Source organism: Bubalus bubalis, chromosome 2 (genome assembly GCF_019923935.1).
Source record: "Bubalus bubalis isolate 160015118507 breed Murrah chromosome 2, NDDB_SH_1, whole genome shotgun sequence".
In the NCBI taxonomy this organism is placed as follows: domain Eukaryota; kingdom Metazoa; phylum Chordata; class Mammalia; order Artiodactyla; family Bovidae; genus Bubalus; species Bubalus bubalis.
The window spans coordinates 181,196,947-181,267,633 of record NC_059158.1 but is presented as its reverse complement, the minus strand read 5'-3'; the positions used below and the strand labels follow the sequence as shown (position 1 = coordinate 181,267,633).

The window sequence follows — 70,687 nt, the reverse complement described above, 5'->3', positions numbered from 1 at the left end:
ACACCAAGACAATGTTGTAAAGCAATTATCCTCCAACTAAAAAGTTAATTTTGAAAAAAATTTTGAAAAGAAAATAAAGCACTGTGCTCAGGAGATGCTACTGTACATGACTCTCCTTCCTCTTGCCCAGGCCCTTTTTCTCCCCACCTCCTTCTGAGCTTTGATGTGGAAACTTGATGAGAGAAAGCACCTCCTAGGGACTCCTGGAAGGTGGAGAGTGTGTCCTGGGGTCTGCCCTCTGCAGCTAGGGAGGCATTCATTCGCTCATGCAGTCATTCAACAACCTTTGCACGTTCTCCCTGTCCTGACCAGGCCCTGCACTAGGCCCTGGGTGTACAGGGGTCATGACATGTGGAATCTGCCCACATGGAGATGAGCCAGGCTTGGGAGGCTTAGAGCAAAGGGTCATAGGGTGTGGACACAAAAGGCCTGGGTTCGTGCCCCAGGGCAGCCTCCTTTGGGCAGGCCACTTCATGTTCCCAAACCTTCATTTTTTTCTTGTATGAAAGTGGGAAACTGACCAACCTAGACAGCATATTAAAAAGCAGAGACATTACTTTGCCAACAAAGGTCCGTCTAGTCAAGGCTACGGTTTTTCCAGTAGTCATGTATGGATGCGAGAGTTGGACTATAAAGAAAGCTGAGTGCTGAAGAATTGATGCTTTTGAACTGTGGTGTTAGAGAAGACATTTGAGAGTCCCTTGGACTACAAGAAGATCCAACCAGTCCATCCTAAAGGAGATCAGTCCTGAATATTCATTGGAAGGACTGATGTTAAAGCTGAAACTCCAATATTTTGGCTACCTGATGTGAAGAACTAACTCATTGGAAAAGACCCTGATGCTGGGAAAGACTGAAGGCAGGAGGAAAAGGGGACAACAGAGAATGTGATGGTTGGATGGCATCACCGACTTGATGGACGTGAGTTTGAGCAAGCTCTGGGAGTTGGTGATGGACAGGGAGGCCTGGCATGCTACAGTCCATGGAGTCACAAAGAGCTGGATATGACTGAGCAAATGAACTGAACTGAACTGCCCTGCTGATTTCGTGGGGCTCATTAGGCCTGGGAAAGCAAATTGCAAAGGCCTGCAGAGATGTTCATGGTCAAAGACCATGCTCTCCTGGGGAATAAGTGGGCGATTCGATGTAGATAATATTATTGCTAATATTTTATCGTAGATTCTGTTTGAAGATTTATTATTTTATTTTTTGGCTGTGGTGGGTCTTCATTGCTGCACGGGGGCTTTCTCTAGTTGTGGTGTGTAGGGGCTACTCTTCATGGGGGTGCTGGGGCTTCTCACTGCGGTGGCTTTTCTTGTCGCCAAGCACAGGCTTTAGGTGCACAGCCTGGGTAGTTGTGGCTCACAGGCTTAGCTGCTCAGCAGCATATGGGATCTTCCCAGACCAGGGACTGAACCGGTGTCCTTTGCACTGAAAGGTGGATTCTTAACCACTGGACCACCAAGGAAGCCTCAGATTCTTTCGTTGTGTTTGCTTTTATTTAAATATTGATTTGTTTGTGTCAGGTCTTAGACTCCTTGCGTGTGCGGGACCTTTCCTTGTGGCCTGCAGGCTTTTCTCATTGCAGCCCTTTGTCTTCTCCCTAGTTGGGGCCCTTGGGCTCGGTAGTTGCAGCAAATGGGCTTAGTTATCCCACGGCCTGTGGGATCTTAGTTCAGCCAGCAGGGATTGAACCCGCACCCCTTGCATTGGAAGGCAGATGCTTAAACACTAGACCACCAGGGAAGTCCCCACAGTTTCTTTTTTGCTGTTGTTGCTGTTTAGTTGCTCAGTCATGTCTGACTCTTTGCGGCCCCATGGACTGTAACCCCCCAGGCTCCTCTGTCCATGGGGATTCTCCAGGCAAGAATATTAGAGTGGGTTGCTATGCCCTCCACCAGAGGATGTCTTCCCAACCCGAGACTGAACATGCATCTCTAATGTCTCCTGCATTGGCAGGCAGGTTCTTTACCACTGAGCCACCTGGGAAGCCCCCAAGGGATATTAAGCAGAATTAAACTATCAACCTTAGGAAGGCTAGAAAAACATGTCACCATTAATTCGTGTGACATTTACTCACCCTCTCTGGTGTTTCAGGCCAAGGTGGGGTAGGAGTCTGTCTGGAAATACAGACCTGGATTGTGCCCCCTTGGAAGGGGACAAGGGGGCAGAGAAAACCTGGCTAGGGGGCAGCAGGGACACCGGGAACCGGACAACTTCGTTCGGCCTGTCCACTGCTATTTACCAGGTCACTAGGGACGCAATGGAACCAGACAGCCTCCGCTCTCAGGAAGCTTTCAGAGGAAGTGAGGGAGGCTGATATTCATCAAATAGCCACCCAGATACATAATTACTGGGTGCAATAAGGTTAACAGGAGGAAGCGCCGGGTGCTATGAAGGCATATCGTAAAGGATCTTGATCTAGTGGCGATGGGAGGGTCAGAGAAGTCTCTGAGGACCTGACGGAGTTTTAATAAGAGGTGAAGGGGTGCAGAAAGAGGGTCCGGCTGGAAGAAAGCATGTGCGCAAAACCCGAGGTGGGAGGGGGAGGAACGCTCCTGAGTCCAGAGTGGCTGGAACCCAGTGGGCGGAAGAGATGGGCTATGTTATGTGGTTGGGGGCAGGGCAGAGCCTAGAGGGTCTGGTGGACCCTGCTTGGAAGCCAGTGAAGGGCCTGAGGGGAGGGGCGGTGAAGGTAATTGTTTCATCCTGGGCATGAACTCTGAAGGGACAGGGTGGGCACAAGGGTGGCTGGTGTAAGGGCAGTGACCTTGGGGATGAGGACGGGGGAGAGATGTGAGAGCCGTACGGAAGGTAAATAACTTGGTATTGGATTCGCCCTGGGGAAGGTGGCAGGAGGAAGCCTAATGTGAGTAGCTCTGTGAGCAAGGAAGTTCTGATTAAAGTGGACTTGAGGGGCCTGGAGCAGGTGGAGAGGATCTTCCCGGGCTAGGGAACGGGTTGCAGCGTCCCTGATGGCGAGACGAGGGAAAGACAGTCTCTGCGGACGAACCCAAGGAACAAACCGCGTGTGTTTGCATGGTGGGCATGCCGTGAAATGAAATTAACATTTGCTAACTGCTGGCGGTTGGCCTGGCCCTATTCCAAAGGCTTTACCTTCACCACCTCATTTAATCCCTATTCTTGCCCTACAAGATCGGAGCTATTCTCACTCCCATTTTATAGATGAGAACACTGAGGCGTAAAGAGGCTCTGCTGCTAGGCGTGAACTCCAGCCAGGCTGACTCCAGAGCTGCCTTGGGGCCATGGTGTCAAACTGCTCTAGTAGTTTGGGGTAACTAGAGCCTGGAAGAGTTGGAGAGGCAAGAGGGATGAGGCCGAGGCTGAAGAGATGGGCTGGGACCAAACCCTGAAGGGCTGCCTGTGTTCAGCTGGGGGATCTGAATTTATTTAGCAGAATAGGTAGCATGTTCTTAGGGTGAGGATGTTGAGATCAGATGTGGTTTTTTGAAAGTCACTCTAGGACCACAAGGGGAGAAAAGCCCAGAGGGGATCGGGAGACAGTTAAGGCAGAGGCCACTGGAACAGTGGAGGGCAGGAGTTCTAAGACTTGAGCAGGGGTGGACCCCAACCAGTTCTAGGTTCCATTCAACAGGGTGGCTGGCAGGTGGGATGTGAGGGGAGAGCAATCAAACTTGAGGGACTGAAAGATGCTGATTATTTTATTCATGCAGAGAGCACACTTCTGTTGAGCACCTACTAAATGCCATGTCCTGAGCAAAGTACTGAGAACACAGGTGGGATTGCTGGTCTGAAGAAGCCAAGAAGAGAGAGGTGGGAAATGATGAAACAGGAGAAGGAGGGGGAGGCAATGATGAGTTTGGCTAGGGGTGCTCTGCATGAGAGGGACAGGGGGTAGCCATGTGGCGATGTCCAGTGGGGCTCTGGAGAGCGAGTTCAGGACTCTGGAGAGAGGTCGAATTTGAGATACACGGCTTGGAAAATCAAATCTCGAGCGCTGCCTTGCATCCCTCCCTTGGAAAGAAGACGTCATCCAGCTTTTTGTTTACTTCTCTGGCTTGTACTCAAAGATTTAATAACAAAATCCAAGTTTGTGGTGGTGGTGGGGAAACAGTTCCTAAAAATTATCAAACTGTACATTTAAAATGGTGAGATTTTTATGATATATAGATTAGAGCTCAATAAAGTTTAAACATATAGTTATGGTTGGGGGGTGGGGAAGTCTCAAATTTTTTAGGAAGTCAGGAAACCCGGATGGGAAGAACATTCCACACAGAGGGCAGGTGTGAAGTCTGGTGCAGCTGGACCTAGGTAACGCAGCGTGGCTGGATCTGGGCCACTTGGGAGGGAAGGGGAGCTGGCGCCTCTCTGAAGCCAGCTGTACTAATCACATCGCTGAGCACTGACCCCCTGCAGGTGCTGCAGAAGTCTTTCATCCTAGCTGGAATTAATCCTAGATGGAATCAACCAGTCATCCTAGCTGGAATCAATCCTAGATGGAATCAACCAGTCATCCTCGATGGAATCAGACAACCCCCGAAGGAAAGGTGCCATCAGCATTCTATAGATGGGGAAACTGAGGTTCAGAGAGGTTAAGCCAGTTACCCAAAGTCACACTGCCTTGATTAAAGGGGTAGAATCAGTCCTTTGGCCACCCGATGTGAAGAACTGACTCATTGGAAAAGACCCTGATGCTGGGAAAGATTGAGGGCGGGAGGAGAAGGGGACAACAGAGGACGAGATGGTTGGATGGTATCACCGACTCGATGGACATGAGTTTGAGTAAACTCCAGGAGTTGGTGATGGACAGGGAGGCCTGGCATGCTGCAGTCCAAGGGGTCGCAAAGAGTTGGACACGATTGAACGACTGAACAGAACTGAACTGAGTCAGTCCAGTCTGGATCTGTCAGCTCCAAAGTCTGACTCTTAACGAACACTCTAGATGCAGTTTTGCCTGTTTCAACAAACATCCACATCCAAGCTGAGGCAGGCAGCCGTTAGGCTGGGACACGGGAGTCTAGTTGTAGGGAGGCGAGGGGCAGGGAGGCGAGGGGCTGAGAGGCGGGCGCTACGATGGCCCCACCTGCTGGCCAAACGTGGAACTTGACTGGCTCCTTCCCAGCACAAGTCTCTTTTTTCTGCCCTTCTTTCTCAGCACTGTTTCCTCCCAACCTCCTGGGAGGCTAGTGGGCAGGGATTGTTGGCTGGCTCCAGTTAACCATGAGGAGCCCAGAGCTCAGAGAGGGAAAGTGACTTCTCCAAGATGTCGCCGAGAAGTAGAGGAGGACCCTGGATTCAAATCCATGTCCGTGAGATGCCCTTCACATCCCAGCTGCCCTTCCCTCCACCCCTGTGTGGCCTTAGCTCCCAGAGTGTCCCCCGGAGGGTGTCTAGGCCAATCTCTCTTTCTGGTTCACAGATGGGAATCTAGTCAGGTAGTGACCCGGCCTGCCCAGGTTTGTCCCTGTGGGACGACGCCTTGCAGAGGTCACCCCAGGGTCTGCATGGGGTTTTCTAGGCAGAAGCCCCTCCACCTTGGGAAATGGCTGTCCCTTCCTCCTTTCCCGACCCCTCAGATCTTCTGGTCTCAGGTTCAGGAAGGGGGAAAGGGAGAAAAAGAAGGGAGGGTGGGTAGAAGGTGGTGGGGGGCGGGGAGCAGACAGTGAGCTAGGAGGGGAGGCAGAGACAGAGGCCCTACAGAAGGCAGAAGGGAGCGGTCAGAGCCAGGCCAGGGTGAGGGGTAAAGACAGCGAGGGCTCTAAGCTGAGCTACCACCGTTGAGGGACAGACGGGAGGTAGGTGCATTGGGGGGACATCACCCTTAATCTTCTCCATGACCCTGAGAGGTGGGAGGGATGACCTACCCCTCATTTACACCGAGGAGCAGCAGTATCACGGGGCTGGAGTGATGCGCCCTGCCCGAGGTTATGCACAAGTGAGTCTGACATGGGAACCTGAACACAGGAAGTGTGACTCCAGGAGAAAGGGACTGATGGAAAGCAGACGGGCTATCCAGATGTCAGGCTGGGAGCAGGGGGCAAATGGTCCTGTTGCTAGAGGAGGGGTCTTGTTACCGTGTGTCTGAATGTGTGACGGGGAGGGAGAGTGGCTGAGAGATGGCTGTCACACCTTGGTGACGGCCCTGGAGCATGTGCTGACTGTGGCTGAGCAAGGTGGGTTTGGTGAGGGGCCTGAAAGGCCGCACACCTGGGCCGACTCCTCATCACCCTTCCCAGCCCAGCTTAAAAGTCGCCTCCTCAGGCTTTCCTGGTGGCCCAGGGGTTAAGAATCCACCTGCTGATGCAGGGGACACGGGTTCAATCCCTGGTCCAGGAAGATCCCGCGTGCCACAGGGCAGCTAAGCACGCGCACCACAACTGCTGAGCCAGTGCTCTGGAGCCCGAGTGCTGCAAATGCTGAGGCTCACGCACCCCAGAGCCCTGCTCTGCAACAAGAGAAGCCTCCACAATGAGAAGCACGGGCACCACAACTAGAGTGGAACCCCTGCTCGCTGAAACTAGAGAAAGCCTGGGCGCAGTAACGAAGACCCAGCACAGCCAAAATAAATAAAGAATGTTTTTAATTAAAAAAAAAAAGTCACCTCCTCTGGGAAGCCCTCCAGCATTGCTAAAATGGCATCAGATCCCCATGTTATACACTTGCAATATTTCTCCTGTTGAGCACTCATACTGTGTGTTGGTGGTTCAGTTCTGTCACTCAGTCGTGTCAGACTCTTTGCAACCCCATGGACTGAAGTACGCCAGGCCTCCTTGTCCATCACCAACTCCTGGAGTCTACTCAAATTCATGTCTGTTGAGTTGGTGATGCCATCCAACTATTTCATCCTCTGTCCTCCCCTTCTCCTCCTGCCTTCAATCTTTCCCAGCATCAGGGTCTTTTCTAGTGAGTCAGTTCTTTGTATCAGGTGGCCAAAGTACTGGAGTTTCAGCTTCAGCATCAGTCCTTCCAATGAATATTCAGGACTGATCTCCTTTAGGATGGACTGGTTGGATCTCCTTGCAGTCCAAGGGACTCTCAAGAGTCTTCTCCAACACCACAGTTCAAAAGCATCAATTCTTTGGCACTCAGCTTTCTTTATAGTCTAACGCTCACATTCATACATGACTACTGGAAAAACCATAGCTTTGACTAGATGGACCTTTGTTGGCAAAGTTATGTCTCTGCTTTTTAATATGCTGTCTAGGTTGGTCATAACTTTTATATTTAACTCTTTATTTTTAAATCAGTAAATACAAATCTGCCTCTGACCCAGTGGGGATTGGTAATGGACAGGTACCAAAACTTGAGATAAAACTAGAAGTGTGGGACAGACGGCAGAGAGACCCACTGGCCTTAAACACTCAGTGTCTCCTGAGCTCCAGGCTGTGGGTTTTACGGAGAAAATGGAGAGTGGTGGTTAATCCTTGAGTGGGTACATTGGAGTTTCATCAAGCCAGGTTCCACTGGGTCTGCTTCATATCCATCTTCCCACCCTGTTCTCCAGCCTGTGAGGGTCAAGATAATGGTCTTGACTCCTGCTGTTTCCCCAACACTTTACACAAAACCTCACATGTGGTCCCGGCATCAGGTAAACACCTGCTGAAAAAGTGAGTGAATGGATGAAGCTCGTGGGTTTGGGCGCAGGCTGGGGAGGCCAGGTTTGTTTGAGGGCGTGCTGCAAGGAGACCCAAGCTGCACTGGGCCACGTGGTAGCAGGGAGCCACCAGGACACTCATAGTCCCCTCTGCAATGGCCTCTCCTGGAGTAGCATGGGGTGGGGCGCATCTGGGGGCCCTGAGACAGCACCTCTGCGCTGGGCTGGCTTCCCTGAAAGGCTGCTGGGAAGGAAAGTCTGGAGAAGGCAAGAAGCGGGTCCCCCTTTTCCCCTGCCCACCCCAGATGGCTGGGCCCCTCTTTGCCCACCCCCTTCCTGGGGAAACTGAGGAGGTTCAGCAGCCCATCCTGGGGCCATGGGCCTGGCTACCACACCAACACCTGGCTGGGTACTGTTCTTGAGACTGTCACCTGCAGCATCCTTGGGAACAATGGCAATAGAAATAGAACACTGCCCCCAGCCCCGACTCCCATACCCGATCGGGAAGGAACGCTTAGGGAGAAAATGACTGTGGGGAGAAGGCAGTGGACAGAGTCATACGGATGCCACTGTTCACCTGTAAGAGGCACTCGAGCCTCAGCTGCCTCATCTGGAAAGGAGGATACCGATAGCATCTATTTCAGAGTTTGCAGCGCGCTTACATGGGGTCCGGAGCACAGTTCAGTGATCCACTAATACCAAACAATGAAGAGTCATCATCTCGTCGTCTGCCCCTCCCAGGATGAATACTTAATCTTTATCGTACTTCCTGTGTGCCAGGGATATGCTTCACACTTCACCAGCATTAATCCCTTAATCCTCATACAAGGCTGTGCCTGTTTTGTCATAAAGAAGAGGCATCTCGGACACAGCGGGGCACACAGCTGGTATAAGGGGTGGAGCTGGGATTTGAACCCAGTCTGGCTACAGAGCGGGTGTCCCTAACCACGCTGCCACATACTTGTATTATCTGGTCAGCAGCCTCTTTCCCTTTGCTGTGTCATGAGGAAGGATCAGCATCTTAGACTCGCTGCAGTTGGTTCAGCTCAGCATTTTCTGATCACTCACAGGTGCCAGGCCCTATGCAGCGATGGAATGGGAGGCCACAGAGACTTCCCTGGTGGTCCAGAGGCTAAGACTCCATGCTCCCAATACAAAGGGCCCCAGGTTCGATCCCTGGTCAGGGAACCAGATCCCCCATGCCACGACTTACAGAGTTTGCCTGCCAGGACTGAAGACCATGCACGCTGCAACTAAGACCCGGTACAGACAAATAAGTAAACATTAAAAAAGAAAAGGAGGCCACAGAGAGCTCTCAGCCTGTCTCTCTGTCTCTCGGTGAGACAGACACACGAAAATCCACACTAGCAAGTGGTGAGTTCAACGATAGTGCTTCTACAAGGCACAGAGGAGGGAAAGACTCACCTGAGGACAGATTTGACTGAAAGCTGGGTGACTGGCTCAGAGAGAATGAATGTAAGCTGAACAGGGTCTTGAAGGATGAATAGGAGTTTGCTCGGCCAACAAGGAGAAAGAACACTCCAGAGAGAGAGAAGAGCATGTGCAAAGGCAAGGGGGCATGAAACCCCATGGGAGGCTCAGAGCAGAACATAGGCAGTAAAACTGGAGCATAAAGAGGGGGAGGGGTGGTGTGAGGATGTTTACAGGAATCAGGTTCTTGACTCTGCAGCTAATGGCAGTCCTTACCAGGCAAGGTTGAAAATCCAGCTGTGTGGACTTGGGCAAGCTCCTTTACTTCTCTGAGCCTCTACTTCATTTTCTATAAATTGGGGTACAATAAAAACTTCCCCATAGGACTGTGTGTGTGTGTGTGTGTGTGCACACGTGCGTGCATGCCCACACATGCTCTGTTGCTCAGTCATGCCTGACTCTTTGCAACCCCGTGGACTGTAGCCCACCAGGCTTTTCTGTCCGTGGGACTTCCCAGGTAAGAATACTGAAGTGGGTTGCCATTTTCCCAACCCAGGGATCGAACCTGCATCTCCCGGGTGTCCTGCACTGGCAGGCAGATTCTTCACCATTGAACCACCTGGGAAGTTCCCCATAGGATTGTAGTGAGAGTGAAATGAGGTAATATCTGTTAGGTGCCTGAAACAAAGTGCTCGATAGATGAGAGTAGTTATTTTTACAATGAGTACGTGTAAAACACATACTTTAAAAAAAAAAAAAAAGGCACAAGCAAATCTTCTTAGAGATGGAATCCCAGAAGACAGGAAGGAACTCAGTGGATCAGACATAATGAATAAACAAAGCTGAATTATTTACACAGTTTTCCTCCCCAAACTTCAAGGCAAAGTTCACAGTTTTGTGTTAAACTCCCAGGAGCATCCAAAACCAGGGAACATGGGAAGAAAGCCAGTGTCTCCAATAACCCTGGAGTTTTGTTTCAAAGCATTTATAGAGTTATGTGTCAATCTGTGCAATTTGTCTTTTTGACTTTTTCTTGGAGTATAATAAACACACACAAGAAAACGCAAATCCTAAGCATACAGCTCAATGCATAGATGCAAAATAAACCTACCAGCCTAGCCTAAGCCCAGATGAAGAATCAAACATGATAAGCACGACCAGCACCCCACCCCAGAATCTTCTCTTTCTCACCCCTCCCAGCCACTGCCTCTTCCCACAGGTGGTTACCACAGGGTAATTCTTTAGTTACCCACGTGGAAAACACCGGTATCCCCTATGCATTATTTTCCTGCCTTAAGGAAGTACCACAAACTTGGTGATTTAAAACAACAGAAGTTTATTCTCTCGTAGTTCTGGAGGCCAGAAGTCCAAAATCAAGGTGTTGGCAGAGTCGATTCCTTCTGAAGATTCTTTCGGGGTGGTGGTGGGGTCCCATTCCATGTCCCTCTCCTGGCTTCTGGTGACTTCTGGCAGAACCCTTGGTGTCCCTGGGAAGGTGACTGCTCTCCAGTCTCTGCTGCCTCCACAAGGCCTTTTTCTCTGTGCCTTTCTGAGTCCTGTTTTGTTTTACAAGAACATTCTTATTGGATTTAGGCACACACAAAGCCCCCCCGCCCCAATCCAGTCTGGGGCTTCCCTGGTAGCTCAGCTGGTAAAGAATCCGCCTGCAATGAAGGAGATCCTGGTTCGATTCCTGGTTCGGAAAGTTCCCCTGGAGAAGGGATAGGCTAACCACTCCAGTATTCTTGGGCTTCCCAGGTGGCTCAGACAGTAAAGAATCTGCCTGCAATGTGGGAGACCTGGGTTTGATCTCTGGGTTGGGAAGATCCCCTGGAGAAGGGAAAGGCTACCCACTCCAGCATTCTTGCCTGGAGAATCCCATGAACAAAGGAGCCTGACGGGCTACAGTCCATGGGGTCGCAGAGAGTCGGACACAACTGAGCCGCTAAAAACAGCACAGCACACAGCAATCCAGGGTGATCTCATCTCCATCATTATTTTAATTATATCTGCAAAGACCCAAATAAGGTCACATTCTGAGGTTTCCGGTGGGCATGAATTTAGGGGGAGATGCTAGTCAGCCCTCTACACCCTACAAGCCTGCAAGCCCCAGCCGGGCCAGGGGTGTCATTTGTGTGCCCCAGAACCTAGTCCAGAGCCTGGCATCTAAGAGCCGCTCACGAAATGCTGGCTGAACAGATGGATAAACAATAGAGCTTCACATCAGAGGCATCAGCACTGCACGCCTGACACGTGGTGGGTGGTCAGTAATTGATCGATGAGCAAATGAGATCTCAACATGGGTTGGGAATGAACACAGAGGGCAGCAATGATAATAGGTGCTATTCACTGGGCACTTAGTGCTCCCTCGTTTCTGTGCCTGGCTCTGCTTAATCTCATGTTACATATAAGGAGAGAGACCGCAAGCCCCATTTACATGGGACTGTCCCAGTTTGCGGTATTGTCCCAGCACAATGAGTGTTTCTCACTCTCCTCTGATGCCACAGATAAGGGCACTGAGGCACTCAAAGGTCCTGAAGGATTAAATTCACTACCAGATTTGCACACTCACTCAAAGGCTCTGAAGCCCTTGCCCTCAACTGCTGGTAGCGGTGGGGTGTGGATTAGGAGGGGCTTCCCAGATGGAAGAATCCACCTGCCAATGCAAGAGACACAAAAGAAGTGAGTTTGATTCCTAGGTCGGGAAGATCCCCTGGAGGAGGAAATGGCAACCCACACCAGTATTCTTGCCTGGAAAATTCCAAGGACAGAGGAGCCTAGCGGGCTACAGTTCCTAAGGTCACAAAGAGTCAGACATGACTGAGAGACAAAATGCACACACGCCCACACGTGGATTAGGAGGGGTTGCTTGGCAGAGCTAAGCTGATGTCATCCAGCCATCTCTGAAGAGAGGTCAGAGGATGAACAGGTGTCCTCCTGGGACTGAGGGCCAGCTCCTGCCCTGCTCCGGTTCAGTGATCGTGGGGAGAAGAGGTGCCCAGTGAGAAAGAAGGGAGAGCCTGGAGGACCCATCTGGAGGACACGGACAGACTTCCCAGATGGAGGATGGAAAGACAGGCTTCCCCCTAGACAGGCAACCCCGCAGGAGAAAGGTCTCTACAGGAGAAAACCCCCACCCTCGACCCCCGCCCAGAGATCACTGCCCACGTCTCCCTGCTGCCCAGGAAAAGCAAGCCTGCAGAAAAGACCGGAAAGCTTGTGAACATTGGCAGGAGGTGAAATCTCCATCTTTCTCCCCAAACTCCTCCTCCTCCAGATTCCCCATCTTGGCCCACGAACCCCACCCACATAGACAGGCTATCTCATTGGCAGGGCCTAATGCAAAATGAAAATGCAAAGCCTCTTGTTTAAAAAATTATTAATACCCTCAGGACTGTGGCATCAGGGCATTGAACCAGCCCTGGGCCCTTGTGAGTATGGACTGTGCCCGTCACAAGCCAGTGAAGTTGACCCTGCAGCCACCCATCACCCGGGCTGGAGACCAATCGTCCTTGGCCTCTCCCCTCCCAACCCCCACCTGATAGACTCAAGTTCACCAAAAGGCTGCCCCTTCTTATCCCAAATGCCATCCCTCTGATCCAAGTAGCACTTTTCACCAGTGGACAGGAGCATGCATTCAAACAACTTCAAGTCTCACCTGCTGTGGACCCATGCTCCCCTCTGTAGCCATTGACAGCTCCCTGAAGAACAGTCTGACCCTAACACCTCCCTGCCTCACACCTTCAATGGTGTCTGCTGTGAACTGAGTTGGTGGCATGGTGGTAAAGAATCTGTCTGCCAATGTGGGAGACACAAAAGACGTGGGCTTGATCCCTAGGTTGGGAAGATCCCCTGGAGGAGGAAATGGCAACCCACTCCAGTATTCTTGCCTGGGAAATCCCATGGACAGAGGAGCCTGGTGGGCTACAGTCAACAGGGTCACAAAGAGTCGGACACGATTGAGCACACACATAGATACATGTGAACTGAACTGTGAGCCCTCTCTGCCCCCCAATTTCATGTGTTAACTCTCTAACTCCCCAATGTGACTGTATTTGAAAATAGGACCTTTAGGAGATACACAGATTGAATAAGGTCATAAGGGGGAGTTCCCTGATCCAACAGAGACACAGGAGACGTTGCCTCCGCCCCCTCCCCAGCGCAAGCACAGAGAAAAGGCCCCGTGAAGACCAGGGAGACGCTGGCCACCTCCAATCCAGGGAGAGAGCCTTGCATGAAACTGATCAGTGCCACCTTGTTCTTGAAGTTGGGCCTCCAGAGCTGGAAGCAAACCAATTTCTATTGTTTAAGTTACTGAGTCTGGGGTGTCTTGTTATGGCATTCTGAGCTGACACAGCTCCCCTCCCTCTGAGCTCTGGTCATGGTCTCTGTGGCCCTGCGTGCACAGGACCCACTTCTCCAGGTCATCTTCTTCTCCTTTTGAATATTTATTTTTATCTGTTTGGCCGCACCTGAGTCCTGGCTGCAGCACTCAGGATCTTGGATCTTCATTGTGGCATATGGGATCTCAAGTTTGAGAGTGTGGGATCTAGTTTCCTGACCAGGGTTCGAACCCTAACCCCCTGCATGGGGAGCCGGGTGTCTTAGCCACTGGACAAACAGGGAAGTCTCCAGACCACCTTCCTTCCTGTCTCTGGGACTCCACAAGCTCTCTCTCCTCTGGGACTTCCAACAGGCTCCTCCTCTGCTGGAAACAGCCTTCTCCACCTCTGCGTCTGGCCAACCCATGCTCTACTTTCAGTCCAGCTTAGAAGTGAATTATCTTTGACCTGCCCCACCTGTGAGCAGCAGAGGAGGAACCCTCCTTCCTGCCCCTTCCATGCTCCCCCTCTTGTCTGAAAGACTCACTCACGTCACTCCATATTTTGGGCCTCTCCTGCCTGCCATCATAGTTGAGGACCTCCATGACTACAGAACTTATTCTGCCTAGCCCTCTGTCTAAAGCGTCTGCTAGTCTCTTGTCTTTCATGGCTAGGCAGGAAGTTTGAGGCCAAAAAAGAGGGCTTGGAGGAGCCGGGCTGAGGTTGTAAAGAGAGAATTTGGTTAACCTTTCACTCCCAGGGAGAATTTCAATTAGAGATGCTTGGAATTTACTTACTGACTTACTCACTCAGTCAACAAACATTCATTGCTCTCCCAGTTAGGGCTGGGCCCTGGGCCAGGAGCTAGGATGCTGCAGGAAGTCACCTGGGTCTCCATCAGGAGAACCACAGACCTGAGTCACTCTGTTGCACTGAAAGGGGATATTCTGGGTAAGTAGCAGGAGAGAGAGGACTCAGACAGCTGAGATATAAATGCAGACTTTGTTCCTCATTGGCTGGTGAGGCTGGACAGCCCGCACATACCCTTCACCCCATCTTTTAGATCTTGAAAGTGGTCCTGACACCCAATTGTGTGGATTAGTGATTCTCAGACTCTTTGGTCTTGGGAGCATTGTCAAGGACCCCACAGACCTTTTGTTTATGTGGATTATTTCTTTTTAGTATCTGCTGTATTGAAAATGGGACTTCCCTGGTGGCTCAGTGGTAAAGAATCTGCCTGCCAAGCCGGATATTCAGTTGCAATCTCTGGGCTGGGAAAATCCCTTAGAGAAAGAAATGGCAACCCACCCTAGTATTCTTGCCTGGGAAATTCCAAGGACAGAGGAGCCTGGCGGGCAACAGTCTACGGGGTTGCAAAAGAGTCGGACATGACTTAGTGACTAAACAACAACAACAGTATTGAAAATGAAAACTGAGAAATGCTTAAAACCCAGGAATACCCAAACACGCATGCCATTTCCCATCAGAGCAATGGCACAGTCAAGCCCCCAGACCTGGGCTCAAGTAGAAGAACGAGAACCAAACCCCCAGCTCCCAACTCCGATTTTATGAGAAGCAGACACAAACCTTTAAAATAAATAGTTTTTAAAACTGGCATTACAGAGGGGCAATATGGCAGAACCAGTTGGCAAACTATGAAAATATTTTACCTCTGGTGGATCGATAACAGCTACCCCAAGCCCTGTGGATGCCCCGAGCACCCTGGCAGCCTCAGCCCACCCCAGAGACCCTCCCACTATTGTAAATAATTCTAGAAAGAATACCCCTGTGATTATATTTCCTTTCGATAAACACCTAGAATTGAATCACTGAGTCAAAAGGACGCACACCCTAGGGCTTTAGAGGCATATTCTCAAAATGCAGAATATTTTGTCAGTTGAAATTCCCACCAAGAAAGTATGGCAGTGCCCGTCTCCCCACATCTTTCTCCAGGGATGGTCTTTATTTTTTTCTAATGCTTGAAAACCCAGAAAGTAAAAATGGTATGTTGCTTTAGTTTGCATTTCTTTGATTCTTAGAAATGTTGACTATCCTTTCTTGGTTTCTTGGCCATTGACAGAGCCTGCTTTTTATTGATTTAAGAGAAGTCTTTGTATATAAAGGAGATGCAGGGAGTTCCTTCGTGGTCCAGTGGTATTAGGACTCTTTCACTCGCAGGGCCCAGAGTCGATCCCTGGTCATGGGACTAAGATCCTGCATGCCTCACATTGTGGCGAAAAAAAAAAAAAAAAAAAAAAAGATGCAGCTGCAGAGTAAATGCTTGATTCCAACCTGATTTGAGTATGGCCTGTTCCTCTCCTACTCGCTCTAATGTCCTCCACGGAGCTAGGGGAGGAATCGTTTTTGCCCAACCCAGGAAGGCTTTTTATAGGAGGAATCTTGAGAAAATGGAAAAGAAGAGCTACTGAGAGATGCCAAGTGCTTTTTATTTTGGAAGAATTTCCTCTCCAGTCTATCCCTCCCTGCTTCAAACTGGAAAGACTGCTATGTTCTCTTGTAGCCAGAATAACTGAGTCATGAAAGGGTGTGATCTTTCCGGCTTGCTACACCCCCTGGGCCAAATGGTTCCCCACCCAGGAGATCGCCTCACTCTTGAGTTGTGCTGACCCAGGTAAGACCCAGCTTCTTGTCATCTCAGCAAGCCCTGACTCACTGCGTCTCTGCTCCTCCCCAGCTGTGTGTCCTCACAGGAGTCCCTTGACCTCTCTGTGCCTCAATGCCCTCTGAAATGGGGAAAACATGGCCCACTTCTCAAGGGTAGTGGAGAAGACTAGAGGTAAAATGTGTGTATAAGGCACTGGACGCAATGCTTGGCAGAGTACAGCTGCTCAAAAGCATCCGCTAAGTTAGTAACTGATGATTGCTTTCCTTTCAGTTTGTTCCTCTCGGGTGTGTGCGTCCTTATTTGGTTTTCTCTCTCTCTTTTTTTTTTGGCCACACCACACGGCATGTGGGATCTTAATTCCCTAAGCAGGGATGGATTGGGGGCTTCCCTGATAGCTCAGCTGGTAAAGAATCTGCCTAGAATTCAGGAGACCCCAGTTCGATTCCCGGATTAGGAAGATCTCCCAGAGAAATCATAGGCTACGCACTCCAGTATTCTTGGGCTTTCCTGGTGCCTCAGACGGTAAAGAATCCACCTGCAATGTGGGAGACCTGGATTCAACCCCTGGGTTGGGAAGATCCCCTGGAGGAGGGCATGGCAACCTTCTCCAATATTCTTGCCTGGAGAATCCCATGAACAGAGGAGTCTGGTGGGCTACAGTCCATGGGGTTGCAAAGAATCAAACACAACTGAGCGACTAAGCACAGCACAACCAGGGATTGAACTTGCGCCCCCTACAGTTCGAAGCGCGGAGTTGTAACCACTGGACCACCAGGGAAGTCTAAGCTTTCTGTTTTTATCTACTGAAAACATACTCAGCTTTTCTGAAAAATAATAAACCAAACCGCTGCGCTTCAACCTACAAGGATTAGAAAACGTTGGTAACAAGGAACAGAAATTAACTGGAGCTTAATAGAAAAGGAGAAAGGAGAATCCATTATAAAGGCTCAGGGGTGTCTCACGGATCCCAAGAGCTTGAAATGGAGATTCTTTCCTCTGCTTCTCCCTGTGGGTCTGCTGTGTACCCTTCTCTGTCTCTCTCCCTCCTTCCCTTGAGATTGGCTTTCTCTGCCACCGTGGTCACCAACTGCTTCTCCCAGTTAGTCTCAACCGCATGCAGATTCACTCACTGAGCCTAAATTCCAAAACCAGGTGCTGACTCAAATCTCAGATCCCAATCAGATGTTCTCCCTTGAGAAATACAGTGATTCACTGCTGGAGGGCAAATGAGTTCATCAAAGCTGCTTTGTACAGGCAGGGAAAGACTGGGCCAGCTGTGGAGCGTGAGTTCTCCAAGAGATTGGGTGGAGGTGAATAGAAATTGAAATCAGAGCTCGCAGAATTGACCCCAGAAGTTCAGTGCTTGAAAGAGATTCCTACATTATCTAGTCCAATCTCTAGCCACATTAAAAAACATTTTTTTTTTTAATAAAGAAGGAAAGAGCTCCAGAGGTATGTGGTTTGTCGCCCCAGCCAGCCAATAACAGAAGTGGAATCAGAACTCAAGTCTCCTGACACCATGGATCAAGTTCAAGGTCAAGGTCAAGGTCAAGTTCTTAGTGAGGGAGGTTCCATCACAGTCCCCACTCTCTGTGGATGCAAGCTGAGGCGGAGTGGCATGCCCAAGTCCACCCACCAGCTGACGGTGGCACATCTGAACTTAGGTCCAGTGCTTCCCATTGACCCCTGTGGAAGAGGGAAGGTGGGAGGGAACCAGAGAAGAAGATGGAAAAGAGGGGAGGGCAGGGAAAGGAGAGGGGAGGGGAACTGAAAGAGGGGAGAGAAGAGAGTGCCTCACCCTGGACAGGATGACCTTGATGGAGCTTGTCCCCCAGGAGGGCTAGGCTCCTCCATGTTGGTTGTGGCTGTGAGTCTGTTACCAGTACTGCATCTTTTCTCTCCATGACCTTGACCTTGACCTTTCTGTCTTCTTGGTGAGCCTGATGGATATCAAGCCCAGTTCAGTTCAGTCACTCAGTTGTGTCCGATTCCTTGCCACCCCATGGACTGCAGCATGCCAGGCCTCCCTGTCCATCAACAACTCCCGGAGCTTTCTCAGACTCATGTTCATCGAGTCGGTGATGCCATCCAACCATCTCATCCTCTGTCGTCTTCTTCTCTTCCCACCTTCAATCTTTCCCAGCATCAGGGTCTTTTCCAATGAGTCAGTTCTTCACATCAGATGGCCAAAGTATTGGAGCTCCAGCTTCAGCATCAGTCCTTCCAATGAATATTCAGGAGTGATTTCCTTTAGGATGGGCTGGTTGGATCTCCTTACAGTCCAAGGGACTCTCATGAGTCTTCTCCACCCCCAGGCAAGGCCTTTCCTTCCTCTCCCGTCTCCTCCTTGCCATGTCCATCTCCCCCAGCTGGTTGAAGGCTCTGATGGGAAAAAAGAGGTCCAAAGTAGAAAACCCAAACAGAAGTCAAAACTGGGACCCACAGGCCAAATTCAGTGCTCATAAGGTCTGAGTTTGGCCCAAATAATGATTTTATGAAATTTGAAACACCTTGAAGAACCAGGTGTAACACCTAGAGGACACTGTACATAGTCTTGTGACATTTTATTCTCCTTTCATCCTGTTCTTGAAGTTGTCTTCACAATAGGAAGTATTTCTCTATGCTCCAAATTCCATCAAACATAAGAAAACAGAAGCCAATGAGGGATAGATGTTTCAAGAAAAAAATGAAAGTATCTTTGTGAATGAGAGCTCATTTCTATATATTTTATTTATTTATTTATTTATTTATTTTTGGCTGTGTGGGGCTTTCTTTGCTGCACATAGACTTTCTCTAGTTGCAAGGAGCAGGGCCTACTCTTCATTGCAGCAGATATGAAACTTAAACTACAAATCCCTATGGCTTCCCTGATAGCTCAGTTGGTAAAGAATCCACCTGCAATGCAGGAAACCCTGGTTTGATTCCTGGGTCAGGAAGATCCCCTGGAGAAGGGATAGGCTACCCACTCCAGTATTCTTGGGCTTCCCTTGTGGCTCAGCTGGTAAAGAATCCGCCTGCAATGCAGGAGACCTGGGTTCGATCCCTGCATTGGAAAGATCCCCTGGAGAACGGAAAGGCTACCCACTCCAATATTCTGGCCTAGAGAATAACGGGAAAGGCTATCCACTCCAGCATTCTGGCCTAGAGAATTCCATGGACTGTGTAGTCTATGGGGTTGCAAAGTCTCAGGGGATATGACTGAGCAACTTTCACTTTTACTACAGATAAACTACTTTTCGTGCAGTTCTTTCTAGATATTCACAGCGGCACTCAAACTAAACATACTATTCTATAACCCTTTAAAAATGTCTTTGCAGGAACTTCCCTGGTGGTGCGGGGGATAAGAATCTGCCTGCCTATGCAGGGGACATGGGTTCGATCCCTGGTCCAGGAAGATTCCACTTGCCCCAGAGCAATTAAGCCCGCACACTGAAACTGCTGAGGCCCATGTGCCTAGAGCCTGTGGAACACAAACAAGAGTAGCCACGAGAGAATAGCTCCCTGCTTGCTGCAAGTAGAGAAAGCCCCTGCAAAGCAACGAAGACCCAGTGCAACCAAAACTAGCTAAAATGTCCTTGCCATTTAAACATGTTTAAGAGCTAATGAGTGCTTTGTACTGAATCTGAAAGTGCAGTAGTTTGGGCATATCCATTAAGAAATGAAAATGGTGATGAATGATTGAAGAAATTACTATGTGATAGATACCAGACTAAGCTCTTTACACACACAGAACCCCATGAAGCAGGCACCTTACTCCCATGAGAAATAAGAAAACTAGAACACAGTTTAGAGTTGAGGATAGCCCAAGGTCACAATCTTCTAGGAATATGGTTTCTAATTTTATTAAAAATTGCTGTAAGCATTTTGGTAAATAAGTTTTTGCATGTGTCCTCGATAACTTGATTAGAATTAAGTTCCTAATGAAACAGAGTGGGTAGGCCTTATTTTGGAGTCTTCTGACATATCCTGCCCAATGGTCCTTGAGAGAAAGGTTAGAACTGCCATTGGCGATGTGTTCCTTTAGATGGTATTTGAACTTTTGCGTGCCAGGAACTGTCCTTGGTGCTGAGGGTACCACAGTAAAGGAAAAGAAGCTGTACTCGTGGCATTCGCAGTCTTGGGGACCTGTGTGTGTGTGTGTGTGTGTGTGTGTGTGTGGTGGAGGTAAGTGATAATATAGTGGATGATGACGAATGCTAGAAAAATCTAAAAGCTGAGGGGACAAGGCATGAGTGCAACAGTGGCCAAGAGAGACTCATCTGAAACGACCAATCTGAAGCTCTTGCTGCCTGATTCCCCACACATTTTGGCTAGTGAGCTAAGAGAGTTTCATGCTTATGTCCTGCTGAGGCACCTACCATGTTCTAGATGCTAAAAGAACAAAGCACAAAGCATGCAGCCAGTGAGCCAGATAGAATCCGCCTGCCAATGCAAGAGATGCAAGATGCTGTGGGTTCGATCCCTGGGGCAGGAAGATCCCCCAAAGTAGGAACTGAGAGCCCACCCCAGTATTCTTGCTTGGAAAATTCCATGGACAGGGGAGCCTGGTGGGCTATAGTCCATGGGGGTCACAAAGCTGAACACAATTGAGCAACAACAAAGAGTGGACTAGATTAGTAGACTTGGAATTTAGACTCAGCTCTCAAGAAATATCTGTTACATTGGAGACCTTGGTTTCCCCGCTTTAAGATGGGGATGATGCCGATCTCATAGGCTTGTTGTGCAGGTCTGTGAGTTGGCACAGAGCCAAGTGAGTGTGCAAAGATCATCAGGTTAATTGAAGAGGTTGTCTTCATTGAGGAGACTAGTGTTTGATGTGGAGTTGACTTCATTATCCTGGTTTAGCCATCTGCCAGTTACTGGTCCTTTGACAACCTACTTCTACCCTCAGTTATCCCTTTTAGAAAGAAGAAATTTTTTTAAAAGTTTGAATTATTTATATAAAATTGCTTATTAAATTTTTTCAAAGCCTCTTACCTCTCCCCTCTCCTCACCCACCCTATTGTTCTTGTCCTTGTTCTTAGTCATGTCCAGCTCTTTGTGACCCCATGGTTAGTCATGTCCAGCCTCCAGGCTCATCCATCCATGGAATTCTCCAGGCAAGAATACTGGAGTGGGTTGCCATTCCTTTCTACAGCAGATCTTCCCAACCCAGGGATTGAACCCAGGTCTCCTACACTGAAGGCAGATTCTTTACTGTCTGAGCCACCAGGGAAGCTCAACCCTCTGACTTATTAATAGAAATGGTAGCTCCCTTCCTCAGGTCAGTCAATTTTGAGTCCGTGAGGCTAACGGTTCTTTGTGGCTTCTGTCCTGCCCAGCTCTGCTTCTCCTCCATGGAAGGAGGCTTCTGACTGGAACCTTTTCCTCCATCCACCAAAACCTTTCCTGATCCCCTTTCCCAACCCTTTCAGCCATGGCAGTTGGCATCTCTTCCTCCTTCTGAGAGTCTCACCAAGCACTGAGAGTGACTGTTCGCAGAGTTTGCCGTGTGTGACCTGAGGACCAGGGAACCTACTTCTCTATAGTGCTGCGGTGGGGGCTGGTGTTTCATTGATACGGATGGGATACTGAGGTTTGGAGGCCTATAGGTTTGCTCAAGGACTGATAGCTGAAAAGGAGGCCCTTTACCAGGATTCCAATTGTCTACCCAATCTATAAGGCCCAAGTGCTGGCCAGCTCATGGTCAGCCCACCTGACCCTTAATATCAACCACCTTGATTCTTTCCGTGTGTCCTCTGTCCTGGATTTCCAGTTAACTGATACATCTTTGAGGGCAAAGATGATGCCTCTGATGAGCTTTGAGTAGGGTTTTTAGAGGAGTAAATATAACGTCTGCTTAAAAGGCATGCATGCAATGTACTGTCATACTGAAAGTCATCTTCTGGGAAGGTCTTTCATCAGTAATGCATCCTTGCTTATAAGTCAGCGTGCTTGGTTTTCAGACACTGCAGCATGTTCTTTGGGGTACCTTGGTTGGAGAACATCTTAGTCTTTAGAAGGTATGAGTATTAGAGTACTTGACCCTTGTCCTACTTCTTATCCTGATTAACATTTTTTAGAAGTTTTTTGACAAGGACCACTTTTAAAGTCTTTATTGAATTTGTTACAATATTGCTTCTGTTGTTTATGTTTTGGTTTTTTGGCCACAAAACATGTGGGATTTTAACTCCCTGACCAGGGATTGAACACACAACCCCCATATCGGAAGGTGAAGTCTGAACCACTGGACCACCAGGGAAATCCCCAATGCTTACTTAACTTTGTTGAGTGTTAGCAAGTCCTTTCTCTTCTTTGGACCTCAGTTTTCCCATCTGTGTAACAAGCACATGGAATGAGATCAAAGGGCCATTCAGATTCTAGGAATCTCTGCTTCCTAAAATGTATGGGCTCAACTCAGGGGCAATGCCTCTGAGATTTAGAGTGCTGCTGCTGCTGCTAAGTCACTTCAGTCATGTCCGATTCTGTGCGACCCCATAGACGGCCTCCCACCAGGCTCCCCCATCCCTGGGATTCTCCAGGCAAGAACACTGGAGTGGGTTGCCATTTCCTTCTCCAATGCATGAAAGTGAAAAGTGAAAGTGAAGTCGCTCAGTCGTGTCCAACTCTGTGTGACCCCATAGACGGCAGCCTACCAGGCTCCTCTGTCCATGGGATTTTCCAGGCAAGAGTGCTGGAGTGGGGTGCCATGATCCAGTGGATGTTGGCAATTTGATCTCTGGTTCCTCTGCCTTTTCTAAAACCAGCTTGAACATCAGGAAGTTCACGGTTCACATATTGCTGAAGCCTGGCTTGGAGAATTTTGAACATTACTTTACTAGTGTGTGAGATGAGTGCAATTGTGTGGTAGTTTGAGCATTCTTTGGCATTGCCTTTCTTTGGGATTGGAATGAAAACTGACATTTTCCAGTCCTGTGGCCACTGCTGAGTTTTCCAAATTTGCTGGCATATTGAGTGCAGCACTTTCACAGCATCATCTTTCAGGATTTGAAATAGCTCAACTGGAATTCCATCACCTCCACTAGCTTTGTTCGTAGTGATGCTTTCTAAGGCCCACTTGACTTCACATTCCAGGATGTCTGGCTCTAGGTCAGTGATCACACCATCGTGATTATCTGGGTCGTGAAGATCTTTTTTGTATAGTTCTTCTGTGTATTCTTGCCATCTCTTCTTAATATCTTCTGCTTCTGTTAGGTCCATACCATTTCTGTCCTTTCTAGGAATCAGCGAACTAAAATGGACTGGAATGGATGAATTTAACTCAGATGACCATTATATCTACTACTGCGGGCAGGAATCCCTCAGAAGAAATGGAGTAGCCATCATGGTCAACAAAAGAGTTCGAAATGCAGTACTTGGATGCAATCTCAAAAACGACAGAATGATCTCTGTTCGTTTCCAAGGCAAACCATTCAGTATCACAGTAAGCCAAGTCTATGCCCCAACCAGTAATGCTGAAGAAGCTGAAGTTGAATGGTTCTATGAAGACCTACAAGACCTTTTAGAACTAACACCCAAAAAAGATGTCATGCATGGACTAGGACTAGGATTACCTTGCAGTGATCTTGGGATTACTAAATGAGGTGATGTATGAAACAGCTGGCCTGGGGCCACCTAACAAGTTAGATAGCTGCTATTATTATAATTCATTGTTCTAAAAGGTGAGGAGGGGTAGTACACATAATACTGTCTATCACTAACAGATACCATTTAGCCTCAACTCTGCCACATCCTGGATAAGAAATTTGGGTTTTCTCGGACTCCCTCCTGTGAAAATTAAACTGGAATGGATGAGATTTGCTTTGCACAGAACTTGGTGCACCCCATAAACATTCACTATAATTGACCATGTGTCCAGGGCAGCAGACCCCTTAGCTGGTTAGAGCCACCTCCTTCGAAGGATGCTTGGCTACTGCCCTCCTCCTCCCCCAGTCCACCCACCTCCTTCTCCCTGATTCCACGTGATCATCCTTAGCCACCCTAGCAGCACTGCAGCTGGCTACTCATCCGTTCTGGACCGCCACGCCACCCACATCACCTGCAAGTTTGCAGAGCAGAGAGAGAAGCTTGACTGGCGCTCGGGCATGAAGCCGGAGGACAAGCCCAAAACCCTAAGTCTAGAGAGGCAGGCATCATCCAGAGGATTCTGAGCAAGCCCATGTGTGTGGGAAGCTTCCCTGAGTGCCCACCCCTGTATAAGCTCCAGCAGCAACCGACTGCCTGGACTGTGCCCTCCTCCTCCCAGCTCCAGGGAGCTGGTTGGCCAATGTGTCACGCCTGAGCCAGCAAGCAGACCCTGGTCAGAGGATCTGCGTGCCAGGTTAGAAGGGCCCAGAAAGGGAGAGCAGCTTGCCTAGTGTCACACAGGGAGGCAGAGGCCACTTCGGAGCCTTGCTAACTCCAAGCGGGGTCCATGCACCAGAAGCATGAGAATCCCCCGAGACTTGGTTAGACATGCAGGATCTCAGGCTCCAGCCAGACTTGCTGAATTCAAATCTTTATTTTAACAAGATCCCCAGGCAACTGGGGTGCACATCAAAGTCTGAGAAGCACTGACCTGGAGGAGATGGGCCATAAAGAGATTAGTAGGGACTTTTCTCCCTTCCCCGACTCTCTGATGCAGTGGTTTTCAAACCTAGTGTATCACCAGAACCACTGATGGAGCCCAAACCCAGAGGCTCAGGTTCTCCAATTGCTTAGATCCCCCAGGTATCTTATGCATGGCTGGGCTTGAACCTCTAGAACTTTCTGGACTCAAACCATAGTGAGTAGGCAATTCCTACTCTGTGCTAGGCTCTGTGCTAACTGTTAGATATTTACAAATAAACAAGCCCCTGCCCTCAGAGTCCCCCAGTTATTGGAGAAGGGAGTGATCTTAAAATGGCTATTTTTTTTTCTTAAGGTTTTTCTTTTTAACTTTTTATTTTATATTGGAGTCTAGCTGATTAACAATGTGATAGTTTCTATTGTGATTATGTAATGATTACTCACTTAATATCATTGTATCATGATTGGTCAACAAAAAAATAATAGAACTCTATATCACCCAAACTATGATTTAATAGAAAAACTCATAATCAGTTTTTTATGTCAGTAAAAGCTTTTTATTTTATATCATAATCCAATTCTAATCTTTCCCATTGATCAAATCCGAAAAAATGTACATTTTAGCTGTATTAGATTTACAAAAACATTCTTCCACATTTCATTAGAGCGTTCCCCCTGCTTTTATTCCAGTGCTCAGAAATGTAATGAACAAAATCATTTTGGTGGTTTAGTCACTAAGTCATGTCTGACTCTTGTGACCCCACAGACTATAGTCCGCCAAGCTCCTCCATCTATAGGATTTTCCAGGCAAGAATACTGGAGTGGGTTGCCATTTCCTTCTCGACTGTAATCACTTTTTAAAATCCAGATGCATATCAGAATTATCTTGAAATATTTTTGAAAAATGCAAATGCTCAGGTATTGCTTTTTTTCCCCTCCAGAGCTCCAGGCATGTTTCTAATGAGCAGTCACGTTTAAAAACAACTGGACTATAGGATGATCTTTCCCTCTTATCTAGTTTGCTTCCCTTTTTCTACTTCATGTTCAGCACTCCCATTTCATTTAGTTTATGTTTTCCAATTTCTCCATCTCTTCTTTTTTTTTCATGTTCTTTCTCCAGCCTTTATCAAGCACAGTAGAAAAGCTTTTGTATGTTGTTGTTTAATCGCTAAGTGGTGTCTGACTCTTTTGTGACCCCATGGACAGTAACCCACCAGGCTCCTCTGTCCATGGTATTTCCCAGGCAAGAATACTGGAGTGGGTTGCTGTTTTCTTCTTTAGGGGATGTTCCTGATCGATCCGGTGTCTCCTACCAGCCTCCTGCATTGCAGGTGGATTCTTTACCACTGAGCCACGGGAGAAGCTCCATGTATAAATAATATGTGTAATATATATATTTTAGCAAGCTTGTGAATTTTTGCCTAGCTAAAAATTTTATGACATTTTGTTTCCACTTGTTTGATTTGGTATGAATAGAATGCTAGATTTCTAATGAAAAAATAAATAAATATGCAACAAGCAACAAAGGTTCACTGTATAGCACAGGGAACTATAGTCTTGTAATAATCTAAAATGGAAAATAATTTCAAAAATAATATGTGTGTATAGGTATAATTGAATCACCTTGCTGTGCATCTGAAACACTGTAAGTCAACTGCACTTCAATAAAATAAATATATATTAAGAAAAAAATGTGACAGCTTCAGGGGGACAGTCCAATGGCTAATTTTAGAAGTGGGCCACCGAGGCTGCCACCTGAATCTTCAGCGCTGCATTAGTTTCTCCATCTGCCAAAAATTCTATTAGACTTGAGGCCAGCTGCCAAAGCCTTGCCCTCCACAACCTGAAGCTGGGGGACAAATCAAGAACCCCCAAGAGAAGCAACTGCCAGAGTCACCGCTGAATGTAAACGCAATCCATCCCGTGGGTTGTGATGTGCACAGAGAATGCGCTACTAGCCTGGAGGCTGGGGGCATTCGAAAGGTCTGGTGGCGGATGCCTCAGAGCAAACTTTCCCTGTGTCTTTCACTCATGGAAGCAGGAGACTTGAGAAACTAAGAATATAAGTGCTGAGGCTTCTGGGTTTCCAACCATTACAGCCAAGTAAACTCCAACTTCTCTGCCTGTTTTCCCACCTGTGAAAGGGAGACAATGAGATCTACTGTGAGTTGTTGGGAGAATTAAATGAGCTTGTATGTACAGCTCTGCATGCGTACTAAGTTGCTTCAGTCATGTCTGACTCTTTGTGACCCCATGGACTGCAGCCCTCCAGGCTCCTCTGTCCATGGGATTCTCCAGGGAAGATACGAGTGTGGGTTGCCATGCCCTCCTCCAGGGGATCTTCCCGACCCAGGGATCGAACCCATGTCTCTTCTGTCTCCTGGGCAGGCGGGTTCTGTACCGCTAGTGGCACCTAGGAGGCCCCTGCACAGCTACAACCATCACTTCTTTGGCTCACATGACCCCCTTGTGCCATCGTGCCATGACTTGTCTGCTGGCAGCATTCCCCACCATTTCCCCACATCCTGTATCCTAGGTCGATTTGCCACGCAGGACATGAGGCAGACTGTGGCCGTCACAGTCATCAGAGCCATAGAGAAAAAGCAGCTCCTAGAGGCAGAGTCTCCACGGTGACCATAAAAGCTGCAAAGAAGTGAGAGGTGATGGCTGCCCAACCTCTCTAGGCCAGGGGCGGCCAGGCAGGGCTGCACCCGGGAAAGAGTGGCTCAAGAAGACTCGAACTTGCCTTTCTCATGCCTGAACTGTGCTAAACCTGCCCCTGCTAACTCGGTCTTGTTTTTATGGAAGAGTTTCAGGCACAGGAATAAAACACAACAAGTCTTCTGGCCTCTGTTTCTACTGACCTGGATGCCTAAAGCAAGGAGGAAGCAGAATGGGGCTGGGTCTAATTCTGCCCCTCTGCCTTCCTCCTGGGGACCTGACTGGGGCAAGACCCAGAGAGCTGGGGTTGTGAGGAGGAAAAGGCATAAACTGGGAAAGCCTGGAGCAACTTCTGGCCCTGGCTTCGTTCATTAGCTCCTAGAACAGGACTGGACTCTGGGGTCAGACCTCCTGACTACACTATACTAATAGTGTCTATAAACGTTACTGAACCTCTGTGTGCCTTGTCGGCCCATCTGTAAAATGGGAGAGCAATAGAATTTGCCTCCACAGGGATGTTGAAGGTTGAGTGAGCTGGTACCACTGGGCATGGTATATTGGTATTAATTAGCTATTCCTCGTTACCACGTGTGGGTACTGCTGTCAAATGATGCGACTGGAGAAGAACTGTGGCAGGAGGGAATGAGACAGGGGTTATCAAAGAGAAGCTTTTATGTATCTTCCCAAGTTCATGTTTCCCTCAAGTTATTTTCTCTATTTGGACAATTTCAGAGTTACAGAGAAGTTGCAAGAAGTCCCACGTATCCTTCATCTGGATTCTTCAAATCTTAAATTTACTGCGTTAGCTTTATCCTTTTCCCTCTAAATAAACATCTTTTTTCTGAATCATTTGATAGTTAACTGCAGATATGTGGCCCCTTTCCTCCAAATACTGGATGTGCATTTCTTAAGCCTAAAGACATTCTCTTCCGTAACCAAGCTCCCATAATCAGGTCAAGCATTAAACTACCATACGGACATTTCTTAGGCCTACAGATTTTGCCAGTGGTCCCAGTAATGTGCTTCATAGGAATAGAAAATCCAAGATCATGGGCTGCATTCAGCTGCCTTATCTCTGGAGTTCTGGAGCGTCCCTTCCTTGGCTCTGCCCATCCTAGGGATCTGCCAGAGGCCCCTGCTCTGGACTAGTGCTGGGGGCTTGGAAGAGAAGGCTCAAAGGGTGTACCTTCTCTTGGCTCTCTCCCATCAGCCCAGCTTCCCAGGAGTGTCCTTTTGTCCCTAAGGATGCTACAAGGAGAACCTAGAGAATTCTACCTCCCGTCCAGAGAGGAGAGACAGAATTATGGCTGTAGAAGAAAGCCCCTGACTCTTTTTCCACCAAAGCCCTGTGCGTCCTCTTTTCTCTATTTCTCCCTGTCAAAGAAACTCTCTGACTCAAGGCCAGCTCCCATCTGGACTGTGGTTCCTGGCATGGCACCTCCTTGGGTCCTGCTGATGCGCATTTAGTGCCAACCAAGGGGGGGGGTCAGTTATTGTCTGAGATTGGGGTCCTTGTCTGTCAGAGACTAATCTGTAAGCCACGTGCCTGCAGGATGACCTTTTCTTAAGTATGTACCACGTCTAACATTTCTTGGGTGGGGGGAGTTGCTTGAATATAGTGGGTTTATATTAATAGGAAGAAAAGAAAAAGAAAGTGAAGTCGCTCAGCCGTGTCTGACTCTTTGTGACCCCATGGACTGTAGCCTGTCAGGGTCCTCAGTCCATGGGATTTTCCAGACAAGAATACGGGACTGGGTTGCCATTTCCTTCTCCATTCTATTAGTAGGAGTAACCACTTACTGTGGACCACAACTACTGAGCCTGTTCTCTAGAGCCCGTGCTCCACAACAAGAGAAGCCACCTCAGTGAGAAGCCAGCACACAGCAGCTAGTAGCCCCAGCTTGCCACAAGAGCCTGAGCATCACCAAAGATCCAGTACAGCCAAAAAATAATTAAATAAAATTATTTTTAAAGATTGAAAAAAAAAAAAAGGACTTCCCTGGTTAAGGACTTCCAGTGGTTAAGAATCTGTCTTGCAATGCAAGGGACACAGGTTCGATCCCCGGTCCAGGAAGATCCCACATGCTGTGGAACAACGAGGCCTGGGTGCCGCGACTACTGAGCCTGTTCTCTAGAGCCAGGGAACTCCAAGTATTGAGCCGGAGTGCGGAGACCCCCTGCTCTGCGACAAAAGAAGCCACTGCAATGAGAAGGCCACACACCACAACCAGAGAGCAGCCTCTGCTTGCCACAACTAGAGAAAGCCCCCACACAGCAACAAAGACCCTGCGCAGCTATAAAAATAAATAAAATTTTTTTAAAAATTAAAAAACACAAATCTGAGGGAAACTGAGGCTTAAGGCGATCTATTAATAACTAGTAACTTGCCCCCAAGATCTCATTGCTATTGAGGTAGCCAAGACAGGACCACATCTGTCTTCACAGCTCAAGACTCTTAAGCCAACGCTGTTCAGTTACTATTTATTTATCTGTTTATAGACATGCTGTGCTGCTGGTGGGGTCTTCATTCCCTAACAAGGACTCGAACTCAGGCATTCGGCAGTGAGGACACACAGACCTAAGCAGTGGACCGCCAGGGAATTTCCCTAAATATTTAAATTCCATTTGTTTACCCTGTTATAGAATAAAACCCTCACTTCATAATTTGCCTACTTGACTTAGTGTAGTCCTGGCCCCTCTCAAGACGCAAGAACCACTTGTTCCTGAGGCTGTAAGTGGGGGAACAGCATTCAGCTTTTTTTTTTTTTAACTTAAAGTTTAATATCATTCCTGTGATTAAAAAATTTTAATTAATTTCTTTATTTTAATTGGAGGCTAATTATTTTACAATATCGTAGTGGTTGTTGCCGTACATTGACATGAGTCAGCCATGGGTGTACATGTGTCCCCCATCCTGAACCCCCGTCCCACCTCCCTCCCCATCCCATCCCTCAGGGTCGTCCCAGTCCACCGGCCCTGAGCACCCTGTCTTATGCATCGAACCTGGACTGGCGATCTATTTCACATATGGTAATATCCATGTTTCAGTGCTATTCTCTCAAATCATCCCACCCTCGCCTTCTCCCACAGAATCCAAAAGTCTGTTCTTTACATCTGTGTCTCTTTTGCTGTCTCGCACATAGGGTCATCGTTACCATCTTTCTAAACAAACACATGAAAAGATGCTCAACATCTCTCAGCATCAGAGAAACGCAAATCAAAGCGTTCAGCTTTAAAAAAAAAACACCCGGGTTGCAAAAAGCCCAGGTCGGCTCCAGGACCGCCAGGGTCTCCTGCAATTGCCATCTATGCCCACGAGGGGGCAGCCGACTCTACGAGGCTTCAGGCGCGCCTCTCCCTCTCCTTCATCTCGCTGGCCTGGGAAATGAGCCCGCCTCCTGGCCCATAAGGCCCTGGGTCGGAAGTCTCGCCCTCTCTTCCTGTTTCCCGTCATGGCGGTGAGTAGCTGATTCCCGGGTTAACTGTCCTTCATCCGCCTCCATCCACGGCCGGCCGAGCCGCTGGGGGTTACGTCGCCCGCAGCCCGAGGAGAACGGAGCCCACAGTGCCGGCCGTGCTGAAGCCGGCAGAACCGTGCGCGCTGAGGGCGCGGAGCTGGACCTTGTCGCCTGTCTCCCCCCACCCCCCAGGAGTAGGCTCCGGGCAGCCGCCGGAGGCCCAGGAACACGGCCCGCAGGCTGCAGCGAGCGGCCAGCGGACCGATCGGACGGGGTGTCTGGGATGCGGGGTCCGGGACCTGTGGCTGCTGGCCTCGGGGACTCAACACTTCAGCCGGTTGCTGGGGGAGGCCTCCGCCGGGTTCTCCCCTCGGGGCCGACCCCAGATTTCGGTCGCAGCCTCTAGACGGTTTCCGAGTGGGGTGGGGGGCGCTGCACAGCCACGTGCTGGCTGGTTCCCCCCCAACCCCGCTCATCGGAAAAAAGGGGGTGCCTTCCGTTACCCTACACTTTAAGCCCCGAGGGGTTCACTCTCAAGCGTCTGTAAGTTTACCACCCGGTACCTGTCCTGTTTCTCGCGTTCCGAATGTGGGTGAAGGAGAGACAAGACCCCCCCGAGAGGCCTTCCTCGGTGGCTCCCAGATGAAAGAAAGGGTGACGATCGCTGTTAAACCTATTAGGAACTGCTTTGGGGATGAGCGGAAAGGCGCTCTGCATTTAGGCTGGCCGCCGGGGCGGGGTTGAGGCGTATTGACCGCCGCCGCTTCTCTTTTTTGTAGCAGGATCAAGGTGAGAAGGAGAACCCCATGCGGGAACTTCGCATCCGCAAGCTCTGCCTCAACATCTGCGTTGGGGAGAGCGGAGACAGGCTGACCCGGGCAGCCAAGGTGCTGGAGCAGCTCACGGGCCAGACCCCAGTGTTCTCCAAAGGTGAGTGGTTGTCGGCAGCTGGAGGATGCCCCCCGAAAAACGTCAGGCCCGTTTTGTACCCAGTTGGGAGGTGACAGGTGGTTTCTCTTAAAAGCATTGCTTTCCTGAGCTTTGTGTGAATCGAAATTGAGCTCAGACTAGCCCAAGTAGAGATTTTTTCCAAGTAAGGAGGATATGCAGTGAGGTGGAAATGTTGGGAATGCAGAAAATGGCATTTGATTAGATTAGCAGTGAGGATAATCTAGGCGAGGGTAAGAACAAGGCTGTGTACCTAGACTAACCTGCTTCATGCTTCAGATTCTGGCTCCATCACTTGCAAGTCTCATTTCTTCCTCTGGGCCTCAGCTTCCTTGCTTGCATACAGGGGATGATAATAGTTTATATGTATAAGATTGTGGAGGATGGACAGGGTTATCTGAAATGCCTGCTGCCCAGCAGGCACAATGCAGGCATTCCATTTTTTGTGTTTAGAGATTTGTTGCCTTGGGATAATGGAATACGGGGGTTCGCAGCCTGCCTCTTTCTTACTAACTGGTCTTACAAGGTAGCCTCTCACAGCTTCTTCTGTAAAATGGGGATAAGGGTACAGTAGAGTTTTAGCAAATATGGGTTGCTATGGAATGCTAATTTATTTTGGAATCTTGGAGATGACGTTGTGGAAAGAGGGGAGTGCAGTGGAGCTGTGACATCAGCTGACTCCTTGTTATCCCCACCTGCAGCTAGATACACTGTCAGATCCTTCGGCATCAGGAGAAATGAAAAGATTGCCGTCCACTGCACCGTCCGTGGGGCCAAGGCAGAAGAAATCCTGGAGAAAGGTCTAAAGGTGAGGCCTGTCTCTAAATGGGGTAATGGAAGTTACGCTGCACTGTGTTTGGGGGTCTTGAGTGTTGCAGGCTGAGCTAGATATCAGGGTGTTGAGTTGACAGGGAGTGATTTCTGCATTTTTCTCCCCAGGTGCGAGAGTACGAGTTAAGAAAAAATAACTTCTCAGATACTGGAAACTTTGGCTTTGGGATCCAAGAACACATTGACCTGGGGATCAAGTATGACCCGAGCATCGGGATCTACGGCCTGGACTTCTACGTGGTATGAGTACCAAGTCTCCCACTCCCGCTCTGTGAGAGTGGGTGCTGCTCCTCTTTTTCGTCTGTGCTGTCTTGGCGGTCACATGTTGGATTGGGGCTTTGAGTGTTGTCTGTCTTCGCTCCCTGGGGAAGATGCAGCTCATTGGTGGCAGGCGAGGGGGTGTAGCCCTGGCTGTGGACTATGGCTGGACAAAGATTCCTATAGTCGTGGTGCTTAGGGTCTAGCGTCTAGTGAGCAGCGACGTGGCTCAGAGGTGGAGGAAGGAAACAACTCCAGCCACTGAGTTAACATTTTGAGAGATGGTATTGAGGTTGCGTTTGGTGTTGGGGTTGGCTGCTCTTTTCCCTGCTGCTTCCCTTAGACCTCGGGAATGGGGTGGCTTCCATCTGGGGGCGTGAAAGCAGGTTTGATGATGGAACTGTTTGCTCGGGGTGGGAGTTTAATGCAGACGTGACCGTTTGTGTCACTGTAATGTTTTGCCCCCAGAATCAAAGTCAATAGCAAAACCCTGAAGTCCTGACTAGTGTGAACCTGAAGGACTGTTAGATTTCAATGTCCAGACAGACTGAGTTCGGCGCTCACAGGCACCACAAACCTTTAACCAGAAGCACTTTTGAGCTAAAGCAGAGGAGAGAAATATAATTATTTCTTTGTGCTTCTTGAAATTTTAAGATTTATACAATGCACATGCTGAAGTAAGATTTTTTTTATCTGCTATTTTTTAAAATAATAGCACTCTGGGACACGGGCACAGTGGTGACTCCTTAGCCACCACTGGGAGTTAGGTGTGGGGAGAGGGGAGGTGCTGGGAGGCCAGCCTCCTGAGCAAACCTGTCGTGAGGCGGTGTGTCGTCCAGGAGGCTGGTTCCATCAGACCCCGGGGTCATGGGTCTCTTGCACTAGAATTACGAGGTGACTCTGGAAGATCAGTTGCTCCAGTGTGTGAGTCTTGTCTGTCTGCTCTTGACTCTGAGCTGGCTAGGTGACTGTTGGTTATTCCTGGGACAGGTGCTGGGTAGGCCAGGTTTCAGCATCGCAGACAAGAAGCGCAGGACAGGCTGCATTGGGGCCAAACACAGAATCAGCAAAGAGGAGGCCATGCGCTGGTTCCAGCAGAAGGTAAAGCTTGACCTGTCTCAGGTGGAGTGGCGGAAGGTGGTGTTGGTGAATTGAGTTGGGATGCGGGGATAAAAAGCCTGGTGGGTAGTTCTTTAAAGGTAGAACATTTGGGCAGCTTGGCAAATGGGCTTCCAGGGTTTGTGGTTTAAGAGAACACCCAGAACCAGGCTTCTCCTCAGCCCTGTGAATGCAGGTAACTGGAAGGGGAGGAATATGACTTTTACTAGGAACCCCGTTTTCTCAGGGTCCAGTGCAGTTGAGCATAGTGGAGTGATTGTTAAAGCTGGCCAGCTTCCTGTCTAGGGAGATGGGATTCCGAGCCAAAATTCATGTATCTGATTTGAATTCTCGAACGTTAGCCATTGCTGCAGTCGTTACTTTACCTCCTGTTCTGAAAAAAAAAAAATCTCTTCTCTTTCAGTATGATGGGATCATCCTTCCTGGCAAATAAATTCCCGTTTCTATCCAAAAGGCCAATAAAACATTGTCAATGAAATGTACAATTACTGTTGTGTGTTCTGTGCAAGGAGCCTGGCCATATTCAAGTCCTTGGACCTCGAGCCACTTAAAGCTTCGATGGGAATAGCTGGTAACCACCCTGTCTTCCCCTTGGACGCCAGTGCTTCCTGGCAGACCCAGGCTGAGAGCTTCGCAGCACTGCCCGTGCTCACCGCCCCCTGCTGGCAGGCTGTGGTGCCGTGGCCCGGTGTGGCCCGGCGGAAACTGGTTGTACGGGGGGTGGCGTGGTTGGGGCCGGGTTTGAATTTAGAGCCTTGATTAAAGTGGGGTGAGGGCTCCCCTCTGCTCAGTGATGCTGCCGTCCACTAGAGGCTTTTCCAGTCCTGCTGTGTGAAAGGATCAGAGTCTTTGATGTGGTGCTTTGGGGTGAAACACTGGACTCGGTTTTTCCTTTAAAATGAATATCTAGGGTTGCTGAGAATGTAAGTAGAGAAGGGGGTGATGGTCTTTGAGACCCATTGGCTGGATTTGATTCCCCGCCCTGCATCTTATTAGCTCTGTTACACCTTAGATGTGCGTCAGCGTCCCCATCTGTATTGTGGGGGCAGTGACACCTAACCTCCTTCACAGATCAGCCGTTTAATGATTCTTGATCGCTTTAACTTGCACCAGGCACATAGTGCTCAGAAAGGATGAGTTCTGTGTTACTGTCTGTGAGAAATGTTACTGCTGCCAGGGTGCCCCCTTTGCTGTGAAAGGGGGCCCTTTGCCTGTACTATTCCAGGTCACCGAGACAGTGACATTCGAGAGTCACCATTTCCCTACTGGACATAACGCTTGGCCAGTGGCTCTAGCACGAGATAACTCAGCATCGTCACTTGTGACTGATGAGTTCAGTTGTCTCTGGGCCCCCTTTTCATTGCTGTTAAATGGGTCTTTAATTTTTTGGCTGCCTTTGTAAGGTATTTTTCAACCTTATTAAAGGAGGTTGTTTGGTATACCTAACTTTTTATGAAAATATGGCTTGCTTTGTTTTCCTGATAGTCTTCTCCATCAGATCCAGGTGCTTGAAGGGGCGGATCATGAAATATGTTAGCATAAGCTTTGTTTCACTTAAAACATCAGCATGCAATCATTTCTCAACCTTTTACTGTGGGACCCCACTTTGTAAACAGAGTCAACTTGTGAAGAAGCCCAATTCCTGTGATGAAGCTTCACTTTTATAGTGGGGGGACTTCTCTGTTTAACATCTCCATACTAACAACTACAACTGAAATAAACATCTTTGAGAACAAACTAACTCTTGGTGAATACATTGGCTGGCTAGTACTGGGTGCTGTGGAAGTTGGAATGTTTTCTAGTGCTGGGAGTGTGTACTAGTTGAAATAAAGCATCGCAGGAAGATGAGATGTGGAAAGTCTCTAACGGTGTTGCCGGCCTCTGCGTCCTCTGCGTCCTCTGCGCTTGGCTGGTAGCCACTGGCTGTGTAGCTGTGTTTTTACGTTAATGTACTTCCTGTTTAGTTTAACAACAGTGTACGCGCCCACCCTTCATTTGGTCCTGCTGACTTGTAAATGAGTTCACTTCCCGTTTAAAAACTACCTAGGCTTCTGGCCCAGAGGGAACACGGGCCCTCAGGAGTTTGAGGAATAGCTGGGTTTTGCTTCTAGCTCTAGCAGTGATGTTTTAGGTGAGTGACTAAACACCTTGGGAGCTGGCACAGGCGAGAACACGTGCCTAGCCAGCTGAGAGCAGCACTGCAGGGAAGCCTGCCACCCCCAGCCCCTCCTCTAGCTAGAGGCTCGTGTGCGTGCGTGCTCAGTTGTGGCCAAGACTGCACCCCTGAGGCTGTAGCCCGCTGGGCTCCTCTCTATCCAGGGGATTCCCAGGCAAGAGGACTGGAATGGGTTGCCATTTGCCAATTCAGGGGATCTTCCCAACCCGGGGGTTGAACCCAGGTCTCCTGCATTGGCAGGCGGATTCTTTACCACTGAGCCACCAGGGAAGCCTTGTTAGAAACTCGGCTTCCAAACATCACACAGGGTCTGAAGCACTGGTGTTTGCTGGAATCGCCTGGGGAGTGGTCAGATCTGCTAGACCCCACCTGAGACCTGGATTCCTTTTAACAAGACCTGCAGGTGGTGTGTATGGACCTACAGAGTAGAAGCGCTTCCCATGTCCTCACGTCAGGGGGAGGGAGGGGAGGCGTAACGTCTGGGGAGGTTTCTCTAATAAAATTTAGTCTTCGAAGGTTCCTGCTGTGTTCGTTTTCTCATTTCCTCAGCTGCTCCCCGTGAAAGCTTACCTCGATGTTAGGTGACTGCCCCATGCTACGTGTGGTTGTCTGCAGAGTAAGGTGGTGTCCCTGGCGGGCATCTGGCTGTGTCCCAGTTTCAGGCCCGGGGACTAGTCTTTAGGACAGCTCTCAAACAGGGTCGCTGTTGCCCATCCCCGTCCAGGGGTGTTTGTTGGAGGTAGGCTTTTGCTCATCACAGTAACTGGAGCTGCTGTTGGCACTAGTACCCGGAGGTGAAGGGTATCAAACGTTCCACCATTTGAAAAAGTGTTACAAGAGCAGTATACGGAGTCTTGTGACCCCATGGACTGTATGTGGCCTGCCAGCCTCTCCAGGCAAGGATGCTGGAGTGGGTTGCCATTCCCTTCTCCAGGGTGGTCTTCCTGACACTGGGATCAAACCCAGGGTCTCCTGCATTGCAGGCAGATTCTTTACCAACTGAGCTACCAGGGAAGCCCCACTTTGAGACGATCACAGAAATGTGTGAAGCACTGTGGGGGTAGGCACAGGGTGGTTACTGATGACCTCGGCTGCGTGGTGGAGTCTGCTGTGCCAACACTAGGAGGTCCTAGTCTGGTTGAGAAACACCACAACCAGAGAGAGCGAGGGTGGGCAGGGGGATAGTAGGTCAAGTCAGACCTGCGAGGAGCCTGCCGTTGGAGGCTCCAGCTGGGTTATGGCATAACAAAATTGTGACACAAACTGAAATTGCAGGTATAATTTTGATTTGTGCTTTTTTTCCCTCTGTGAGTGTGTCTCATGTCCTAGTGGCTGTGTAATATGCCATTCCGTTAGAGGTACAGGCTCTACTACCCTAATCTATGCGGCCGGCACCAAGTGCAGGAATGGCGCTTCCTCCCGTAGAACTGTCCCAGTGGAAGCGCTTTTGTCGGTTTTCTTGGCCCTGCGTCCAGTGAGTGTAAGGTCTCTTCACGCTGTTCGATAGTGTTGTACAATTTACGGGCTTCCCAGGGGGCGCTAGTGGTAAAGAACTCACCTGCCGATGGAGGAGACGTAAGAGACGGGGGTTCAATCCCTGGGTCTGGAAGATCCCCTGGAGAAGGAAGTGGCAACCCACTCCAGTATTCTTGCCTAGAAAATTACACAGACAGAGGAGCCTGGGGGGTTAAAATCCATAGGGTCACATAGAGTCAGACACGACTGAAACGACTACACGTAATTTCTGCTCTGCTTCTGCCAGCACTGTGACCAGAGGCAAATAACAGCAAGCTATCCTTCCTGGTCCTCTATAGCAGAGCCTGTTGGAGTTTGTGCTTTTGCCTTTTCCTGCAGCTTGACCACCACGTGTGCAGCTTAACCACACATGGAGTTTATCAGTCCCAACCTCTTAAACTCTGCATATACACTGAGACTCTAACCAACTGTTGGGTAAAGACTGCAGTGAATAGGCTGTCAGAGGGGTCTGAGTCTTAAAGGGTTAAGGCCCATGCTGTCTAGGTGAGTGGTGAGGTCAGGGCCCAGAAACCACCTACAGTTTAAGCTGCCTGCCACTGGGGACCTGGCTGGTGCCCGGGGGTACAGAACAACTTTAAGTGCAGCTTGTTATGGAAACGGCAGTTGCTGTTGTCAGGGGGGAATCCAGCCTGCGGCACCTGGGGGCACCAGGAGGACTGAACTTGACTCTTCAGGGTGCAGGTGCAAGAAAGCTTAGGGAACACATGCAGATGGTTCGTGTTTTTACAAATTTGAACAAAATGATGTGTGATTGTACCAATTAAGGACCTTACGTAATACGATTCTAGGATTCTGTTTCATAATTATATATCACTATTGATGTGATTTGTTATGTGATAAATATTTCAGTAATTAGAAAAACCTGAAAAGGCAAAAAGATACTCACCAACTTAAGCAGAAGTGACATTTTAGACTCCCCCCAGTTACCCTGCTCAGAGAAGGCAATGGCACCCCACTCCAGTACTCTTGCCTGGAAAATCCCGTGGACGGAGGAGCCTGGTAGGCTGCAGTCCATGGGGTCGCTAAGAGTCAGATACATCTGAGCGACTTCACTTTCACTTTTCACTTTCATGCACTGGGGAAGGAAATGGCAACCCACTCCAGTGTTCTTGCCTGAAGAATCCCAGGAACTGGGGAGCCTGGTGGGCTGCCGTCTATGGGGTCGCACAGAGTCGGACACAACTGAAGCGACTTAGCAGCAGCAGCAGTTACCCTGCTGAACACATTGCTTTGATAACATGACCCTTTAATACTAGGATGACTGCCTCTGGAAGTATTTTCCCTATCGTAGTATTTCTGTAAAACAGTATTTCTGTTTTTTGCTTTAAAAGATTGGTTCTGTTTCCTGTGTTGCTTTTAGTGTGTGAAACTTTTTATGAATCTATGTGTAAAAAACAGTGTAATTCTATGAGAAAATACGGTTTACATGATCTCTATTTTCAGAATTCCAAATTTCTTACTGTACTCCAAAATGACTGAAAACAGTTAATTAAAAACCACCTATTGAGGGACTTCCTGGTGGTCCGCTGCAGGGAGCGTGGGTTCATTCCTGGTCAGAGGACTGAGTTCCCACATGCTGTGTGGCGCAGCTCCCCCAAACAAGCATCTATTGGCGGGGGGAGACTGGTTCTACTTAATCATTGCATGGTTCCTCAGAGTGGATTGGAGCACAGAATTTGGAATTTAAGCCTGTCAAATCCCTTGCAGGTCCCTGGCAGATAGTATAGGCTTGTTTTCCACAAAGAGTCCCACTGGCTGCTACTTCAACCCTTTTCCAACTCTCATTTTAGGAAATAGCTGTGTAATAGTTGTTATTCTCAGAGTAGTGGTCCAGGCACACACCAGGGGAGGGGCGTGCTTTCTCAGATACTGGTTGGGATTCTCTGCTGACACGCATATTAACTCATTTAGTTTTCATAACTGTGTGAGCTGTTACAGTGATGAGGACATACAGAAGGGCATTAATTACCCAAAGTCACAGGTAGTGGTGGTAGAACCAGTCTTTAGACAAAGGCAGTCAGACTCTGGAGCCTTGAGGCCAGCCGTCTTCTTGTACAGTTTCATAGCTCTGGTAATAAGGTTGAGCCTTTTTGTAGCTTCTGTTGTAATAAGGTTAAACCACACATCTGCCCCTTGACATACGCTCGTATCCAATTTTTCTTTAAAGTAGGTTGACCAACCCACAAAATGCTGGCCTACATTTTCCAAGTCCCCAAGAGGGCTGACAGTCATAGAAACGGAGTTGGTCTCTACTTTTCAAAGACTGGGTCTATAGGGACAAACGCCCAACTCACAGCTTAGTCGTAATTAAAGGAAGAAAGATCTTCAGATTGCCGGATGTGTGCATTTTGTAGCTGGTGTTCTGTAACCTCAGACTCGAGGCTGTGTCTCACCACGTGCTCCCAGTGTCTGGCCCTCAAGACCGGCTCGTTGTTCAGGTGGGGCACAGCCAGCCAGCGACACTGCCCCCGACGGCCAGGGTGAGCCCTTAGGCAAGTCAGCCAACCTCTCTGGGCCTAAGGTTTTGTGTAAAGTAGGGCAACACCTACCTTCCAGGGTTATTTTCAAGAATTAAAGGTAGTATATGCAGATCGCACAGCTGTTATCAGGATGTAAGTATTACATGTTTATGAAATGTATATCTGTGGCCTGTTGTAGGCTTCAATGTGAGAGCTTTTATTCTGTGACTTAAGGGCTTCTCTTTCCTGGGAAAGGGAAGAAGATGAGGATGGTGGTTATTCACTGTAAAGGCGCTGAGCAAGCTCAGGCTCGGGGTTATTTTCAGAGAAGTGGGCCTTGAGAATGACAACACCTTGCAGAGGAGCAAGGCGCAGCTTCCTGTTGTCTCAGTTCAGCGTTTCTCTCTCTCGTCATGCATTCAGCAAGTGCTCGAGTGCTTACCTGCCTGAAGTGTGACATTGAACCAGACAGGTAACCATCCTTTCTGTGAAGTGGACCAAAAGTACATGTTTCTCCTTGCTGCACTTTTTAGAAAAAAATCCAGTATCCTTCCTTAACGTTAGAAATAACAGAATAGGGTTCCTCCCCAGTACTGCAGTCCAGTGATATTAGCTGTGCTTTTCCAGATCATCCCTTAGCACCACCAGAAACATGGAGGGATGGGAATTGCTCCTCCCAAGGGCATTCCAACCCTCTTCTTCCCCCTCCCCCAGTACTGAAAAGCACCGCATGAAATGGGTTCTGGAGGTAGCTTTGCGTTCACAGAGCTCAGTTAAGTGTGGTCTAGGGCCATGAAAAATGCAGATTCCTGAACTCCACTCAGAGATTTGAACTTGCTGGGGCTCAGAAATTCACGCTCTTACAACACTGAAAGTTGAGACTCATTGTTCTCTTTCAGAGTTTTTTTTGACCACAAAAGTATTTTAATATTACCACTTATTACTTACATGTATACTCACCTCTGGAAAATAGTTCATGAAACAATAACCTTTACTACAGGTAATGCATTCTCAATTTATGGTCTGTTCTGTTAATTTGTATTTTTTTTTCTCCTGATGCTAGTTCTAGCCCAGTAAATCCACAATTTGAAAAGCCCTGCTTTCCAGGGTAGTCAGCTGTGTTTCAATCACAAAGTCAGAACTTCAGAGCTAGAAGAGCCCTCAGAGGTTATCTGAGCCTTAATCCTTGTCCAGTACTGGACTGGTTACAGGAGAATCATATGAGACATTTGTTTAAAATATAAATTCCAGCCCCAACCCTAAAGAGCTTAGAGTAGGATATAGGCTTTTTGTTTGTTTGTTTTGCTTTAATATAGCAAGCTTCTGAGATGATTTGTGTGCAGAGTCAGGTTTGAAAGTTCTAGTATGTGACCCTTATGTTGTGAAGGCTCTCCAGAATGAGAGGATTTGAATTTGCCTGTGTGTATATATAGGACTGCTGCTGCTGCTGCTGCTACTGCTGCTAAGTCTCTTCAGTCGTGTCTGACTCTTTGCGACCCCATGAACTGTAGCCCGCCAGGATCCTCCGTCCACTGGATTCTCCAGTCAAGAATACTGGAGTGGGTTGCCATCTCAATTTGTAAACCACCTTTAAATAATTTCTGAAGTACTGTTGGTTACCAGATATTTTCTTTAAAACTCATAAAAGAACCTGTCACTAAATTTACAGGTTTCATATGTTTATTACTTGATATATTTTTTAGTCCTTTTTTTTTTCTTTTTTGGCTGCTCTGTGAGGCTTGTGGGATTTTTGTTCCCTGACCAGGGATTGAACCGAGGACCATGGCAGTGAAAGTGCCAAGTCCTAACCACTGGACCACCAGGGAACTCCGCTACTTGTATAATAATATACTAAATAGATATGTGACTGTCTTTAAGAAATGTGTCCTGCTTAAGTCACTTATTCTGTAAACTTTTTGAGTGCCCACTCTGCCCAACACTGTTTACAGTTCTTAGGATACATCAGCAAACAAAAACAAAGATTTCTGCCTTCATAGAGCTTTTAACTTTTTGGAAGAAGATGGATAATAATGCACAAGTAAATTATACACTTTATATGCTATAAAACGATGTGCACGGTGGAGAAAAGAAAAAGTAGGGGAGGGTGAGGGGGATGGGGAAGGTGGTCAAGGTGGGGCCTTGGCGAGACCTGAGAGGGCTTGAAGGAGGTAAGGATTGGCCGAATGGGTCTGTGAGGTAGAGCTTTCCAGAGAGGGAACAGCTTGAGCAAAGGCTCTTCCCCAGAAGGACATGGAGCCCACGGCCCAGTTGAGCCAGGGAGAGAGAGGGGGAGCGAGGAGGGGCTGAGGTCAGAGAGGTCGGGGCAGGGGGAGCTACTGGCCTGGTAGACTGCTGGCCTTCTCTGCGAGTGAAATGAATCACTCTGCAGAGTCAGAGCAGAGGCGTCACATGAGCTGACTTCCATTTTATAGCTAGCTCTGCTGTGTTAAGCCTGGGATCCGAGGGCGTGCGCAGAAGCAGGAAAGCCTGTTGGAAAGGATTGTGGTGATCCAGGCAATCGTGTTGAGTGAGGTAACAATGCTGAGGGTGGGGAGAAATGGCCAGATAATGGGTTTTGAAGGCAAACCAGCATGATTTCTTTGAATGAATGGAGAAGGGATATGAGAGGAAAAGAAATCAAGAACGATTAAAATTTCTGACCCAAGCAACAGAAAGTATGGAGTTGCCATGAATTTCAACAGGGAAGGCTGTGTTTGGAGCCGGTTCGACTGGAAACTAAGAATCCCATTTTGAACGTATTTAAGATGTCCACTAATCATCCAAGGGGAGACGCGAAGAGGCAGCCAGAATCTGGAGTCTTGGCTGCCAGTGCGTGTTGGGGGGTCTTCAGCATCAAGATATCCATGCTTAACATCTTAAGCCTGGATGAAATCACAAGAGAGTGAGTGATGGAAGGGCAGTCCAGGACTGAACCTTGGATTACTTCAGTAGGAAGAGGTCTGGAAAAAGAAGAGAAATTGACAAAGAAGATTCAGAAGGAGGGACCCGTAAAGTGGGAGGAAAAACAGACGAGCTTGGTGCCCTGGAAGCCGGGAGAGAGAGGATACAGGGAGGGCATGATGAACTCAAAAGCACTGCTGATGGGGGTCAAGTCAGGTGAGCACTGAGACCGCTGGATTTCTCAGTGCAGAGGCCGCTAGTGACCTTGACCGGAGCAGTGCTGGAAGGATGGCAGAGGTGACAGCCTGAGCAGAGTGACCGGAGACAGCTGGTACAGACAGCACTTGCAGACCGTTTTGCTGTCAGGGGGAGCAAAGATGGGTGAAATAACTTCTATTCTGGTGATTGGAAAAGTCCAGTGGGGGTGGGGGAATCGCTGTGAGGGGGGACGTGCTGTAGCAGTACCTTTGACTACGTGAGAGGGGTTGCTTCTAGCACAAAGTGGAGGGGTTCAGTTTGGATAGAATCGTGGTTGGTAAGTCAGGAGGCTGAGTGTGCGGGTGTAGATGTTGGTAGGTGGTAGGATGTGGGATGGACCTCCGTGGATGCTCTCTTGTGGTTGAGCTTCTATTTCCTCAGTGAGGTAGGAAAGTGTCGGTGGGTGGGGGAGAGGTGTTAGGCATTAGAGAAGGAGAGAAAGAGCCACCTGGGAGAGTCCCACACCAAACACAGGGTAACACTCCTGAAGGGCAGGGCCCTCTCAACGAAGCACTGGTGAGTGAAGAAACAGGTTGAGAGCTAACGGGTCACGTTCAAGGTCACACAGCTGGTAAAAGGCAGAGCCAAGCCCAACCCAGATTGCCGGGTCACCTGGCCTGAGACTTGGTAGATCGGCGAGGAACTGTCTTCTCCATGATAGACTCTGCTCTCCGTGGTAGCATCTCAGCCTGCCGGTCTGTCCTGCTGCAGAGTACTGTCTGTCGTGCGAGCAGCTCCCTCTCATCTCTGCTCTTGGTCTCTAGATTCTGTCTTGGCTGTCTTCCAGTCCTGCTCTGTATCTTTGTCCTACAGATCAGAGATGATCAGACCCAAGTGTGCCTGTAAGACTGTAAGAATCTCCTGTAACACCAGTTTGCTAGGACCCCCACCCTCAAGAGTTTCTGATTCAGTAGATCTGGGGTGGTGTCTGAAAATTTGCATTTCTAAGTTCCCAGGTAATAACTGAGGCTACTGACTCAAGAATCATTCTTTGAGAACCACTGGACCAGCCTCTGTATGTCTCTGTAACTCATTCATTCAGCAAATTTATACTGTGGGCTTGCAGTGTGTATTGGGGTCTTGGGGATACAGCAATGAAGACAGTCTCTGTCCCCGAGGAGCTCAGTTTAGTTGGGGAGACAAGTGAGGAAATCATCAATATACTTCCATGGCTTGTTTCCCTCAGCTTTATTGACTTATAATAGACAAATAAAATTTTATCTATTTCGAGGAATGTTGGGGCTGAGTGGTGACTCTGATGGTAAAGAATCTACCTGCAATGGGGGAGACCTGGGTTCCATCCCTGGGTTGGGAAGATCCCATGGAGTAGGGAATGGCTACCCATTCCAGTATTCTTGCCTGGGAAATCCTATGGATTGAGCCGCCTGGTGGGCTACAGCCCTTGAGGTCATGAAGAGTCGGACAGGACTGAGTGATTTAGCAGCAGAGCAGAGGAGTATTGTCGTGTAGTCACTAAGTTGCGTCCGACTCTTTGCGACCCGTGGACTGTAGCCCTGCAGGCTCCTCTGTCATGGGATTTCCCAGGCAAGATTACCGGAGTGGGTGGCCATTCCCTCCTCTAGGAGATCTTCCTGACCCAGGGATTGAACCTGCATCTTCTGCTTGGCAAGCAGATTCTTTGCCACTGAGCCACCAGGGAAGCCTGCATATTTAGAGTCTACAATGTAATTATTTGATTCCTGTATAACTGGGGCGTTATGACTACAACCAAGTTAACTAGCACAGCTGTAACCTCATAGAATTGTCTTTTTTTGTGTACGTGGGAACACTTGCACATACTTCTTTAACTTTGTTCTGACGCTGCTTTTATTGTTTGTTTCGTGTCTTTTTTGGCCATATCGAGGTAGTTACCTAATGTTTAAGTGGACTCAGTTGTTAAATTTATTTATCTATTATTGTTGTTTAGTTACTAAGTCGTGTTTGACTCTTGTGACTCCATGGACTGTACCTACCAGGCTTCTCTGTCCATGGGATTTCCCAGTCAAGAATACTGGAGTGGCTTGCCATTTTCTTCTCCAGGGGAAGAACCAGAATCTTCCCAACCCAGTGGGTGAACCACATTTCCTACGTTGCAGGCGGATTCTTTATTGCTGAGCCACCAGGGCTTCCCATACCTCTTTTTGTGTGCATGCTTGCATGCTAGGTCGCTTCAGTCGTGTCCAACTCTTTGCGACCCCATGGACTGTAGCCTGCTAGGCTCCTCTATCCATGGGATTCTCCAGGAAAGAATACTAGAATGGGTTGCCATGCCCTTCTCCAGGGGATCTTCCTGACCCAGGGATTGAACCCATGTCTCTTATGTCTCTTGGACTGGCAGGCAGGTTCTTGACCACTAGCGCCACCTGGGAAGCCCATGTCTCTGTATCCTATTATAAAAGGAACATCAGTATCACTAGCTGCTTAGATTCTGTTGCCTACTAAAGGCCCTGGGCCTGAGGCTTCACTATTCAAGAGTAAATAGCAGTAGTTAAAGGAGCGAAAGAGAACTGTGAGGCTTCCAAGGTGGTGCTAGTGGTAAAGAAGCTGCCTGCCAGCGCAGGAGACAGAAGAGACAGGTTTGATCCCTGGGTCGGAAAGGTCCCCTGGAGGAGGGCATGGCAACCCACTCCGATATTCTTACCTAGAGAATCCCGTGGACAGAGGAGCCTGGCGGGCTATAGTCCATAGGGTCGCAAAGCATCAGACATGACTGAAGTGACTTAGCATGCAAGCAAGGAGAACTGTAATAATTATCTGCTCCTGAGCACCTACCCTGAGCAGGTAATGTGTCATTAACTCTTAACCCTTGGAACGACCCCATTTGTACTCTTATCTGTATAGTACACGTGAAGAAGCACAGAGAAGTCAATTGGCTATTAGGCAGCACAGCAGGGATTGAACCCAGGCAGGCTGGCTCCAGAGTCCATGCCCTTTGCCACCATCTGATAACTATCTCTGCTTTGAAACTTCCTCCTTGTAGTCAGAGACTGAAAAAGCATTGGAAAGGGAATAACTTTCTCACTTTGTGATTTACTATATTATTTAGTATTGTGTCCATATACCCATCCCACACTTGAGGATACAGCAGGTTAGAAGACTGATGGCTGGTGCACCAGAGGTTTGCTCTGGCTCTTCTGTGACTGCTTGTGTCGGGTCAGGTGTGGGGTGGCGGGGGGAGGCCGAGATGCGAGTGAGGAGGGAGTGGTGTTGGTAATGACAGAAGAACTCACTTGATTTAAATGTCAGTGCGAACCAGGCAAAGAAAAGGGCTGAGGAAAATCATTTCGGACGAGGCAGTATTGATCTCTGAGATATGGATGCTGCAAGGAGGATGTTGAGTTATTTGCGTCTGGAGCTAAGAGCAGTGTCTGGGGCATGACAGGAAGGCCTGGGAATCCGCTGGCTGTGATGGGGAGGGCACCGGCTCCAGAGCCACAGAGACCAAGAATGGAATCCCACCCCTGGCTTTGCTAACCCTCTGCCCTTGGTGAATTTCTTAATTTCTCTGAATTTAGTTTCCTTGATAAATAGGAATAGATAAGTCCTGTCTAACTTGGTTATTATCAAAAGTGAAAATAATGTAAGTGAAGTTATTATGACCCAAATGTTCAGGTTATTATCAGTGTCCTTTGTGTTTAGAAAGCTCTTCCTAGCAGCCAGGGGCATCAAAACTACCGGGGCACCAAAACTAGCCAGAGACAGAAGCCCCAGGGATGTTTAGCCACACTCCTGATGTGAGACAACATGACCTGAGTTGAGGCAGTTGCAAAGGGGATGGCAAGTAGGGATAGCTGAGTGGTGTCCGGCGTTTATGCATTTTAGTCAGGATTGCAGTTGTTTGCAAGCAAATGTGAAAATCTGTAGCAGATTTTAATTTGTAGTTTTGCTGGGACACCCTTGGAAGTATCTGTTAGGAAAATCACTTGCCAGTGGGGGTGATGGAGGTGAAGAGAAAATGATGTGCTCTCAGGAAAATTGGTTTCAGTGACACAAACCCAAGGGGGAAAAGAGTGGAGGTCAGATTCGGCGGTCTTGCACCCACCCTGTGCGGTGCCCTCCATATGGGCGGAATGCTGTGTACTCTGCAGCAGAGAGGAAAAGCCATCTGTTTTCATCATTTTCATTCATGGTAAAAATTACTCATCCAAAGAGAAGGAAAAGGTCAGATAAAAGTTGACATATTTAATAGCTCTATAAAGCACCATTGTCCTGGATTTATGTGACCAGTAGGTATCTAAGGGGTTTTTGGGCTTTTTTTCCCCAGTTATACCTTATATCATATTTTGGAGGCAATTATATGGAAGTCTGAATTTGGGGAAGTCTTAAAAATCTCTTATCTTTCCAGAATATCGTGTTCTATGTAGCACTGACAGGCTTTGGCCTATAATTTTCAAGGCTATACTTTTCTCATGTTTTCAAGGATGGCAGCAACAAATGAAGTTAGTGAGAATCAATCACTAACTGATTGATTCTGAAAAGTGATTCAGGTCACGGAGCTTAGTTTGAGATATGTTAATCCAGTATCCAGGTCCAGTCTTTCAAAATATATGCCACTGACCACAGCATATGTGGAAAGTGATAGTGAAAGTCGCTTAGTCGTGTCCGACTCTTTGTGAACCCATGGAATGTATAGTCCTTGGAATTCTCCAGGCCAGAATAGTGGAGTGGGTAGCCTTTCCCTTCTCCAGCATAGTGGAAGGCTGGGGTCAATTTGGAAGTTTTGACAAAATAAGGTCCAAGGAGGGCCTCCAGGAATAAAATATATAAGATGTCTAGACTGTCTGAGATCTTTTGTGCAAATACAACTCCTTCATCTAACCTGCTGCTGCTGCTATGTCACTTTAGTCGTGTCTGACTCTGTGCGACCCCATAGATGGCAGCCCACTAGGCTCCCCCGTCCCTGGGATTCTCCAGGCAAGAACACTGGAGTGGGTTGCTGTTTCCTTCTCCGGTGCATGAAAGTGAAGTCGCTCGGTCATGTCCAACTCTTCTCGATCCCATGGACTGCAGCCTACCAGGCTCCTCCGCCCATGGGATTTTCCAGGCAAGAGTACTGGAGTGGGGTGCCATCGCCTTCTCCGTCATCTAACCTAGAAGCGTATAATTGTCAAGGTCAGTGGCTTCAGCCTAGATTGACTCTCCTTGAGCCATAACAGCTATTAGAGATGAAATAAAAATACTTGAAATTCAGACCTGCCTTGTATAGTTGAACTTGAGTGTGTGCATTAACCTCTGCGAGCTTCAGTTTTTTTATTTGCAAAATAGCAATAATGCTATTACACAGGATTATTGTTGGAATGGTCCCTAAAAATTACATGCCCCAGGGTTCACATATTTAAATCCCTGTAGGGGCTACGAGTAAAGAGATGGGTGAAGCAGATATGGTGGTGAACACTTTCTCAGAGGAAGTGGGGATGGGAATCTCAATTGTGCCAATTCATCAACCTTTTTTAAAAAATCTTTTTTTATTTTGGATTGATTTTAGACTTCCAAAAAAATAGATGTCACAGACGCACAAATGAATACAAGTAAAATGGAGAAGATGGGTAGATTCTATCAAGATTAGTATCCTGATATATTGTACTATCATTTTGCAAAATATTACCATTGGGAGAAACTGGATGAAGTGTATAAGAGATGTGCATTATTTTTTACAACTGCATGTGAATCTACAATTATTTCAATAAAATTTTCAATTAAATAGTGGAGAGTGCGTATAGATCCTTCATCTAGGTTCTCCTGATACTAACATCTGATGGAACCAGAGCACAATGATATCCAAGCTTAGAAGTTACTACTGATAGAAGTAGACTGTGGGCGTGATGTGGATTGCACCAGTTTTGGATTCCAGTATCCAGTCCAGATGCCACCGTTGCATTTAGTTGTTCTCTCTCCTTAGTCTGTGGGAGTTGTTAACCTTTCCTTGTCTTTCTTGACATTGATATTTTTGAAGAGTACTGATCGGTTACTGTGTAGAATCATGGATATTTTTGAAGAGTACTGGTCGGTTCCTATAGAATGTGTCCCTCACCTTGGGACTGTCTGCTGTTTTCTCACGATTAGACTGAGGTTAATACATTTGGGGAGGAGTAGAGTTGGCACATTCAGAGACGTAGAGGTGAAAACATCTGACGTAAGTAACTTTGGCCAGTAGTGTCCGATCGTAAACTGTAAGGCTGAAGACACAAAGCGCTGTACACCAGCACTGCGCTCGTCGGTGGGAGAGGGGGAGAGAGGAAGAAGAGGAGTGTGAATTAGCAGCTCTGAAACTACTTGATATTTATTCTAGGGTTGAAGAATAAGTGATATATTGTAGATAATGAGAACCCGGTTTCTCAGTGTTGAAAAAGAAGTGACCAGAAGAATTACCAGTAAGCAGAAGGGAACTAAATGCTAGAACGATCCCTGCGGTGCTGGGTTGAAGTCTGAAACATTGGTTGGAGCCCGAAACAGAGATAAATACGTGTGGATACATGACGTAGTTTAAACACGTGTATTTTCTAGCTCTTTCTACTGAGAAGGCCTAGAAAAAGGAACACCCCAGTAACACCACCTAAACCAAGCAATTAAGATTAACGTCACCAGGGAACTTCCCCAGTGGTCCATTTGCTAAGAGTCCACCTTGCAATGCAGGGAACATGGGTTCGAGCCCTGGTCAGGGAACTAAGATTCCACATGCCGTGGAGCAGCTAAGCCCATGTGCCACAGTGAGAGATCTTGTGTTGTGCAACTAAGACCTGATGCAGCCAAAAAAAAAAAAAAAAAAGATGAACATCATCAGTGTTAGCTGTGAGGGGAGCACGCTGTAGAGCGTGGGGCGGTGGTGGAGGCCCTGTCGATGAGAGGGCACGCTGTAGAGCGTGGGGCGGTGGTGGGGGCCCTGCGATGAGAGGGCACGCTGTAGAGCGTGGGACGGCGGTGGGGGCCCTGGCGATGAGAGGGCACGCTGTAGAGCGTGGGGCGGTGGTGGGGGCCCTGGCGATGAGAAGGCACGCTGTAGAGCGTGGGGCGGTGGTGGAGGCCCTGGCGATGAGAGGGCACGCTGTAGAGCGTGGGGCGGTGGTGGGGGCCCTGGCGATGAGAAGGCACGCTGTAGAGCGTGGGGCGGTGGTGGAGGCCCTGGCGATGGGAGGGCACGCTGTAGAGCGTGGGACGGTGGTGGGGGCCCTGCGATGAGAGGGCACGGACTAGGTGGGCAGTGGTCGAGACATCCATGGTGAGCAGGGCGGGATTCTGGATGTTTGAAGATTGGATGGGCAGCATCTGTTGATGGATTGGATTGGATACGGGGCCTGAGAGAGAACGGCATCAAGAATTCCATCTAGGTTTTTGGCTTGAAGAGCTGGGTCAGTAGCTGTGTTTGTTCCCAGTGGGAAAAGACTGCAGATGCAACAGGTTCAAAGAGAGAAAAATCAAGAGTTTGGTTTTAGACACATTTTCATTTTCGATGTCTTTTAGTCATCCAAATGGAGAAGTCACATAAGCAGTTGGATCAATGGGGGAAATTGATATAAACATGGGAGTTAACCAGGATATAGAATGAATCAGTTTATTCAGTGTGTGTAGCAAAGTGCTTTTCACACTTTAGCGGGTTTACAAGGCTCCTAGAGAGTTTATTAAATAATGTATTCCTGGGCCTCCCAGGGATGCTGATTTAGTAGCTGCTTGATGGAGTCAAGAATTTGCATTTCTAACAATTCAGCCAGTGATGCTGAGGCTGCTGGTCTTCCAAGCACACTCTGAGCAGAACTTGGTGCTGGCCTTTTCCCCTCTGTGTTCAGTTTTTCCTTCCTGTCTGTAAGAAGGCAAAATATCATACTCTGGAGGACAAGTGTCAAGAAGTCATATGCCTCAAGTAATCATTATTTATTAGAAAACAAGTAATGTGAGTCTCATTCACTTTGTTGTTGTTTAGTTGCTAAGTCACGTCCGACTCTTTGTGACCCCGTGGACTTTAGTCCTCCAGCCTCCTCTGTCCTGTGATTTCCCAGGCAAGAATATTGGAGTGAGTTGCCATTTCCTTCTCCAGGAGTCTTCCCCAACCCAGGGATTGAACCCACATCTCCTGTTTGGCGGATTCTTTACTGCTGAGCCACCAGGGAAGCCCCTGATGCACTTTGTCAAAGTGAAGTTGCTCAGTCGTGTCCGACTCTTTTCGACCCCATGGACTGTAGCCCACCAGGCTCCTCCCTCCATGGGATTTTCCAGGCAAGAGTACTGGAGTGGGTTGCCATTTCCTTCTCCAGGGGATCTTCCCGACTCAGGGATCGAACCTGGGTCTCCCTCATTGCAGGCGGATGCTTTACCCTCTAAGCCACCAGGGATTCACTTTATCTTGTCTAAAATCACAGCATGAGTGAATGGCAGAGTCAGAATATGAACTCAGATCTCCTGAATGCTTTGTGTTATACTCTACTGCCATATGCAGGCTTTGGAGCCTTAGACCCGCCTTTCAGCCTCAGCTCTCCTTCTGTTTGCTGCCTGGCTTGAAAAAGATAACATACATGGCAGTGTCATGCAAACTCCAGCATAGTTTGTCTGTCTTTGCAAGGCATTCCCATCGTCATCATTTCACGTGTGGTCAGTGTTTGTCAATGTGCCCAAGCATTTCAGAACTGGGAATTGTAAGGAGACTCTCAGCTCTAATTGTGGACTGAGCCTCTGTGGGGAGAATGTGTGGAGTATAATGGATTCCTCTGTGCTCTAGAATATGTTTCGTTTGGTCTTTGTTCTACAAATTGCCCCCATGGTGATCAAAACCATAAAGGCTTTCCAAAACAGACGATCATGCCTGTCAGGTGAGCACACACTGTGAGGAGAGAAGGGAGAAGGAACATTCCATTGACAGCACCTCTTTGGTTCCAGGCCCTTTACACACTTGAGATAATCCTCGTAGTTGCCTGATGAGTAATGTAATGCTCCCATTCCTGTGAATCACATAATATTCCCATTTTACAGGTGAGGAGAGAGGCTCAAGAGTAAACCCCAGGAGATCGTGGAGCTTGAATTCTCACCCTGCTCCTCTGACTCAAAGCAGCAGTTCCCAGTGTGCTCCCATTGCCCTGTGAGTGAACCACAAACACTTGGATGTAGTTTTATATATTCATATATTTCTACCTAATAACTTCAAGTGTAAAGCCATAGTCAGGGTGAACCCTGTAGAAAGGTGTGAAAACCTGAAGAGCCATAGGCACGCTCCGTGAGGCTTCTAGGAGCTCAGACCCCTGAGGACCTGCTGTCGCTTTTCTTCGGTTTCCATCTGTTTCACCCAAATCACCTAAATTGCAAGTCATTCATTCATTTAATAAACACTGATTGAAACGCCAGCTTGTGCTGGTCCCAGGAGTAAGACAGACAGAGTTCCTCTCTTCATGGTGCTCAAGTCTGTGGTAAGGAAGAGGGCAGGGCGAGTGTGAAAGAATGGAGGAAAGCAGTGTGTACCACACAGTGTGACCACTTGATCTGGGCCTCCCTGGTGGTTCAGATGGTAAAGAATCTGCCTGCAATTCAAGAGACCTGGCTTTGATCCCTGGGTTGGAAAGATTCCCTGGAGAAAGAAATGGCAACTCACTCTAGTATTCTTGCCTAGAGAATTCCATGGACAGAGGAGTCTGGCGGGCTGCAGTCCATGGGGTTGCAGAGAGTTGGACACGACTGAGGAACTAACGCTTCTCAGTTTTTCACGATTGGATCCAGAAATTCCATTTCTGGGTATATACACAAAAGAATGGGAAGCAGGGCAACTAATATTTATACTCCCGTGTTCAAAGCAGCATTATTCACACTAGCCAGAGGTGGAGGCAGCTCAAGTGTCCATCAGTGGGTGAATGGATAACCAAGATGTGGTACATCCATACGATGAAATATTATTCAGCCATAAACAGGAAGTTCTGACACACACAGCAACGTGGAGGAAGCGTGAGGACGTTATGCTTAGTGAAAAAAGCCAGACACAGAAGGACAAATATTGTATGATTCCACTTATATAAAGTACCTGGAATAGTCAATTCATAGAGACAGAAAGAGCAGTCACCAAGGGCTGGGGAGAGGGGAAATGAGGAGTTATTGTTTAATGGGTATTGCGTTTCGGTTTTAGATAATCCAAAGTTCTGGAGATGGACAGTAGTACTGGTTGTATGGCAAGTGTCCTTAATCCCACTGAATCATACACTTAAAAATGGCTACAATGGTAAATTTTATGTACATTTTACCACAATAAAAAGTAATGCATTTTGGACTTTATCTTGAAGAAAATGAAATGAAAAATTAAGAAAACAGATTCATCTTATATTTAACCAAAGTAAGATAATACAGATAGTCATATGATGGTCGTCATGTTAAGTGCTGCAGAGGGTGCTCCCTAGAGTTGGGAGAGAAGAGAACCTGCTCTGGTTAGCGGAGTTAGGGAACAGGGCAGGGCTTCCTCAAGAGAACAGCATTGAAACCGAGCCCTGAAAGAGTCAGCTTGGTGAAAGTGGGGTGAGCATGTTTGGAGGACAGAATGTTGCAGACGGAAGGAACAGCAGGGGAAGACCAGGAGCAGTGAAGGCCCTTGGTGCAGCTGAGGAAGCAGAAGGTTTGTGTGTGGAGCAGAGAGGCGGCAGAGTGGGAAGGCAAGGTTGGACTTGCAGGGCCTTGCAGAGGATTTCAGGCTCCTCTCAAGAGCAAATGGAAGCCACCAAAGGACTTAAGCAACAGGTTTTTATTTTCAGTTTGCAAGGCTATTGTTTCAGATGAGATTAAATAGAAAGGGAAGGAAATTAAAGCTTATTGAGGGATTGTTCTGTGCCAGCCACCTCCTTATCTACCATTCCACTGTCTCTAAGTGTAACACTTGGCACAGAGGTGTGCAGTAATGATCCGAAGGTTGATGTTCCAGATGAGGCTCAGGGAGGGGAAGCCAGCTGACTCAAGACAGTACTGCTGGCGGGGCCTCTGTGCTTTAAAGGGTCCTTCACTGGGCCCCTCTAGGAGCCGTGGGCCTCCCCACTCGACCCAGGAGCGCTCATCCAAGAGCCCGTACCTGCTTCCAGGCCAACCCACAAGTACAGAAAACCCACACTTCTTGCTTAAATGGCCCCAGCTCTCTCCTAGAGCCTCTTTCCTGGGTCCCTCCTCCAGAGAACACTGGTGTGTTGCCGTGGCCAAGGGGCAGCCACTTAGGACCTGTGACTGGTGTGGCCCGCAGGTGAACGTGGGGCCTCCTGGATCACGGCAGCGCCTAGACCGTTTAGTAGTTTCCTGTTGCTGCTGTAAAAAGTTGTCACAAACGTATCCTCTCACATTTCTGGAGGCCAGAATCCGGAAATGGGTCTCATTGAGCTACAATCCAGGTGTCTGCAGGGCTGTACTCCTTTCTGCAGGCTTTAGAGCAGAATCCCCTTACTTGCCTTTTCCAGCTTCCAGAGGCCACCCATGTTTCTTGGCTTGTGGCCGGCTCCACCTGTCTTCAAAGCCAGCAGTCCTGTCGCTTCCGTCATCACATCTTCTGTGACTCTGATTCTCTCTCTTTCACTTGGAAGGATCCTTGTGATTACATTAGGCCCACCAGGATAATTTCCCTATCTGGAGGTCTGGTGATCAGCAGCCTTAATTCCCTTTGTCATGTAAGATACCCTGCTCACAGGTTCCAGAGATTAGGCTGTGGACATCTTGGGAAATTATTCTGCCCACCACTGGTGGGAAGAGAAACAGTTCTTCTTGTGCCAGTGTATCCCCAAGAACACTTGAGAATTCAAAATTCAAACCTAGGCTTCTAGGTCATTATGAAGATGTGTTTATCAAAATAGGAGAATAGAATAGAGACTGTATTTAAATGGTCTATTAGTTTAATTGATAACGTTTAGATATTTGGGCTTCCCAGGCAAGTCAGTGGTAAAGAATCTGCAGTGCAAGAGACGCAGAAGACATGGGTTGGGGAGATCCCCTGGAGAAGGAAATGGCAACCCGCTCCAGTATTCTTGCCTGGAAAAGCCCATGGACAGCGGAGCCTAACGGGCTACAGTCCACGGGGTCGCAGAGTTGGACGCAACTTAGTGACTAAACGAAACAGTGTGGGCCTCCATTTGCACTCCTGCTACTGGCCCTACAAATACTGAGGGTGGACCTAACCCAAAGTCACATAACAAGGAAACGGCCAAGTTAGAACACAGATCCTCTCTTAAACCTTTGTATCATCCACACAGGCCACTTCTTCAAAGAGAAGTAAGGGAAAAGTCAACTACCACTGTCTTTTTTTTTTTTTGTACTCAGTTTTGATACTATGTCATGTATCTATCTGACTCCCTGGTGGTTGCAAAGCTGTCTATTTTTGAACTTGGAAATGGCAACCCACTCCAGTACTCTTGCCTGGAGAATCCCATGGAGGGAGGAGCCTGGTAGGCTACAATCCATGGGGTCGCAAAGAGTTGGACACGACTGAGCGACTTCACCTTCACTTTCATCCAGAGCCTGGCTTCCTTGAAGCGGAAGCCTCTGAAGCTGTAAATCTCCTCTAAGTAGCCTCCTATCTGCTCATACCTTGTTCATACCAAACTTTGTCTTAGGTGGGTACCTCTTATAAAGACCCTCCTCTCATCATTCAAGTTCACTCATTTATGGATTGACCAAACAATTAGCACCTCCACTGGGGATACAGAGATAGTGTAGTCACTAACCCTGGCGTCAAGGAGCTCACAGTCTAGTGAAGGTGCCAGAGAATGAAATGGGCCATGGCGACCGTGGATACAGAGCTGAGTGCATTGCTAATCTGGGCAGACCTGGGGCTGGGGTTTGGTAGAAGCTTTTCAGAGGAAGTGGTTCTCAAACAGAGTCTCAACTAGGCCAGGAGACTGGGGCCTCGATTTTTGGGTTGAGAGAGTAGCATATTCATAGGCCCTGAAGCTGTAGAGGGCAAGTTTGGGGAATCCCAAATCAGACAAGATGACTAGAACAAAGAGTGGGAGGTGGGAGGAGGCAGAACGAGGGCTTAGAATACTAAGTGCCCCAGATTGACCCTGATAGGCCGTAGGTTTCATGAGGAGCACGCGTTATTCTGCACTCGGCCTCCATGCCAGTGAGGCATCTAATACATAGCAAATGCTCAGTATTTGCTGGAAGATTGAATGACTTGGAGTTCCTCAACACCATACAGGGGAACCTGGAGGCCAGCAAGTTTCAGCCCTGGCTGCACATTAAAATCAATTGGGGAAGCTCCCACCCTCCACACCCCACTTCCCCTCCACACACACACACCCCATCCCCCCGGCCTCCCCCCACACACACACACACATACCAGGGATTGGACTCCTGCCCCTGTAGTGGAAGTTCGGAGTCTTAACCATTGAACCGCCAAGGAAGTCCCTGGGGAAGCTTTAAAAACTAAAAATCCGTAGTTTTTAGGGCCCTACCCTAAACCAGTTTAGTCTGAATCTCAGGATATGGGCACTTGGTGCATTGAAATCACCTAAAAAATTCCCTGGGTGATTTAAATGTGTAGCCCAGCTAAGAATCAGGGCTACAGGCCACACACCATGAAAATGTTCTCCCCAAATCATACCAGCGGGTTGGAAATGCTTTGAATTGACAACTTGACAGGAAATGAGTGAGATTGGGTTTAGAGATGGTAGTGTTGACAGCTGAACGATCCAGGTGAGAGACAGTGAGAGCCTCAGCTAGCGTGAGGTGAGAAGTAGATGGGTCTGGAGAGATTAGGAAGATACAGTCAGTAAGATCTGGTGGCTGGGATGGACACGTCAGAATCTAGGATGGTCTCCTCACTTCAGGTTTGAAAAACCTAGGTGAATACTGGGGCTGTTTCCTGGAATCTGAAATATTGGCAGGCGCAGCTTTAGGAAGGGCTTCCCTTGTGGCTCAGCTGGTAAAGAATCCACCTGCAATGTGGGAGACCTGGGTTTGAGCCCTGGGTTGGGAAGATCCCCTGGAGAAGGGAAAGGCTACCCACTCCAGTATTCTGGCCTGGAGAATCCCATGGACCGTATAGTCCACAGGGTCGCAAAGAGTCGGACACGACTGAGCAACTTCACTTTCACTTCATTTTCACTTCCCTGGCCTTGTAAACCTGCTGCTGCCGCTGCTAAGTCGCTTCAGTCTTGTCTGACTGTGCGACCCCATAGACGGCAGCCCACCAGGCTCCCCCGTCCCTGGGATTCTCCAGGCAAGAACACTGGAGTGGGTTGCCATTTCCTTCTCCAATGCATGAAAGTGAAAAGTGGAAGGGAAGTCGCTCAGTTGTGTCTGACCCTCAGCGACACCATGGACTGCAGCCTTCCAGGCTCTTCCATCCATGGGATTTTCCAGGCAAGAGGACTGGAGTGGGTTGCCATTGCCTTCTCCTGTTGTAAACCTAACGAGCCTCTATAAACAGCTGTCTGCTCCTTTACTGGCCTTCTGACTTCCCTAATCTCCTCGCATCTTGCCTCAGGCCCTGAGGAATTCTAGCTACTTTCTTCTTTCCCACCTTCACTGTCCACCTGAGCTTGTGGGGAGGGGTGGACCACACTTCTTCCACAAAATCTAACTGCTGGCATGTCCCTTTAGTTCCTTTCCTCCATGCTGCCCCAGAGACATAATCTAGGCCTAAAAAAAATAAAGAAATTAGAGTGGAGCATGGTAAAAGAATAGGGGAGAAGTTTTCCCTTACTGTCAAAGTAACACTCATTTAAGAACATTTGGAAAATACTGGGGAAATTCAATCATGCCCACACAGATCCAGTCGCTGCCATCATTTGGGTGTGTTTCCTGACCCCTTCCCCTTTTTTGGCTAGACATAGATTATTTTGTTATGTTCTTTTTATAGTTGTAATCACACTGGTTCATAAACTGATTCATAAAAATAATGAAGCAGCTTAAGAAAGACAGCTTGAGAATGGTGCACAGAAAGCAGTAGAAAAAATATACCCAGTGGAGGGAAGGCTGTGGAAAACAGGTGCTAGTATGGTATTGGGAATGTGCATTAATCGAGCCTCTCTGGAGGGCAACTTGACAATATCTATCAAAATCTTATTCATGCATGACCTTAACCTGGTAATTCTCAGAATGCACAAATTTAGGTGAACAAGGATCTTTGCTATATCAATTTTTTTTTTTTTTTTTTTTTTTTAAGTAAGGAAAAACTGGAGACTGATGCTTATAGGGAGATAAATGAAGCGAACCATGACATGTCCATAGACATGGGAGACCATGCTCATTTGGAAAGAGCTCCATGGTGTATTGGTAAGTGGGGGTAATACTTGACAGGATGGTATGTGGTATTCCATTTTCTTCTTAAAGGCCAGCACTAAATGTTTGTCTCAAAAGGGAGGCCCTGAACTGTGCGTTGGTGAGGCCCATGATCTGGGAGGTGAGGATTTGTTCTCACGGTGCTCCAGAGGTGTGTCAGCCTTGCCCTGAGATTCAGGCTCTTCAATGAATGACCAGGTTCAAACCCCTGTTCTGCCTCTTACTACCTGTGTGGCCTTTGACAAGCCATGGCCTTTCTGTGCCTCCATTTTCTTAGAAGTAAAATGGAAATAATAACTGTTCCTATTTCATAGGGTTGCAGTGAGAATTATTAGTTCATGTACGACCCTTAAAATTGCTTAAGTATGCAAGTATGCTTAATCAATACTAGCTAAATCAGAGATTCCTGAGTTTCCATTCCAGCTTTGCCACACTTTGGGCAAATTTCTTAACTTCTCTGAGTTCTGGTTTCTAATAGGGTTGTAAGGATTTGGGTTGTGTTGTATTTTAGTCGCTCAGTTGTCTCCAGCTCTTTGCGACCCCATTGGATGTAGCTCGCCAGGCTCCTTTGTCCATGGAATTCTCCCAACCCAGGCATCAAACCCAGGTCTCCCGCACTGCAGGAAGATTCTTTGCTGTCTGAACCACCAAGGATTTAGATTAATGGTATGTAAATATCTTGCTGAGGAGATTGTCTCTGGATGTGGATCCTGGCCCTGTTGCAGAGTTGGTAATACCAGTTGCTGGATCTTCTGCCTGGGCATGTGTCTCCTTTGATATTCAATTGAGGGGGAGCATGCTTCCGGGCTTGAAGTGATGGAAGCGGGTGCAGCAGCCCCCCTGCCGGAGGGTGGGAGAGTGAGGGTATGCGGTGGGAGATGGGGTTTAGCTACTGCTGGACTGGCCAAGCACGGTTAGCTGTTAACCAGTTTTCAAGAGAAGTTGTGAAATCTCTGATTTTTAACTTTTGGCAATTAGCTCAATTTTGTAAACACTACGAGGGCAAACAAAGCATGGCAGCAGACCAGATGTAGCCCATGAGCTGCCGCTTTGCTATCTCTGCTCCAGCTTTTCTGTTCTTGGATTAGCAAAACATTTACTAAACGCCTGCTCCACCTGTGCTCCTCAGCGCCTGGTCAAGCGTACTGTTCTGCAGCCTCAGGTCTGCTCTGGAGGAGGGCATGGCAACCCACTCCGGGATCCTTGCCTGGAGAATCCCATGGACAGAGAAGCCTGGTGGACTACAGTCCATGGGGGTATTGCTATCAGGTACTAATTCGATCTGGTGGGTTTGAAATGGTATTTCATTGTGGTTTTAATTTGCATTTCCCTGATTACTACTGAGGTTGAACATCTCTTTATGTATCCATAGAAGCTTTTTCTTTCTCAGAATTTTTGTTTCAAGTTTTCAGATCAGGCTGTAGTCACTGATAGTTTTAGGGCTTCCCTAATGGAATCTTTATTTTTGGGGGCTCCAGAATCACTGCAGATGGTGATTGCAGCCATGAAATTAAAAGATGCTTACTCCTTGGAAGGGAAGTTATGACCAACCTAGATAGCATATTAAAAAGCAGAGATATTACTTTGCCAACAAAGGTCTGTCTAGTCAAGGCTATGGTTTTTCCAGTGATCATGTATGGATATGAGAGTTGGACTGTGAAGAAAGCTGAGCACCAAAGAATTGATGTTTTTGAACTGTGGTGCTGGAGAAGACTCTTGCGAGTCCCTTGGACTGCAAGGAGATCCAACCAGTCCATACTAAAGGAGATCAGTCCTGGGTGTTCATTGGAAGGACTGATGCTGAGGCTAAAACTCCAATACTTTGGCCACCTCGTGCGAAGAGTTGACTCATTGGAAAAAACCCTGATGCTGGGAGGGATTAGGGGCAGGAGGAGAAGGGGACGACAGAGGATGAGATGGCTGGATGGCATCACCAACTCGATGGACCTGAGTTTGGGTGAACTCCAGGAGTTGGTGATGGACAGGGAGGCCTGGTGTGCTGCGATTCATGGGGTTGCAAAGAGTCGGACACGACTGAGCGACTGAAATGAACTGAATGGAATCTTTCTTTTAAATAACATCACACCCACTAGACTGGACTCCTTATAGCTTTGAGGCTGTCTGCATCCCATGGACGGAGGAGCCTGGTGGGCTGCAGTCCATGGGGTCTCAAAGAGTCGGACACGACTGAGCGACTTCACTTTTACTTTTCACTTTCATGCACTGGAGAAGGAAATGGCAACCCACTCCAGTGTTCTTGCCTGGAGAATCCCAGGGACGGCGGAGCCTGGTGGGCTGCCGTCTCTGGGGTCGCACAGAGTCGGACACGACTGAAGCGACTCAGCAGCAGCAGCAGCAGCAGCACGCCTGAGAGGCCAGCACCAAGCACACTGCCTGCTACACACAGAGTGGGACTCAGCAAGGGTGTGAATGAATCAAGCCCTGTTCCGGTGTGTGGTGTTTCTTTCTTTACTTTGCAGTTCCAAGCACAAGTAGTATGGATTTCCCTCCCCCAGTCTGGTGCCAATACAAACCAAGAGAGATTTGTCTGTGTCTTGCCCCTTTAAAACCAGGAAGTAAAAAGAGGAACTTAGAAATAAGTAAAAAGACTTGCCTTGAGGGAACAGTGATTCTTGTAGGTGATTAGGGGAGTGTTTGCTGAAGGAGGTACTGGAGCTTAAAAGAGGGAGAGATTGGAACTCTGATAGCCAACTTCTTAGGAATTATCCTGACCGGAGGCTGAGGACTGTAAGCCTGAGGTCTGAGTGCTCACTTGGTAGTCTGTGCACATCATGTTAATACATGGGATTGAACGTACCCTCTTCCCCGCGTCACAGGGTCCTCCCTCCTTCACTGGTTTCAGTTTTGAAGTGAAGCCTCTTTTGTGTTCAAGTGGGAAAAGCATTGTTTTCATAGTCAGAGACCTGGGTTTCAGTCCCAGTGGTTCTCATTGCCTCACCAAAACTCAGCTTCTTTTTCTGTCAAGTGGGGACAGTAATAAAAAAGGCTGTCCTTTAAATGAGAAAATATTTAAAACATTCATTTCTCCTAACGATACTAAGATTCCCATTTGGTTTTTGTTGTGTTTACCATAACTAGTCTGCCTTCCTGCTAGGTGAAGGGATGTCTTATCTGGTGGTAGAGGATCTAATGTCTCTGAATCAATCTGCCTGTCTTGGGCAACTCTGTTCCCAGGAGTGGTCTTCCTGTGGATTTGCCCGTCGAGTCTGGTCTCTGTGGTGGCAGTCTCTCTGATTCTTGGTTACACAGCTGCTTTTCTAGAGAGTGAGTTCCTTGAGGGCTGCAGGGCGGTCACGCTGGTTTGAACAGGGTAGTTCTGCACGGCTGGTTCTGCTTCTGTGCTCAGATGATCTTTTTTGTCTTCAAGGTAGAGAAATGCGCCAGCCTCACACCCCTTTAAACAGCAGCCACGGGAAGAACTGGTGGATGTGTTTATCAGTTTGGGGTACTTTGACCAAAATTGGGTGTGGGAGTATATACACTCTGAGTACCGCCTGTTCCCTCGTCTCTCCTCCCTTTACCCTCCGCTTGAGCCATCCTTGCATTTCCTCTAGTACTGCGGACTCTCTCAGACAGTCCCTTTATGCCTGCTGTTGCCTCACCTGCAGTGTCTTTGCACTCACTCCTCACCTAGCAAACTCCTTCCTTTTCATCCTTCAAGGAGGTCTATGTCAAATGATTCCTCTCTGAAGCTTCTTCTGGCCTTCTAGGTAGAATTAGGCCTCCCTTCTTTATAGATCTCTGTTTACTCACTCACTTGGTTGGCTGCAGATTAATTGAGGGGCTACTGTGTGCCAGGCAGAGGCTACAGAGATTCATTTAAGAAGAGTCCTTGCCCTAAAGGAGTTCATAGACTAGCTGGAGAGACAGACCCAAATGTGCAGACACATGCTGACTGCATCGGGGAAGCACTGAGGGGGAGCGCCTCCCATGCTTCAGGCGGCAGACGGCAAGGGAGGTTCCCGAGGGTGGTGACATCTGAGCCCTAAGAGTGTGGGGGTGTCCAGGTGGAAGGACTGGCTTGAGCAAAGGCACAGAGTTGATGGATGACGTGCTATGTGCAGAACAATGGCAAGCAGTTGGTTGTGCTGGAACATAGGCGGGGGCTAGAAAGCATAACGTTTTCTAGGGTTATTTTTTGTTTTTAGCTCCACGCTGAGGTTTGTGGGATCTTAATTCTCTGACTAGAGATTGAATGCATGCCCTTGGCAGTGAAAGCCTGGAGTCCTAACCACTGGACTACCAGGAAATTCCCAGGACTTTGTAGGCTGAGCCATATGAAATTGTCATTTTTGTAGGTCAAAACAAAAATAGATATCATCAGTTTCATATGGCTCCAGCTAATACGTTCCCTTTAGGGTTTTGGATCCTAGTGTTTTCTCCACTTCTGACATTCTTAAACTACCTTCATGATTTTTACTGCTGTGTGTGTTCAGTCACTCAGTCATGTCCAACTCTTTATGACCTTATGGACTGTAACCCGCCAGGCTCCTCTGTACTTGGGATTCTCCAGGCAAGAATGCTGGAGTGGGTTGCCATTTCCTCCTCCAAGGAATCTTCCCAACCCAGGGATTGAAACTGTATCTCCTGTATCTCCTGCATTGGCAGGCAGATTCTTTACCACTGAGCCACGTGGGAAGCCCAAGTAGATACTACTGAATACCCAGTTAATTTTTATGTAAAGAGATTCACTCTTTTTTTTTTTTTAACTTAAGTATATTTATTTATAAGGAAATGAAACTTCATATCAAAAAAATAATTGTTACTTGACATAAAAAGAAGTTAGCTGTACAAAGAAACTCAATGAAAATAAAACTCTTGCTAGGTCCTTGCTCTGTGTAAAAATGTCCATTTCCACAAATACAAGGAGTCTAGGCAATTGTTAGAGAAGTGTTCGGAGAGTCTGAGAGAACAGATGTCTTTTAAGAGCCCAGAAGGGTTCAGGGCAATAGAATTTTAGAGGAGTAGATGGAATCAACAGATAGTAGGGAATAAAAATCACCAGGATTAATTAAATGTGACAGGAGAGAAAAGAAGAGTCAAGAAGGACTTTTCCAGTTTCTCTCCTGGAAACTGGGTGATGGCACCGGATGTAGATGTGGGAAAGGATGAGGAAGAAGGACAATGAGGCCAGTTTTGCAAATTTTGCATTTGAGATGCCCTTGGGGCCACCTAGATGGAGATGCCCAACAAACAGCCAGGATGAGGGCTCAGAGCAGAGCCGCTGGCCACAGGCAGTCCTCGAGACTGAGGGCCTGAGCCTCTAATAGACCAGCTACGGGGCAGCTGTCTTGGTGCTGGTGTTTCCCCGTATTTCCTCCCAGGCTAAACACCCATCTTTGCCCTCCTCTAGGAAGGAGTAGGTAGAAGTCCTGGGGCATCAGTATTCTCAGTCATCTTGGTCTCAGCAGCTCCTAGCTCACCAGAGGAAAGGAGGCGAAGATGGCAAGTTCCGTCTTGAATCCGCTGAGCCATGGGGCCATGGGGGACATCGATGGGGACTGTCTGTCCAGATAGATCCTGCTCTCCATTCAGGCAGTCTAAAGTTTGGGACTATATTTGGGAATCACCAGTCATAGCTGGTGACGGAAACCATGAAAATAGATGAGAATGCCCAAAGACAATGTAGTACCGTAATAGTCGTGGGCCCAGGACTGAACCTGGGAGAAAAGTGGGAAAGGAAGCCATTAATGAGACAGAAAAGGAACAGTCAGAAACCTTCGGAGTTAATCAGGAGAGGAAGTGTCAAGGAAGCCAACAAGCGGAGTTGCCGAGAGAGGAGAAATCACCAGTGTCAGAAAAAGCAGAGAGGTCCGCCACGGGGAAGACACCTTCAGGCGTTGCAATTGGGATTTTACTGATCACCTTGGAAAAGTTATTTTCAGTAAAGTGGTGAGAACAGAAACTAGCATTCATATTGATTGAGGAGATGAACGAGCATAGACAGCGAACGTAGACTGTCTCTGCAGGGGGCATATGACATACCTTTGTTATTTGTTCATGCAGTAAATATCTACTGACTGCTGGCTGTGTGCCAGGCACTGTGGTAGGTGATGATGAATAAAACAGTGAACAAAAACATGGGGTTTATATTCTAGGGATGGAGAGGCAGACACTATATAAAATAGAGGTGAGCCCTGAACGTCATGGGTGTGACCTGCGTGGGTCCACTTACAGGCAGACTTTTCCCATACTTACACTGCCCTGTTTGCCATGCAAGGCTGTTTGAATTCACAAATGGGGAGCCATGGACACAGAGGGCTGACTGTAAGGTTATACACAGATTTTTGAGGGATGTTGGCACCCCTAACCTTCCAGTGTTGTTTAAGGATCAACTGTCTATTAGGTCTTGATAAGTGCTTTGAAGAAAAACAAAGATGTGTGTGTGCGTGTGTGCATGTGTGTGTGCGTGTGTGTGCACTGTTGTATATAAGATGATTAAAGTCTCTGATCAAATGGCTGTTATAAGGGATTGTTAAGTTTGTTTTAAAGCAGACTGTCAAATAAATTATAGTCCTTAATTCTTGATATATTGTCTATAGTGTTAAAATAATTAATTGATAGGTGTTACCATCCCCCTACCCAACAATAAAAAATGAAGTCCTTACCATGGTCTCTAAAACCCTCCATAATCTGCCCCCTGCCTTCCTCACAAAACTCATCTAGTACTGTCTTCCCCCTTTCTGGGTCCATTCCAACACCAATGCCGAAGTGAATGAATGAATGAAGTGTGTCGCTTGGATGGTGTCCTGCCAAGTGGCCTCGTTGGCAAGGGAAAGCAGGCAGCTTAAGGTCAAAGGGCTTGAGCTTCGGTGCTGGACAAACCTGGCTTTGATTGCTGGCTGTGCTGCTTACAGGCTCTCTGACTTTGGGTAGGTCACACATCCTCAGTTTCCTTATCTGTGAAATGGGGGTGATACGATATCCATATTGCAAGATTGTTTTTAGGTAGAGTTGATAGTTATTGCAAATTGCTTAGCATACTATATGGCACATTGTAAGCACCAAGAAATGGGAGTAATGTTACCATCCCTGTTGTTGTTATCATTGCTTTGATACATCGGGCCTCCTCAGTTAACAGATGAGGAAGCAGGCCTCACCAGAGGTAAGCAGTGAGTCAGAGAAGGGGAAGAGGTGACCAGCACCCAGGTGTTCAGGCATGGCATGTAAGTATGAGCTTCCGAGCTGAGGAGACCTTGGTTCACGTTTTGGGTTTGTCATTTACTATGTTTGAACTAGTTGCTTGGCCTCTCTGAGCCTTGGGTTCTCCATCCTTAAAATGCCTCCTGAGATGGTTGGAAAGTGGAGAGAGGACACATGAAGGTAGCAGAGAGCAGGGCCGCTTAGAAGGCACTCAGCAAGCAGCAGTTCTCCCCACCTTGGCTGTGGTGCTGCTTTCTTCTCTACTTAACCCAGTGGTTGGTTAGTTTGTTTTCTCAAAGAGATAAGGGAGACATGGACCCCTTTGAGAATCTGTGGATACCCAAACTCAGAAGGTTCCTAAACCTTTGCTAATAGTGGGGGTGAAAATTTAATAGATCCAGACTGAATCCAATCAATCTCTCCTTCTCCTCCCTCCCTCTTCTCTTTTCCTTCTCTTTATTGTACAGCCCTATGTGTTCCAGGCAAGCTGCCTTTATTTATCTCACACTTTTTCTAACAACTTCCTTCCAAGGGCATTTTCAGCAAAGACCACACCCACACTCTCAGTTTCTGGGGCTAAGGGCATGGTGTCCCTTAAGTTTCCAAAGCATGAATTTCCTTATCTGTAAAATGAATTTGTTGTTGTTCAGTTGCTCAGTTGTGTCTGAGTCTTTGCAACCCCATACACTGCAGCATGCCAGGCTTCCCTATCCTGCACTATCTTCTGGAATTTGTTCAAACTCATGTCCATTGAGTCAGTGATGCCACCCAACCATCTCATCCTCTGTCGTCCCCTTCTCCTCCTGCCTTCAATCTTTCTCAGCATCGGGACCTTTTCCAATGAGTTGGTTCTTTACATCATGTGGCCAAAGTATTGGAGCTTCAGCATCAGTCTTTCCAATGAATGTTCAAGACTGATTGCCTTTAGGATTGACTGGTTTGATCTCCTTGCAGTCCAAGGGACTCTCAAGAATCTTCTCCAACAACACAGTTCGAAAGCATTGAATGAAAGTAAAATGGTGAGGGTTAAGAAAATATTGTTGGTTAATAGCACTTTGCCAGGTATGTTCACACATAGTCTCACTAAGTCCAAACTTCATAATTTCATGAAGTAGATCTTTCATTCAACTCAGTCAATATTGAATGCCTACTATGTTCTAACTAGCTTTAGCCACAGTGATGCCTCATGGAGCTTACATAGTGGGAAGAGACTATAAAAACATGAACCACTAAATAAGGCAGTTTCAAATTGTGATAGATGACGTAACAAATGTGAACAAGAGCTAAGGGAAGGTGTTTAGGTTTCTACCTGGATACAGCTTGTATAAATTCATAGTATAAGAGTATCAAAGTATATCCTTGTTACTTTTTAATTAAATTTTTTTTCAATTTTTATGGTAGCTTTTTTCCTCCTATTAAATACAGATTCTCAGTGGACTGCTCTTCAAGGGCATTATAGAATGCTTGAGCTTGCTCTCTTAGACAAGAAGGCCTCAGTTAATAGCCTTAGTTAATAGAGAGTTTAATTGAATCAGATTTCAAGGCAAGTCTATGAAAGGTGTGGACTTTGGATCTCAGACACCATTCCCTGGAGCTGGCGGTCTTCACTTGCATCACCACATTTGAGGAGGGCAAATCCAGTCTGTGAAACTCAGAAAGATGCCATGCCTAAGTAAAATCACCAACTGAACATGTCTGAAGGATGTGAAACAAAGGTGAATGTAGTCAGTTCAGAAAAATGGGCCCGTTGAGGAAGAGAACAGTGGCTACAGCTGTGCAGAACAAAACTGCCAAGAGGGAGGGCTTGATGTTCCCTTTACAGCAGAACGTAATATTCTCTTTACCAAGGCCATGGTTTTTCTCTAATAATTTCTGCTTAAAAAATACCTTCTGTATGTCAGTTACGTAATATGACATGTTAATGAGAAAATCTACAAGGAAACAATTTCAGCCAGTTTAAGTAACTTGACTACCGCCAGCATTGGTAGAGGTGGGGATTGGAGCTCAGATTGTCTGAGTCCCACCCAGTGTCCTTTACACTCACCACCCCACAAACCTAAGATGCTGCCCACTTGGTAAGACAGAGGAGCGGCAGAGCCCAGGCCAGAAGAGGTACAGGGAAAGCCCTCCGTCCACCAGGATTCCTCACCCAGCACGCAAGTCCAGCCCAGAGAATCCCACTGGACCTTTTTCCATGAAAGGCAAGAGCCCCTTTCTGCTATCTAAGACAAACTGGTTGGTTTTTATTTTTTGTTATTTTTTTGTTATTTTTACGTTTTCCTCTTGTCTTTCAGTGTTTAAAATGACTCCACTGCCAACCAGCCTGAGGTTGCTCTTTTCCAAAATCAAAAGACCTTTAAATTGTGTTTGTTGTAAAAGTAGAAGATATTTGTTACAAAAAGTCAAAAATGCGCATAGCAGAAGATGAGAGTCCCCGTACCCATTTTTCTCCCCCAATATAGCTTTAAATGTGCCTTCAGAACATGTTTTGTTGCTGTTTTAAAAGATGGGTCTTTTACGTTCTCTCTCAAAGGGATCTAACCTGAGCGCTCTAACCCCCTCAGGTTTTCAGATGACACTCTGGACTGGCCTTAAGTTGAATAGTAGTTAGCTCAATTTATAGGGACGTCACCTGTATGCTAGGTGTTGCTGATCCAAGGTGGACAAACAAGGGCAGACTTTAAGGAACTCACTCTGTTCCTTAAACCAAGGATGAGATGGTAATCCCCCAGTGAACATATACGGAGTATCATATTTAAAACAGGTTAAAAACGTTCTTTTTAATCAGAATGACAATGTAATTAACTGATCTGAGAAGTAGACCAATATTCAAGTGTAAGAGTTCTTTACTTTGCAGGTGACCCTGCCTCCTGCTGAGATAGATGGGGTGAGATCTCTCCCTGGGTAGATCCTGTTCCAGTGCCCTAAGTATATGCCAGGTCAGTTAGTCAGCAATTCTGCTTCAGGAATGAGCCCATGTATCCATTATACCAATGTTACATTTTCAAAATGGAAATTAAGCATTTCCTGTGCAGGAGAGGGAGCTTTTAGGCCTGGGACTAAAACGCAAGGCTCCTCACACCAGTTTGATGTGTTTTTCCTTACACCCTGTGATTGAGTTCTAGAGCACCGAATGAGTATTAATCTTCATGGACTTTTTATCCATTGCTGACTATATGGATTGGATTGTGCTGGGCAATAGAGATTTAAAGTTGGACAGCTCAAGAAATTCCCTTTTGTTGGAGATCCAGTGGTTAAGGCTGTTCACTTTCACTGCCATGAGCCTGGGTTCAGTCCCGGGTTGGGGATCTAAGATCCCTCAAGCTGCACGGTGCAGCTTAAATAAAGTTGGTCAGGTCAGTCACCTGCATTTTGTGCTGAATAAACAGCCCAGTGACAAAACAGAAGAATAAATTGACAATTTACGCCCCAAAAGGGTTAGTTGCAGAGGAAAGGGCCTGGAGCAGAGGGGTGGAGGGCTTCTCGATTTAGTGAATGAAAGCTCATTGGAAGAAACAATTTATGTCATTTCTTTTACTTTTCCTGGAGCAGAGACCCAGAGAGCTACTAGGCTTTCCCAGGTTGGGTGAGGAGTCAGGCTGGGTACATTGGGGAATTGCTGATGGTGGTCAGATTACTCTGTAATCCGATCTGATCTAATCAAACAAGATGTAATCAATGCTGGTATTTTAAACCAATTTTCAACTGTTTGAAGTGAAAGTTACTCAGTCGTGTCAAACTCTTTTTCTACCCCATGGACTGTAGCCTGTCAGGTTCCTCTGTCGGTGGAATTCTCCAGGCCAGAATACTGGAGTAGGTAGCCTATCGCTTCTCCAGGGGATCTTCCTGACTCAGGAATCAAATCAGGGTCTTCTGCATTGCATGCCGATTCTTTACCAGCTAACTACCAGGGAAGCCCCTTCAACTGTTCAGTAGCTGTTTCTAGCCATGATAATAGTTTATTAATTGTAAAATTTAGTGCTTCTGGGATGAGGGTAAGAACTCTCAGGGATGGTGTCTTGGACTGGTCTGATTCAGGCCCTACTGGTTTAGAGGAAACAGCCATTGGTTCATTCAAGAAGTATTTATTTGGTACTCGGGTACCAGGCAGTGTTCTGGGGTGAAAGTGAGACATGGGCTGTTACCGCTTGTAGCTAAATTGTTTGACAAGCGGGGCTGTTACCGCTTGTAGCTAAATTGTTTGACAAGCGGGGCTGTTACCGCTTGTAGCTAAATTGTTTGACGTAACGAATCCCTTTCACTCTCTGGGCCTCAAATCGACCTATTCAGAGATGTGCGTTCACCGTGAACCTGGACTGTTTAGATTCAAATTCCAGCATCACTTCTTTGCTGTTATGTGACCACAGGCAAGTTAACTTCATCCCCCTGAGCTACGGGTTCCTCATCTGTAAAGTGGGGATAATATGACTCGTTTCATTGAGTTGTACTGAGAGTGAAATTAAGCAAACGCAATCACTGGGCTTCAGTGCGCCCAATCAAGAGTGGTCACTAGCTTTAATCCCTGCTGATTTCATTAGCCGCAGACCCACTCAGGAACCACACACAGGTGTTATTTAGGGCGTGGCTAACAGCGCAAGGGACCGGCCCGGATTTATAAAACCAGGGTCCGGCGCTGCGATCCACAGTCCGCCTCGGCTGGACAGCGGAGCGTGGTCTTTTCGGGCCTTGGCTCCGCGCCCCCGAGGACCAGAAGCGGGGCTGCCCAGCGGCGACCAGTGCGGAGCACCCGGCGCGCCGAGACTAAGCGACCCCCTGGCTCCCGGAGCGCTCGGCCGCCCGGGTGCGCTCAGTGGACCCGGGTTCCCGGCCGCGGGGGCGGGGCCTGCGGCCGAGCGGCGGCCCCGACGCACCCCGCCCTCCCCGCCCCCCGATTTCGCCGAGGCCCGGAAGGGACCGGTCGCGCTTCCGTCTCCGCCGGGGATGCACGGAGGGCGGAGCCGCAGCCCGAGGACGCGACGCGAGCCCAGTTCCGGCGAGGAGGCCGCGCCAGTGACAGCGATGGCGGCGGAGTCGGCGCTGCAAGTTGTGGAGAAGCTGCAGGCGCGCCTGGCCACGAACGCAGACCCGAAGAAGGTGAGCGAGCGGGCGGCCGGGCGGGTGCGGCGTGGGGCGGGCGTTGGGCGCGGCGCGGCCCGGTAACGGTCGCGGGCCCGGGCCCGGCCGTGGGGGGCTCGGA

The 70,687-nt window shown here is 48.0% G+C and overlaps 2 protein-coding genes and 1 non-coding gene across 4 annotated transcripts in view; 2 read left to right on the top strand and 1 right to left on the bottom strand.

Annotated features, from left to right (window-relative positions):
- The first annotated feature begins 30,499 nt into the window (after positions 1–30,499).
- On the top strand, positions 30,500–34,259 carry RPL11 (ribosomal protein L11). Of its 2 annotated transcripts, none has more exons than XM_006077943.3 (6): positions 30,500–30,621; positions 31,401–31,551; positions 32,271–32,377; positions 32,509–32,640; positions 33,649–33,759; positions 34,181–34,259. In XM_006077943.3, the coding sequence occupies exons 1-6, from the start codon at positions 30,616–30,618 to the stop codon at positions 34,208–34,210; spliced, it is 537 nt and encodes a 178-aa protein (XP_006078005.1). In that variant the 5' UTR covers positions 30,500–30,615; the 3' UTR covers positions 34,211–34,259. The 2 variants fall into 2 exon arrangements, with proteins under 2 accessions (XP_006078005.1, XP_006078004.1); XM_006077942.3 differs by lacking the exon at positions 30,500–30,621 and adding an exon at positions 30,822–31,275.
- Positions 34,260–41,701: 7,442 nt separating this feature from the next.
- TRNAE-UUC lies at positions 41,702–41,774 on the bottom strand. The gene has a single exon. It is a non-coding gene; the product is annotated as a tRNA-Glu (tRNA).
- Positions 41,775–66,406: 24,632 nt separating this feature from the next.
- The window catches only part of ELOA (elongin A), a 20,634-nt gene continuing 16,353 nt past the window's right edge, over positions 66,407–70,687 (top strand). The window contains exon 1 of the mRNA XM_025278743.3: positions 66,407–70,584. Coding sequence (XP_025134528.2) covers positions 70,432–70,584 — 153 coding nt within the window. The 5' untranslated portion in view covers positions 66,407–70,431. The remainder of the gene's footprint in view (positions 70,585–70,687) is intronic.

What these genes read in the sequence shown, in the direction of transcription:
- RPL11 (XM_006077942.3), top strand. An exon ending in GACCCCAGTGTTCTCCAAAG is followed by an intron (nt 31,552 to 32,270) that starts GTGAGTGGTTGT and finishes CCCCACCTGCAG; the next exon opens with CTAGATACACTGTCAGATCC. An exon ending in TCCTGGAGAAAGGTCTAAAG is followed by an intron (nt 32,378 to 32,508) that starts GTGAGGCCTGTC and finishes TTTTCTCCCCAG; the next exon opens with GTGCGAGAGTACGAGTTAAG.